General features: G+C 53.0%; 3 protein-coding genes across 3 annotated transcripts; 1 reads left to right on the top strand and 2 right to left on the bottom strand.

Annotated features, from left to right (window-relative positions):
- Window positions 1-2,381: 2,381 nt before the first annotated feature.
- LOC135577776 (olfactory receptor 14J1-like) lies at window positions 2,382-2,915 on the top strand (the record flags this gene model as incomplete). Its single annotated transcript, XM_065047897.1, has 1 exon — window positions 2,382-2,915. A coding segment is annotated over one exon (534 nt), but the record flags the coding sequence as incomplete, so codon positions are not given.
- Window positions 2,916-39,584: 36,669 nt separating this feature from the next.
- On the bottom strand, window positions 39,585-40,517 carry LOC135577775 (olfactory receptor 14J1-like). The gene has a single exon (XM_065047896.1). The coding sequence runs from the start codon at window positions 40,515-40,517 to the stop codon at window positions 39,585-39,587; it is 933 nt and encodes a 310-aa protein (XP_064903968.1).
- Window positions 40,518-59,294: 18,777 nt separating this feature from the next.
- LOC135577770 (olfactory receptor 14A16-like) lies at window positions 59,295-68,047 on the bottom strand. The gene is made up of 2 exons (XM_065047891.1): window positions 67,145-68,047; window positions 59,295-59,333 (listed from the first exon to the last, which is right to left on the bottom strand). Exons 1-2 carry the CDS (start codon window positions 68,045-68,047, stop codon window positions 59,295-59,297), a joined length of 942 nt encoding a protein of 313 aa, XP_064903963.1.
- Window positions 68,048-70,018: the final 1,971 nt, after the last annotated feature.

Here is a 70,018-nt window from a genome sequence, read left to right as displayed (position 1 = left end):
GTGCTGCAGAGCAGGGATTGCCTTCTGCACTGTCAGAGTGACAAGACGTGAATGCTGTGTTCTCCCCAGGGTGGCTGTGGGGTGTAAATGTAAATGTGCAGGCAGGGGTGCCCAGGGCTGTCCTGCAGAGCAGGGTCCCTGCACCCCAGGACTGTGCCGGGCAGGGACTCTGCCACCTGCCAGGGTCAGCGCTCAGCCTGCCCGGGAGATCCCAACAACACTGAGGGGAGAAGATGTGGGGGGATGAGCGACCCCCGGCAGGGCAGGGTCCTTCTGCTGCTGGGTTCTCTGTGGGTCGGGGCTGCTCACAGCTCCAGCTCACTCCAGAATATTGACAAGAGGAGGTTTCAAGGAGAAGAAGACAAAGAGTACTACAAAGATAAGGAACCTCCCTGAGTCTGTGTTTTCAGTCTCCTACTCTGGGGAATGGGTGGTGATTAAGGCAGTTCTTAATTTTAAACAAATACTTGAGACACATGAACTGCAGTAGATCTTCAAGAGAATCCTGGCATGCCTTGGCTCTCCTCTGCCTATGCAGAACCAGCATCACCTTTGCTGGACACCTTACACTTAATCTGACCTGTCCTGTTTTCCAGCCTGCAAACAGGAAGATGCCCCCAGGCAGTGCCCTGTGAACAGGCAGGATCTGTAGGGCCAGGGGGAGGGCACAGAGGGTGGGATGGTCTGTGAGCACTGACAGGGAAGAGACATGGACAGGGAAACACCTCCCAGGGGAGAATCTCCAGGCAGCAGGGAAATGATCAGAAAGGAGAGGAAACCAAACCCGGAATGGTTATGGGAGGGAGAACAGAGAAAAGTGCCTGTGATCCCCTGCAGTGCAGATCCCTCCTGTGAGCAGCCCCCTGGGCTCCTGTCCCACCCAGCAAAGCCTCTGCCCTCAGGGCCGGGGGCTCCAAGGCATGAAGCAGCTCCTGTGCAGCCAGAGCTCCAGTTCCTCTGCAGAGCACAGGGGCTGAGAGCAGCTGCCCGGCAGTGTTGGTGTCTGGGAGGTGCTGCACGGCTGGGGAAGGGTGACGCTGTCTGAGTGCCCGGCTGCCTCTGCCCTGGCCTCTCTCACACCCACCCTCACCGCATTCTCCTTCTTGCTCCCCTGCTCTGGGTCACTGCTGTTGGGATCTTGTTCTTGCTGTCAGGCTCTCTGGGGATGGCAGTTTCAGCTGCAGAGTCACAGCCTGAGCTTGTGGGTCCTTTCCTGCAGGTGTGTCCATGGGCACACGTGTCCCAGCTTTGCTCTGACCTGTGGGCTGTGGGCAATGCAGTCTGTGGGGCTGGGGAATGAGCCGTGTGTTTCTTGGACTAAACGTGGGGTGCTGAGACCTTAGGGAAGGGTGAGACCTGTCATGGTCTGAGGTGGATCCCTCTGCTCTCAGCAGTGCCTGGTGGCTTTTCAGGGTAACATGGGAGTGTGATCAGCCCCCATCTCAGAAAGGTGCCAGCCCAGGGCAGATGAAGCAAGACAGAGGGACAGAGCAGCTGCCCTCACTCTGCACTGACCCACAGGCATCCTCTGGTCTCACAGGACTCGCTCTGTTCTCCCTGAGTGCAGCAGAAATGCTGAGGGTTTCTGACACCCAACAACACTCTGCAGTGAATATGGGGGGAGGTGCAAAAAAATGTGGAACTCCTAAACTACCTTCACCATCTCTGTTCCTTATGAATGGGAAAGCAAGTGCTGACAGCCCTTCTGTGTTAGCAGAACCAGGACAGTCCCCACCGTTCCCAAGACCCCACTTCTGCAGAGCTGGGCTGACTTAACGTGAGCCCATGGGCAGAGGCTCTACTCTTGCTTGCACATTTTCCAGCCCCAAGCAGGGCTGCAGCCACAGTGCTGAAAAAGGTACTCCTAGAAAAACACAAGAGGGTCTGTGTGTGACAGGGGAGGGTCTATGGGAGTTGGTTTGATTTTTGTCAGAGAATTCTGCCTTGGATTCTCACTGTCTTTTTTTTTCATGACAGCGCCCCATGCTCAGGAAAAGCAAATGTCCAACAGCAGCTCCATCACCCAGTTCCTCCTCCTGCCGTTCACAGACACACGGGAGCTGCAGCTCTTGCACTTCTGGCTCTTCCTGGGCATCTACCTGGCTGCCCTGCTGGGCAACGGCCTCATCATCACCACCATAGCCTGGGACCAGCACCTCCACACCCCCATGTACTTCTTCCTGCTCAACCTCGCCCTCCTCGACCTGGGCTGCATCTCTACCATTGTCCCCAAATCCATGGCCAACTCTCTGTGGGATTCCAGGGTCATTTCCTATGCAGGATGCGCTGCCCAGGTCTTCTCTTTTTGTTTCTTGCTTGGTTCAGAGTATTTTTTTCTCACCGTCATGTCCTACGACCGCTACGTTGCCATCTGCAAACCCCTGCACTACGGGACCCTCCTGGGCAGCAGAGCTTGTGTCCACATGGCAGCAGCTGCCTGGGCCACTGGGTTTCTCAATGCTCTGCTGCACACGGCCAATACATTTTCACTGCCCCTGTGCAAGGGCAATGCCCTGGGCCAGTTCTTCTGTGAAATCCCCCACATCATCAAGCTCTCCTGCTCACACTCCTACCTCAGGGAACTTGGGCTTATTGTGTTTAGTCTCTTAGTAGTATTTGGGTGTTTTGTGTTCATTGTGCTGTCCTATGTGCAGATCTTGAGGGCCGTGCTGAGGATCCCCTCTGAGCAGGGACGGCACAAAGCCTTTTCCACCTGCCTCCCTCACCTGGCCGTGGTCTCCCTGTTCATCAGCACTATCATGTTTGCCCACCTGAAGCCCCCCTCCATATCCTCCCCATGGCTGGACCTGGTGGTGTCTGTTCTGTACTCTTTGGTGCCTCCAGCAGTGAACCCCCTCATCTACAGCATGAGAAACCAGGAGCTCAAGGATGCCCTGTGGAAACTCATATCCTAGTATTTTCTAAAGCAATAAATTTCCCATCTGGTTCTACATAGACATTTTATTGTAACTAATTACAGGTCCAGCCTGTCATCTGGATTTTTTGATTTTATTAGTTGCTTTCTTATTGTGATAATGTTGTCATCCCCTTTCTAATTCACTATTGGATTTTCTTTTATAACTGTTGGCTGTGTAAATGAGAAGCCATGCTCTCCTTGTCTCTAAACAAAATAAAAGGCTCTTTAGTGACTTGTTTATCACTATATCCTTCCTGCAAGCCCATTTTTAGAGCTCCAGGGATGGATCCTGTGTTCATGAGAGGAGGGGAAAAGAGTCCATCCTGGCAGCCCTGCCAGGGAGCAGCAGCGCTTGTTCTTCCAGAGCTGTTCTGGTTCCACTCCCACACTCTCCTTCTCATCCCTGGTGTGGGTGCAAGGCCTGAGTGCTCTGGCAGCTTGGTCACCGTCCTGCTGTGTGTCAGTGCTGTGAGCGCAGGCAGGGACAGGCAATGGGCACTGCTGTGACAGAGCTGGCCTCACAACAGCCTTTCCAGATAGAAACGTGATCTCCTATGGGCAGGGCATGATGGTTTAGATCTTCTTGCAAAGTTTCTCTCAAGCATATTCCTACAAAAGTCACCCACAGATGAAACCCCATTGTACGGGTGAACAGTGTGTGTGTGCAGGGCTGGCACACAGCAGTGTCCTCTCACAGCCAGGCTCCTGCCAGAGACCTGCAGGACCAGCAGAGCAGGGGCTGGGCTGTGCCCCTGTGCACTGGACACCCCACAGAAGGAGCCTCAGGTCAATCATCACGGACGGGCCCCTCACAACCTCCATTTGCAGCACTGGCCGCTCACCCACAGAGGTTGTTCTTCCCTCCATGGATGGACACTGAATGAGTAGTTCAGCAGTCCCTGTTTGCTTTGTACAGATGAGATGTGAGCACCCACATCATGTATGTGAGGTGACATGACCATGAGCCAGGACTGTGCCCTTGTGGCCAGGAAGGCCAATGGCATCCTGGGGTGTATTACAAGGGGGGTGGTTAGTAGATCGAGAGAGGTTCTCCTTCCCCTCTACTCCGCCCTGGTGAGACCACATCTGGAATATTGTGTCCAGTTCTGGGCCCCTCAGTTCCAGAAGGACAGGGAACTGCTGGAGAGGGTCCAGCGTAGGGCAACGAAGATGATTAAGGGAGTGGAGCACCTCCCTTATGAAGAAAGGCTGAGGGAGCTGGGGCTCTTTAGTTTGGAGAAGAGGAGACTGAGGGGTGACCTTATTGATGTTATATAAATATATAAAGGGTGAGTGCCATGAAGATGGAGCCAGGCTCTTCTCGGTGGCAAACAATGATAGGACAAGGGGTAATGGGATCAAGCTGGAACACAAGAGGTTCCACTTAAATTTGAGAAAAAACTTCTTCTCAGTAAGGGTGGCAGAGCCTGGAACAGGCTGCCCAGGGGGGTTGTGGAGTCTCCTTCTCTGCAGACATTCAAAACCCCCCTGGACATGTTCCTGTGCAACCTCACCTGGGCGTTCCTGCTCCAGCAGGGGGATTGGACTGGATGATCTTATGAGGTTCCTTCCAATCGCAAACATACTGTGATACTGTGATGCTGTGATACTGTGTGACATGAACACGAGTGAGCACCAACATCATCAACTGTTCCTTGGGGTTCCATGAAAACCTGTGGCACACACAAGGTCCTGAGGTCACTTCCTGTTGGAAGTAACACCCCACGGGAAACTGCCTGAATGCAGCACTGGCTTGTGCTTCCTTAATTGAGCTCCCCGTGTCCATTCCTCATGATGTGGGACATCTCAGATTAGTGCAGAGCAGGGTGACTCACCATAGCTGAGGTGTCTCCCACCCCTTTGGAGTGGCAACGGGAGGCCAGAGGGACAATGTGACTCCTACCTTTGTGTGTAAAAGGGACAGACTGTCTCTGAGCATCCCTGGGTGCAGAAGGGGTCCTGAGACCAACTCAGATCTGGGTGCCTGATGGAACCCTGGCATTTCTGTGTGTGACTCCAGGAACAAACCTCAATGTCCCAGTGAGATTCTTCTCAGCTGCTGGGACAGGCTCATTGCAAGTGCTCCTGTCTGCTGTCACCCTTGCCTGTGATTCGGGGTTGTGCTCTCAAAAGCAAGACAAAGTGGTAAAAGGGTTTCCGAGGTCTTTGGAAAGGCAGATATCGAACCCATCTGCATGAAAAGCATGAAGGAGAATTAACAGCTGGTCAACCTGCCGCCATACCCGGAATTTTGCAGGGTCACAGACATGGTGTTCCTTGGTGTCCTAGTAACCAGATCAGTGATCTCTGGGCTGGAGAATTGGAAGCTGGGTGGGAAGTTGGCTGGACAATCAAGCCAAATGTCATCAGCGGTACAAAGCCCTCCGTGCAGCCAGTTACTAGTAGCATCCCTCAGTGACCAGCACTTGGACCAACACTGTTAAACGTCTTTATTCTCCCTCTCTATGATGTGACGAGTGCACTTTCAGCTTCTCTGTGGTGAGGCATAGTTGTGAGGAACCCTTGAACAACCTCGCCTGGTTCACCCTGCCTGGAGCAGGACAGTGAGACAAGTGAGATAAGGGCTTTCTTCAAACCTCAAGTTATTCTGAGATTCAATGAGTCTTTCCCTTGGAGAGGATTTTGAAGGTAGAATAGGCAGAGGAAGAATAAAAAGAATAAAAGACAGAAAAGGAGTTCTAAATGTTGTCAACAAAAATACAGCAGTTCCTCTGAAGAGTGTTTTTCAACTCAAATCTCTAGTAGGGAATATACTTGATAAATTTGATAAAACAAGTATACTTTTATCTGATCGGGTCCTGGGCCATAAAAAAGGTGATGGATAGTTATGGTATTATGAGGTCAGCTGTGTCTCAGACACTCATAATCCAGTCAGAATCATGTGGCTGTGAAGGGGACAGTGAGGCCAGTTTTGTCTCTGGAGGTGACAGCCCAGCAGCAGGGACACGGCTGGGAAAGAACCTCTGCCCAAGTATGACAGATCCTACCCAGGAAGAGATCTTGGAGACAGGTTGTCACATCCATCCCACCTGAGAACATGGTGGGACAGCAGCAGGGACATGGTCGTGTGTATCAGAGAAGCTGAAAGGCCAGCAGCACTCATGGGATTTAGGAAATCATGGTGAGATTACTTCTCTCTGGTCAACTGCAAGACGACTAGAAGAATAACAGGTTGGGATCTCTGCTTGATGGGCAGTTTCTGAGGTGGTGAAGCTTTCTCAAGTAGTGGGAAAAAGCAGCAGAGAAAAAAAAACAAAGCCACTAAGTGCAGATGGGGAAGTGGAGACTGGTTATCAGGAGGAAAAAATGTCACTGTAAGAGCAGTGCTGTGGGGCAAGAGGTGACCCAGAGGGAGCTGGATCAGCCCATGGTTTGTGTTCCAAAGAGCAGCCAGTGAGGGTGCAGACACAGCAGTGAAGGTGCAGAAATGCTGGGTGAGAGCAGGTGGGGAAGCGAGATGGGTGTCTGCAGCCTGCAGGGAAAGAGGGGCAGGGGTAGCACCGTGTAGAACAGCCTGTGGTGGAGATGGCAAAGGGCGCTGTAAGGCTGGAAGGGACCCACAGAACCCAGGTCTCTGTCCCCTTGGCCAGGGCAGTTGTCTCTGCCACTGAGGCCCAGGAGAAGACATGTTGTCCTCATGGCACTGGGGCCTCGGTGCCTCCTTGCAGCCCCATGGGGAAGCTGGAAGTTGTTGTCCCAGTGTTGTCCTTCCCTGGGCCTTGCACACCCACATCCCACGGTCCCAGGAAGAGCCCTGAGCCGTGTGTTTACATCTCATCTGTACAATGAAAACATGGAGTTTTGACCTAGTGTTTCATAGAATCATTTTAATTTTTAAGTTTCATTTAATTTAATTATATACATAGTAGTAGTAGTATATTATACTATTTTTATTGTCTTATTAAAATGCTGTTTCTGAACCCACGGGTTTCTCCATTCCCTTCGGTTATCTTCCATATCGCACTTAATAGGTTGGAGGAGTACGTGAGCAGCTATTGTGGTCTTAGTTGCTGGCTGGGATAGAACATTGAGAGGGAAGGATAATAGTGGCTCAAGAACTCTTGAAAATCACTTTCCAAGGTGATGGCACTTTTTTTTTTTTTTGTAGTGGGAAACAGCATGAGAAAGGAAAACCATCAGAAACTGCAGCTCTGGAGGTCCAGAGTGGAGCTCAGGATAAAGAAATGTCATTCTGAGCACAGTGCTGTGGTCATTCAGAGGAACTCTGGATCAGCCATGGCTTTGTGTTTCCAGGAACAGCTGGTGCGGATGGAGAGACAGCAGCACAGGTGGGGACACACTGGGCTGAGAACAAGGTGGGGAAACAACGACAGGCCTGGGACAGTGTAGGATGGACTGTGGTGGACATGACCAAGGGTGAGGGTGGATGTCCCTGAAAGAGCCAAGGTCTTTGTCCCCTTGGTTATGGCTGATGCCTCTGACAATGAGGCCTAAGAAAAGACACAGTCGTCATGGCCATGGGGCTTCTTTGCCTCCTTGCACCCCCCCAGGGAGACAGGGAAGTGTGACACCATTGCCCTTCACTTGGCATCACACTCCCCACATCCCCAGGAAGAACCCGAGCCACCTGTGAGGGACAGGATCTCCCTTCCCAGGGGCAGGGGCTCAAGGCTTGGCCATTGTTCTTCATCAGACAAACCAAGGGCTTTCTCAGCATCAGAGCTGCTGCACTTTGCCTTTGCCTGATGCAATCACTGCCTCCAATTATCTGCTCTAACGAGTCCCTGGGGAGGCTTTGTCAGTAACAGCCCTCAGTGGGCCCATTAATGCTTCAAGGTACTTTGGAGTTTGTTCTGACTTGGACTTCTTGAGCAGATTCTTCAGCCTGTCCTTGGTATCTGAGGTTCATGGACTCAACACCAAATACGCCACGGGGCTCATTAAAACACAGAAAGACATAACAAGTAATGCTTCTTTCTTTAATTTCATTCAAATATTCCAGACTTGTAGAACTAACTGGAGAGGTTTCAATGGGACACTTGCTGACGAAGGTTTCAAAGAAGATTTAATGAAGGAGGTTTATTATTTCAAGCTTGTTTTCTGTCATTTTTCAGTGTATAGAAGAAGCGACAGCAGCATTCTACACTGGACATGGATCCTGAGGGTCTCCTGAAGACATCTGGACAGGCAGGAGAACAGTCCTTGAGGCTGGACACTGTATGGACAACCTGGCTCCTCACCCCCACCCCCAGTCTGCCGGTTCCCTCATTGGCCACCACAGATTGCATCACTTTTCCTACATCAGTTTAATAAACAGCAAAACACTTTCCTCAGCTGTGTGTCTAAGCTGGATCTGGTGAGGTCCAGCATCCACAAGGGACACCCACACAAGAACTGGTTTAGACAGAGAGACAGGAGAGGATAGAAATAAACACAATGAACGTGTTGACTGCCATGTTAATTAGAGCTCTGAAGAATGGGGCAAGTTTGTAACTCCCTGAAGCTCAAAGCAGAAACCAGACAGCTGAGAGGCCACTGAATGACCAAAGAGCAAGTGGAGGAGAAACCTGAGAGCACTGGGAAGGGCAAACGTCCAGACAGTGCTGGAAAGTTGTCCTTGGGCAGGGACATTTAATCAGGAGAGGTGGGAACTCCTGAATGACGAGGGAGATGAAATCATAGAGTGTTGGTAATAGAAGTACGGGGGAAGACCAATATTTCTTCTCATACCCTTAGTACATCTTTCATCAGCTGTCTCACCATAAACAGCCAGGGCCGTTTTAGGGGCCCAGTGTACCTGAGGTGCTGGCCTGGGATTGGCATCTATCACACAGGACCTGGGGAGACCAGAGCACCTTGCAGTGCAGGTGGAGCCTGGGCAGGGGTTCCCGGGGCATCTACACTGGCACCAGGTGTTTGTGTCCCTGGAGCTGAAGACATTTGTGTCCTAAACCCATGCCCAGTTCTGGAAAACTCTTTACTTTTTAAAGAAGAGACACCACACCAAAGAAACAAAAAAAAAGTATGTTGACACCTACCTCTGCTTTGGATCTTTGTCTTCAGTTCCTCTTATTTTAATATCCATTGACATCAACTGACATCTGATGGGCCTGCAGGCATGAAGCCAAGATCATGTTGTGTCTTGCACAGCGCCCCATGCCCTCTGAACCTTCCCTGCCCAGGACTCCTCACACGTTGCCCAGAGCGAGTCACACTGAGGGGTTGGCTGGTTCACGGGCTGAGATGTTGGTTTAGATGGTCACCTACAGCACAGGTGGATCCTGCCCCATCATCGCCCGCTCTGCTCCAGTCTGAAACAGAGCCCAACATCACAATGGGATCATGAGAGAACTGAGGTTGAAGGGACCTCAGGAGTCTGCAGTCCAACCTGTCACCAACTGGGTGACACCAAGGTGTTCAAGCATTGATTCAATCAGAGCTTTAGCAGGACTAGAGAAGTGATCATCCCTTTGTACTGGGCACTGGTGAGGCTGCACCTTGAATCCTGGGGGCAGTTTTAGGCTGCTCATGGCAAGGAAGACATTGAGGTGCTGGAGAGAGTTCAGAGGAGGATGACAAGGCTGGTGAAGGGTCTGGAGCACCAGTCTGACGAGGAGCGGTTGAGGGAGCTGGGGCTGTTCAGCCTTGAGAACAGCAGGCTGAGGAGAGACCTTATTACTCTCTACAGCTGCCTGAAAGGAGGTTTTATCATGGAGGGTGTTGGTCTCTTGTCCCAAGTAGCAAGTGACAGGACAAGAGGAAATGGCCTCAAGTTGCACACGGAGAGGTTTAGATTGGATATGAGGAATAAATTCTTCACGGAAACCACCAGTGATGTTCCTTAGGACTCAGTCGTAGGGCCAGGTCTGTCCAATATTTTTATCAATAATCTGGATGCAGGAATTTAATGCACCAGTAGCAAATTTTCTGATCATACCATCCTCGGAGGTGCTGATGACTATCCTGAGGGACAAGGAGCCTTGCAGAATGATCTAGATAGATTGGAGCATTAGGCAATGATCAACGGCATAAAATCTAACAAGTCCACATGCCGGATTCTGCACCTGGGATAAAGTAATGCCAAGCACAAGTCTAAATGGGGAGAGGATTGGCTGGAGAGCAGCCCTGCAGAAAGGAGCCTTGGGGCGCTGGTTGACAGGAGGCTCAACAAGAGTCAGCAGTGTGTGCCCTGGCAGCCAAGAGTGCAAATCCCATCCTGGGGTCCATCAGACAGAGCAGAACCAACCGCTCAAAGGAGGTGATTATCCTGCTGTATTCAGAGTTGCTGTGGCCTCACCTTGAGTGCTGTGTGCAGTTCTGGGCCCCACGATTTGACGAGGATGTTGAAGTATTCCAATGTGTCCAGAGAGCAACAAAGCTGGTGACCGACCGGAAGGCATGTCCTCTGAGGAGTGGCTGAGCAATCTGGATTTCTCAGGTTTGGAGAGAAGGAAGCTGATGAGCAAGCTCATTGCCCTCTAAAAGTTCCTGAGGAGGGACGTGTATAGGGAAGTGCTGGTCTCTTGTCCCTGGTATCCAGTGACAAGACATGTGTGAATGGTGCAAACCTGGGTCAGAGGAAGTTCAGACTTGACCCTCTACTGAGAGTGTGGTCAAATACTGGAACAGCCTTCTGAACGATAGGATGAGGGGCAACGGGCACAGCATAAGAGGTCCCATCTGAATATTAGGAAAAACCTCTTTACTGTGAGGGTGCCTGATCACTGGAACAGGCTGTCCAGAGAGGTTGTGGAGTGTCCTCCTCTGGAGACATTCAAAACCCGCCTGGACACCTTCCTGTGCCATCTGCTCTGGGCGAACCTGCTTTAGCAGGTGGGTTGGGCTAGATGATCTCCAGAGGTCCCTTTCAAGCCCAACCATTCTGTGATTCTGTGATAGCTGGTTGATGCCCCAAGCCTCAGCATTCAAGAGGCATTTGGACAATGCACTTACTACCCTGTTTTAACTTTAGATCAGCCTTGAATTGGTCATGCAGTGGGACTAGATGGTCATTCTAGGTCCCTTACAGCTGAACTATACCTCCCTTCCCTTCTTCCCTTTCTCCTCCTTTCCCTAGCAGGGGGAAGCTGCAAAGCCCCCCCACCACAGCCCCACCCAGCACCCTTTGCAGGAAGCCTTTGGGGTGCTGGCCCCAAGGCAGTCCCGGTGCCCAGGAGTTCCAGGGGGCTGTCCCTGCCCTTGGTGTCCACGTGCTGGGCACAGCTGCTGGCTGTCCCTGGTGCCTTCTCTGCCGTTTGGCTCTCCAGGACCAAGCTCCTGCTCTTCTCTCCAGTCATGGCAGAAACCAGCCCTGCAACCAAGAGAAGAGCCCTGGTAGCTGTCCCCTCTCTGCACCAGAGCTGATGTCCATGAGGCCCCACAGCGAGGAGGACCAGGCTCACAAAGCCTTTTCTGAGGGGATAACAGGATGGTTTCAACCACTGCAGCATGGAGAAAATCCCAAGTGTGACCAGAGCCATAGGCTGGGCTGGACAGTGCCAACAGACCGCCCTGGAAATAAGACTCGCTTTGAATCCATTCCCAAAGCACAGCCAGGCAAATGATGACTCTTCCCAAATGAGCAAAAAGAGTCCATTGCTGCTACTGCAGTCATGTTTCCTTTTCTGCCCAAACCAAGATCCACAGTTGGCCATCTGTACAGGGGATGCAAAATGCACTTCAGCCGCAGGGTAAACCTTCCACACCTCCTGTGTGACTTGCACCTTTCTCAGAGTTATTTGCCTACCTTGATTGGTGGGAAGAGGTTCAGAACTTATGGAAAGCCTTTAAGAGATACTCTTCGGAGTACTGAAAGAGTAAGGAAGCTACTGCCATTTTGGACATTTGCGTCAAAACTCATACACACATGGGATAGTGTGTGGTGTGTGACATGGATTTCTTCTTCTCCTTGTTCTCCTTTTTAGTAATGCCTGAGATCTTTGCTTTGGAAAAAACATACCTAAAGAAAAGAATCTGAGAACAAAAGTCCTGATCAGAGAGAAGGTCCATCTGGGCCAAGACTCAGTCTCCAAAGCTGCCAGCCATCCGTGTCTACAGGGTCTTGGGGTGCTCAAAGGCCTCAGTGGCTGGGACCGGCCTCCCTGGGGACCATCTCCTGCAGGGGCCCAGGGGCCGTGTCTCAGCTCAGCCTGGGACCCTCTGGTGCCTGCCTGAGCCATGTTGTAGGTGTGTGTGCCTGTCTCTGCCCCATCTCCTGGACGGGCCTGGGCCCTGCCCTGCAGAGAGCGGCTCTCCTGGATGGAGTCCTCAGGCCTGGCTCAGAGCTCATCGTGCTCCAGGCACAGCTACTGAGCACAACCATGCTGTGCTGTGCTGTGCTGTGCTGCTCTATTCTGTACGCTCACAAGGAGGTCCAATAAAGATGGGACTGTTCGACTGAAATGCCAGAGAGGTTTTAGATCCAAAAACAGTTTCAGGGACACGTACACAAAGGATACAACTGGAAACAGATTTTTAAAATTATTTTTTAATATTTATATTTATTTTATTAAAATTACAAATGTTAATAGAAGAAGGAGAAGGAGGAGAGCTGGCTCCTGCTGCAAACTTGCCCTTGGAGAAAGAACCCGAGAAAGCCAGGGCACGAGTGGTGCCTTGGAGGGCAAGAGCAGTGGGCATGAACCGAGCCAAAAGGCCCAGAGGAGCTCTGACAGGTGGTCATGCTCAATGCTGCAGAGGAAGGCAAAAAAACCCCGGGGACCAGGGCCAGTCTGCCCCGGGGGAAAATTCCTTCCTGACCCCAACACTGGCGATCGGCTGTTCCCTGAGCATTTGAGCAAGACCTGGCTCCTCGGCCCACAGGCTGGTCATGCCTCCCAGAAGACCACAGAATAACAGAAGGATAGGATGATAGGATGATGAGTCTCTCTCTCTTCTCTTCTTTCTCTCTTCTCTTCTCTTCTCTTCTCTTCTCTTCTCTTCTCTTCTCTTCTCTTTCTCTTCTCTTCTCTTCTCTTCTCTTCTCTTCTCTTCTCTTCTCTTCTCTTCTCTTCTCTTCTCTCTCTTCTCTTCTCTTCTCTTCTCTTCTCTTTCTCTTCTCTTCTCTCTTCTCTTCTCTTCTCTTCTCTTCTCTTCTCTTCTCTTTCCTCTTCTCTTCTCTTCTCTTCTCTCTCTCTCCTCTCCTCTCTCCTCCTCTCCTCTCCTCTCCTCTCCTCTCCTCTCCTCTCCTCTCCTCTCCTCTCCTCTCCTCTCCTCTCCCTCTCCTCTCCTCTCCTCTCTTCTCTTCTCTTCTCTTCTCTTCTCTTCTCTTCCTCTTCTCTCTCTTCTCTTCTCTTCTCTTCTCTTCTCTTCTCTTCTCTTTCTCTTCTCTTCTCTTTCTCTTCTCTTCTCTTCTCTTCTTTTCTCTTCTCTTCTCTTCTCTTCTCTTCTCTTCTCTTCTCTTCCTCTTCTCTTCTCTTCTCTTCTCTTCTCTTCTCTTCTCTTCTCTTCTCTTCTCTTCTCTTCTCTTCTCTTCTCTTCCCTGCCCTCCCCTCCCCTCCCCTCCCCTCCCTCCCCTCCCCTCCCCCTCCCCTGTCTCTCCCTCTCCCTCTCCCTCTCCCTCTCCCTCTCCCTCTCCTCTCCTCTTTCTTCACCTCTTCCCTCTCCCTCTTCTCTCTCCTTCTTTTCCTTCTCCCTCCTTTCACTACCAGTACATGCTGCGGAAATTGCTGACAAACACTTGTAACCTTGCCAGCTTAGCCATTCGCTCCATCACCTTATGCCAACCACACATCTACCTTCTGGTGGCCGGGAGAGCACCGGGCCCCCTTCAAACCACTCTGCATTCCACTTCCTACAGCTGCTGACCCTAGCTCCCCACTCCATCAGGACGGTGAGCTCTGCAGTGCTCCTCAAGAAGGCATTCCCTTCATTTGGCTACTGCTATCCAGCTGAAAAGGATGATCATCCATCAGATGAACCTGGAAGGTTGCCCTGCTGGGAGATGGCCTTGCAGTGGAGAAACTCCAGCTGCCTCGTCCAGCTCTTCCTCCTTCAGCCCCTGTCAAGGGATTCCACCGGCTCCTCAAGGACTTCCTCTCCGATGTCTTCAGGCTGCTCCAGGCCAGCTCTGCAGCAGACACGGGACGCTGCTCCCTTTTATACTGCCCCCAGGCATTGTGACATCAGCATTGCCCCGTGGTCGCATTGTGACATGGAGGTGACATGGGCCCCCAGTGTCCCACCCACTCACTGCCCATGCACCCAGCACTCCTTGGAGGAAGGACTTCGGGGTGCTGCTGGCCCCGAGGCTGTCCTTGTGCCCAGGAGGCCCAGGGGGCTGTCCCTGCTCTTGGTGGTCACGCACTGGGCATGGCTGAAACCACCTGGGAATGGCGGTGGCATGAAATTACTGAGGAGGTTATTCACATACAAAGGAACTTCTTCTCTTTGCCTTTAAAGTTACTAAAAGAAACTATGAAAAACAATCCTCTAGTACATGATGGTAATGAATTGCTCTGTGAAAGTGCTGCCATGGGTGCAGGAACCTGCCAGCCTACGTCTATTCCACTAAAGAATCTCAACCTTTTGGTGCCGGCTCCATGTGTTTGGCATGTGGCCTCTCTCACCTCCTAGATGTCCAGGTAGGAAAACAGGCGGGGGAGCAGGTCTCAGCTAAACCCCAGGGCACCTGCTATGGAAAGCATAGGTGTGAAAGCATAGGCATAGCCTCTGGGCTCAGGCACCAGGTTCTGCGGGCTGGCAGATGGCTGCCTGACAGCTCAGACATGGTAATTATCCCTAATTCAAGCACTCGGGGTAATGCAAGGTGGTGCCGTGTTGGAAGCGCTTCATTAACTGCAGAAGAGTAAAGACATGCCCATGGGCAGATCCTCTGCTGCAAAGGGGCATTGTTCCTGTTGTAGCAAAAACAAGCCCAGCGATAATCTTTAGCCCATATCGGCATCAGTAGATGGTTGTAAGAAGCGGCTAAGAAGACTTATCGGCTGCAGATGATAGCGAGGGGCCGCATTCATCCCCAGGGGCATCATCAGGGGAGGAAGTGACCATTACCCGGTCTTTTTGTCCAAGTGATCTGAGAGAGTTGAGAAAAGACTATACTCGTAAAGATGGTGAGAATGTGTTAACCTGGATGCTCCGATGCTGGGATAACGGGGCTGACACAAGAGAACTGGAGGGCGGAGAAGCCACGCAGTTGGGATCTCTGTCAAGGGATTCCACCCTTGATGGGGCAATTGCCAGTGAGCCCAACCCCACGGCCCTCTGGACCCGACTCTTGACAGCCATGAAAACAAGATTCCGTAACAAGGATGACTGTCAATGCACATCAAGGAAATGGAATGCTATGGAGCGAGGTATCCAGTTCCTGAGAGAGTTAGCTGTGCGAGAGATTATCTGTTTTGGGCCAGATAGCCAGGAGGGGGTGAATCCAGATAGAGTTGAGTGTACACGGTCTATGTGGCGCAGATTCTCACAGAGTGCACCAGCTCCATATGCTAAGATATTGGCAGGAACGTTCGTGTCAACTGGCGGTAGACAAAGTGTTAATGACATGACTGAGCGGCTCCGGGAATTTGAGGAAAACCTTTCTGATCCCCTAGGGGCTTATGTCTCTAGGGTGGAGAAACTGAGTGAAACGACTGTTGACTGTTTTGAAAAGCTGTTGAGAGAAATGAAAGCACTCAGGGAACACACACGTGGCTCTCGATTTGCACGAACCAATGCTTCAGCTATTAGGAGAAAGCATTTCCAATATCCAGAGAGAGAGAGAAAGCGTTTCCAGTCCCCAGAGAGAGAGAGAAGGCGTTCCCAATCTCCAGAGAGAGAACACAGGCAGGCCACCAGCAGAGGTTTGCTGTGGTCCTTCCTACGTGAGCAGGGAGAAGATATGAGTAAGTGGCACAGTAAACCTACTGGGGAACTTCAAGAACGAGTGCATGAGTTAACAGGGCAGGCTTCTAGGAAAAGGGCTGCCTGGTTTACAAAAGAGATTCTGGTGCTCGTGAAGGAACCTCTAATTCACAGCGAGTGACCGTGGAAGACCGAGATTAGAGGTGCCCTGCCTCCAGCCAGGCGGAGGAAAGGGATAACAGAGTTTACTGGACGGTACAGATAGGATGGCCTGGTACAACACACCCCCAGGAGTACAAGGCTTTGGTGGACACTGCTGCTCAGTGCACAATAATTCCTTCAGGCTGTAAGGGGACACAACTCATCAGTATTTTTGGAGTGACTTGGGGGATCCCAAGAGCTGACTGTTGTAGAGGCTGAAATGAGCCTAACTGGAAAAACCTGGCAAAAGCATCCCATTGTGACTGGCCCAGATGCTCCGTGCATCCTTGGCATAGACTACCTTAAGAGAGGGTATTTTAAGGACCCAAAAGGGTATAGGTGGGCATTTGGTACAGCATCTGTGGACACTGAGAGAATTGAACAGCTGTCTGATTTGCCTGGTCTTTCAGATGACCCTTCTGTTGTAGGACTGCTGATGGTTGATGATCAGCAGGTGCCAGTTGCTACCACAACGGTGCATCGTCAACAGTATCGCACCAATCGGGACCCTTGGATTCCTATTCAGAAATTGATTGGTCAACTGGAAAGCCGGGGTGTGATCAGGAAGACTCGCTCACCTTTCAATAGCCCGATTTGGCCAGTGCGTAAGTCTAGCGATGAGTGGAGATTAACTGTAGACTACTGTGGCCTGAAGGGGGAAGGGGGAAAAAGGGTGAAGGGAAACCTTCTCCCACAGTTTTGATTGTCTCCCCATGATCAAACCACGACAAAAACAAAGAATCAGTGTGGTGAGGCTGTCGAGTGGCCCTTGGTTTGTCCTGCAAACAACCTCTGAATGCGGATTCTTGCAGGTGCAGCGGAGCAGGCAGCAGCATCTGAGTAAAGCTCTGGGGGACGGGGTCTTGTGTGCTGGGGACAGCTTCCCTCGCCATTCTCTGCTCCCTCCTCCTCCAAGCAGGGGCTGCCCCAGGCGCGCACAGCCAGTCCCAGCCGGGCCTGGAGGTGGGTGTCTCCATGACAACCGCCCGGGCTCTGTGACGTCATAACCAGAGGCCATTGTGACACGGGGTCGACATCACCAGAGGCCATTGTGACACGGGGGTCCCCGCCCTGACCGTGGGGGTATTTAAGGAGCGAGAGCCCTGGGGTGCTCACTCCCAGGAGAGCAGCTTCTCAGGAGCAGCAGCTTCTCAGGAGCAGCAGCTTCTCAGGAGGCAGCATCTCCCCTGGGTGCCCGTTGCGGCTCTTTGATAGAGGAGACCCAAGATGCCAACTGACAAGGAGGTGTCCTGCTCCTCCTCCTGCCCGCAGATCGGCCACAGTCTGGGCCAGCACACCCTCCAGAGCACCTGGGTCACCCCCTCGGTCCAGGAGCACTTGCAGGACCACCATAAAGGTCCCCAGGAGGGGTCTGGCTGGCCTCGCAGCACCAACAGCGAGGCAGCAGCAGAGGCAGAGTGCCCGGCACCTGCCCCACAGGGCGCCACAGCCGACGACGCGGCTCTGTGGGACACAGCCCAGCGCATCGTCAGTGAGGCCGTGCGCAGGGCTGTGGCCCAGATCATGGCAGCTGGCCAGGAACCGGAGGAACAGCAGGACCTGGCCCAGCACATGGACCTGCAAGATGAGAACAGCAAAGAGGGGTGCCAGGGCGGAGACACCATCCACAGCACCTGGATCAACCCCTCGGTCCAGGAGCACCTGCAGGACGCCCCTGCAGGTCCCCAGGAGGGGTCTGGCTTGACCAGCACAGACACGGAGGCGGCAGCAGAGGCAGAGCGCCCGGCACCTGCCCAGCACAGCCCCACAGAGGACGATGTGGACCTGTCAGACATTGTGGAGTACATCGTCAGTGAGGCGGTGCGCAGGGCTGAGGCTGAGATCCAGGGACCTGGCCAGCAACCGGTAGAACAGCAGGACCTGGCCCAATGCACGGATGTTCCAGTGGCAGCACCAGCACCTGCAGGAGTTGAAGCCATTGAGGCTCATTTGGCAGGAGAGGATGAGGGACAGGTCAGCACAGCCCCTCTCGTCCCAGCTGCAAAGGAGGAAGAAGAGAACACGGTTTCTCCAATGTCTGCAGAGCATGGGGGAGAGACCAGCGCAGACATCGCCTGCCCAGCGCAGGGCCCGGCTCCACGGCGACGGCCTTCCCGGTTCAGGAGGGCGCTCCGGGCTCTGCGCAGGGCTTTCCGCTGCAGCTGCACCGCGGGACAGCAAGAGGAGTAGAGCCGCGACCGCGGCGTTCACCTGCCCTGAGGACATGGTGCTGCCAGCCTCTGCTCAGCCTTGGATTGTTTTCAAAATCAATAAAGCCAATTAAAAAAAAATGACAAGTTTCCCCCTGTGCTCCTCTGTTCCTGCTCCACCTCGGGACAAAGAAGGCTGCAGGAAATCTCTGTCCTCGGGGTGTCCCGGCCTTGGTTGCCGGAAGCCCTGGGCTGGTGCTGCCGCAAGCCGGCAGTCGGGCTGGATCCCCCTCAAGCTCCCTTCCCACCCACCTGTCTCCAGTTCCAGTCCAGGACTTGGAACATTTGAGATCTATTGCCGACTTGGCCTGGTTGACCTGCACCGTACGGCATCCCCTTCGTCTCACAAGGAACCTCCCCATTGCGGGGGTGTTTCGGAGCACCTGCATGAGCTGATACAGGCGAGACCCTCCAGACCCACATGTGGTCCCTCTCCTCCACCGAGGGTCTTCCAAGTCAGGAAGAGCCGGCTGCTCGCTCCCTTGCTGGAAATCTGAGCCATGACCCATCTCTGCACAAGGCTCTGATGCACAAGGCTGCCAGCGTCACGAGAGCACGTTCAGGCCTGAGACACCGGGGAGAAGCGCCGCAAACAGTGCTGGTCTTGACAAGAAATCCACCCGCTCAGAGCTTCGTCTCAGATGCGAGTTACTCTGCCCTGGGTTTCTGGGGCCCAGAAATGGAGGGGGGCTCAGGTATAAACCCAGTCAGCCAAGAGCCGCAGCAGCTGCTGATCCCTGTGTGGCGCATTGCAAACCAGCCATGGCTGTCTGTGGCTGCTGCATGCCCCGGGCTGCAGCCTTCGCAGCATCCTCCTCTTCCCCAGCACCCCCGTGCACTGCACAGACCCAGAGCTGATTGCAATGGCTGGGGCAGCACCGGGCAGCAGCAGCATCTCTCTCCCCAGCCTCCAGCTGCCCAGTTGCCCTGCGGGGAATTTCTGCCTGGGAAGGGCAGAGTTGTATTGCGATCGGCCGGGGGCTCAGGACAAAGCACAGCACCGCCACGTCCCCGGAGCAGAGCCCTTCTTTTCCTGGCTTGGACTGGTGTATTCCTCCTGCTCACAGCGCGGTCCTTCTCTGGGAGAAGGTGACGCCAGCACTTTCAGGGAAATTGGAACGTCATGATGGAGTGGACGTGAAACAGCCTCACTTCCCGAAAAGCCAAAGGAGTAAAACTGACATGGAACAAAGCAAGTAACTTGCCACAGCTGTCCAACCTGCGCTCCTCAGGCGGGAGGTGACCGGCGACATGTTCTGGTGCTGCGGGGCTGTGCCGCAACAAGTCAGTTGGGGCCGTGGCCAGAAAGGTAGTGATGTACATCTAGAGATACCCACATCGTTCTGTGGGAAGCATCTGTTTCCTCGGCACGATTTGGAACACTTTTGACACACGGGGCTTGCTGGGCCCTAAATCACAGCTGCGTTGGCTCCTCTAAGCCTCCCAGTTCCAATTCAGCAGGTGCCCAGTTCAAGGTGTTGACTCAGCAATGTGTACTTCACTTTAATCTGTATTATGTATTATGTATTATGTATTATGTATTATGTATTATGTATTATGTATTATGCATTATGTATTATGTATTATGTATTATGTATTATGTATTATGTATTATGTATTATGTATTATGTATTGTGTATTATGTATTATGTATGTATTATGTATTACCAACAGTAATTTGCCAACAGGAGGAGTTCTTGCTAAATTAACAGCAAAAGCCATGCTGAAAAATGCAAGGGAGCAATGAGGGAGGGCTGGAGTCGTGCTCGGGAGCTGTGTCCGTGCGGGAAGGTTCATGTGTCTCGCTGGGTAGTGCCCAGAGAGTTGGTCTGATCGCACCGCAGAGCTCCTGGAGACATCAATCTGTTTGCTTCTTTCCTACACCAAGCTTTAAAGGCTGGTTTGGATAGTCAAATGGGATTCAAACGTAACGTTCCTCCAAGAAGGCCTTGGGTAAGTCATTTCCCAAAATTCCAACTTCTTTTCCAGGGAGGCTGAATTTCCTCCATAGCAATCAAATGATCAGGTTTTGCACAGAAGAGTTGCTGTGGTTCTAGGCGTCTTTATTTTGTCTATGCTGCCTTAAAGAAGCAGCTGGTCTGCCTTTTGCTTTTGGTGATGGAAGTCGGGAATGGCCAGCGCTGTGCTTCATGTCAGGATGGTTTCATTCTCGAATTATTGAAACTGAACTTTTGCCGGATGCAACTCCAAGAAAATGCCTCAGCCTCTTTCAGGGCCTTGGAAGGAAGGAAGCTTTAAAAACTTCAACATTAATTTTAAGAATTGCAACTGGAATTTTAGAAATTTTGACGTGAAATTGTAAAAATTTTGACAAAAAATTGAAGAATTTTGACGGGGATTTTAAAAATTTTGACGGGAATTTGAAAAATTTTGTTGGGAATTGAAAAATTTTGAAGGGAATTTGAAAAATTTCAACATTAATTTTACAAATTTCAACTGGAATTTTAGAAATTTTGACGTGAAATTGTAAAAATTTTGACAAAAATTTGAAGAATTTTGACGGGGATTTTAAAAATTTTGATGGGAACTTTTAAAAATTGGAACATTAATTTTAAGAATTTCAACTGGAATTTTAGAAATTTTGACGTGAAATTGTAAAAATTTTGACGGGGATTAGGAAAATTTTAGTGAGAATTTTGAAAGTTTCAACAGGATTTTAATATTTTTGTTGAGAATTTAAAAATTTCAAAGGGAATTTGAACAATTTGGATGGGAATTGAAAAATTTTAGTGAGAATATTAAAAGTTTCAACAGGATTTTAATATTTTTGTTGACAATTTAAAAATTTCAAAGGTAATTTGAACAATTTGGATGGGAATTGAAAAATTTTAGTGAGAATTTTAAAAGTTTCAACAGGATTTGAAAAATTTTGAGAGGAATTTGAAAAACTTCAATGGGAATATGAACAATTTGGACAGGAATTGAAAAATTTTGAAGGGAATTTGAAAAATTTCAACATTAATTTTACAAATTTCAACTAGAATTTTAGAAATTTTGGCGTGAAATTGTAAAAATTTTGACGGGGATTAGGAAAATTTTAGTGAGAAGTTTCAACAGGATTTTAATATTTTTGTTGAGAATTTAAAAATTTCAAAGGGAATTTGAACAATTTGGATGGGAATTGAAAAATTTTAGTGAGAATTTTAAAACTTTCAACAGGATTTGAAAAATTTTGAGAGGAATTTGAAAAACTTCAATGGGAATATGAACAATTTGGACGGGAATTGAAAAATTTTGAAGGGAATTTGAAAAATTTCAACATTAATTTTACAAATTTCAACTGGAATTTTAGAAATTTTGGCGTGAAATTGTAAAAATTTTGACAGGGATTAGGGAAATTTTAGTGAGAATTTTAAAAGGTTGTTGGCAGAGGTTGTTCTCAGCTGCTGCTCTGTGCAGCTTGGTTCAAGAGCCAGCTGGGGGCTTCTTTGGAAGGGAGGTTTCTTGTTCTGTGCTTACTGCTCCTCGGGACCCTGCACAGGAGCGCTGTTGGGGTCTGCAGGGACGGGTGGGACCTGCTGTGACTCCTGCTGAATGTGAACTCAACTTGTCCTGATGGCCTCCAATGAAACCAGACTGACTGTAGGTGGTTTTCTTCCCAGATCCCGTTCCAACCTCCGTGCTCAGTGCGAAAGAACAAGAGACCTTGTGCTCTTTTCCAGATGTCAGTGGCTGCAAATCAGCTGAGAACATCCTGCCTTAGGTACCAGGGCAGGTGATCTGTCATCAGGGCTGTGGACTTGAATGGCTGTGCTTTCATGAACGTTTTCTGGTCTTGCCATTTCACACCCTTCCTTCTCCTGGAAATTTAATCCAGCATTTCTTATCCTGAGGTTCAGACGGGAGTTGGACTTACTGTTGAACGGCTGATACAATGTGCTCCCTGAGGAGCACATCTTGCTTTTTTGTTGTTGTTTTCCAACACCGTCTGAACTTTGGTCAGCAAGAGGAAGAGTGGTGACAGAGTCTGTTATCTGAGAGTAGCGTGTTCCTGTACCTTTCCCGTCATTCTGTGGTGAAGGATTCCTTCCCTTGCAGAGAGAACTGTAAGACCCGCTCCTGTCAGGTGGGACTTTGCCTCCAAACAAGGTGCAGCCTCGTCCATTGTGACATCAGCCACTGCCGTTGTGTCACAAAGCAGCATCAGCGCTGAGGTCAGCACAGCAGGGTATAAGACCAGGGGTCTCCCTGAGCCTCGGTCACTCTCGATCTTGAGGGAACTGAGATCGCAGAGTTTCTGGCTCATTGCTGAGCGAGTGAGATGCTTGTTACCTGCACCTCAGCAGGTACCAAGGGACAACCAGAGAAGGTTCAAGGTCTGAATGGGTATGTTTGAAAACTCCTCCTCCCCTTTCCCCAGGTGTGTTTTCCACCTCATCAGCTGGGGTGGGTGGAGGGTGGGCAGGAGAGGAACACGAGGGCAGCCTGAGAGCTGGGTCTGGAGCTGCTGGAAGGCAGCAGCCGCCTTTCAGTCTCTTCATGAACGTGAGGGCTGGGCCCAGAAGCCTTTGATCTCTGCGGAATGAGGGACAGGTCCATTTTGGATGGGACAGAGAGAGTCCCAGGGGTGGCCCAGACACAGCCTGCCGCAGTAATTGTGAGAGCTCAGCTCCGTCCTGTGTTGTGCTCTGCAGGGTGGGTTCTGTCCCTGAGCCTGCTTGGTTTTCCTCTCCACGGGGACCAGAAGGACACCAGCGTGTCCTCTGTTGGCCGTGGGTCTGACTTGTGTTCCTGACAGAGGAGGTTTCCTTGGGAAACCTGGTCAGCTCCTTACCAGGGCTCTGCCTCAGGAAAGGGGCTCGAGATCCTTTGAGGGGTGCAAGGAGTTCTCTAGGAGAACAAAAGGGATTGTTTATTCCTGATGAGTGTCGCTGTGAGCCTGTTGAGAGCCTCCTGGAACAGGCAGGAGGAATTTCCCCCTTGCAGAGCGGTGTGTGCTGTGTCTTGGCATATCAGGCTCAGGGCAGCAGGGCCCAGACACCGGAGTTTCTTTGGTGCTTCCTTGGTTGCCCGTTGCTTGCCAGCACGCATTGACATTCAGCCCTCCCTCCCTCTTTCCAGTCTGCATTTGTCTGCCGTTCTGCCAAGAGAAGGGCCGGAGATAACCCGGCTGCTAAAGAAACGCTGCGAGAGGGGAGACACACACCCCCCTGGCAGCTGTTGGACTGTAGGGGCACAGGCTGAACCTTCTCTTGAGAGGGTGGAGAACAGGAGCAGCACAAGTGTCCATTGAATGCTGGGCAGGAGAAACAGGCGTTCGTTGTGTCCTTCCATTTCCAGAGAATCCCTCTCCAGCCCCACAGACATGAAGTGTGGACACAAGTCCTGTTGCAACTCCTGCTCTTAGTCCAGAGTCAATCTTGAGCCCTTTGTCCCTAAGGAAACAATCTTTGCCGTGACAAATCCCCCACTGGTGCAGCTGGTGACACCTCCAGCAGTGACTGGAGCTGGTGCAGGACCAAGCCAATGCACACGGCAGGAACGCCAGGCTCAAGGGCTGAGTCCATGCTGCTGCTCTCCAGTCTGCTGCTGATCTGCACGGGAACCGCCAGCTTCACCAGCCTTTTCTTTATCTGCTCTGCAGGAAGATGAAGGCTCTCAAGGCAACGACCCTGGTTCTGCTTCTCGGTCTATTCTCTTTCGGTGAGTCTCTGCAGAGCTCCAGCCTGAGGATGGTGCTTTAGGAGGTACTCGGGGCTCCATCCTGCCCTGTTCCGCTTCCCCCGCTGTGAGCAGAGGAGCTCAGCCAAGAGCAGAAAGTCCCCACAGAGCTGTGCCAGTCCCTGCTCCAGCGGGACGGGTGTGGGTGAGGAAGGGCTGAGTTGCCTTCCCCAGGAGGGCTGAGCCAGTTCTCTTCAGCCCAGGGAGAGGCCGTGGCTGAGCTCTCCTGCCCCAGGGGCTGAGAATCTTCTGCAGGACAAGGAGTACAGTCCAGGGCAGGGAGCGTCCATCTATTGCGGAGCCCATACGCCATGATGGCCACTGTCAAAGACAATGAGAGACAACTATGGCACTTGGGAGAGACACAGAAATGGGAGCAGGCAGCCTGAGGCATAGCCCAGCCTTAGACCAAGTTTTAAGCTCTGGTGTGTGTCCCACAGGTATTTACCACTTGGGCCAACTTGGCAAAGAAAGCCTCTGGAGCACCGCAGCACAGTTACAAGACCTGAGCAAAACCCTGTCCCTGCCAGACCAGCTCCATAAGCTCCAGGAACGGCTTTACCATCTGCGCTGGAGCACTAAGGATGTCACTGAGCGGGCTCTGCAGGAAGGACTGAAGCAGGCAAAGCTCCCAGGCGTTACCGGACGGGTAAGGGCACAAGGCAGAAGGATCTACTCAAGGGTTTTATCCTCCATCCACACGTATCCTACTCCATTCCCTGTCACAGCCAACAGGCTGGTGCTGCTGGAACAAGTGCTGCCATGGCCACGCTTCCTTTTCCTGTTGCTCCACACTTCCTTATGGGGAAGAGAGAGCGTGACGGGAATGCCAGCTGTCTGAGTTGGACCTTCCTCTGAGCCCAGATCTCGGGTCCTCCTCAAGGGAGGACTGGAATTAAAGAATGGTCTCAGCAGTGCAGAGTTAAGCCAGGCTTATCTCATGTCCAGAAGGCTTGTCTGTCCGTGCTGCCTGGCCTGGGGCCTCTGCACAGGAACAGCCCCGTCCCACAGCTCCAGCATTCAGAGCACTGGAGTGAGCAGCCCCCCCTTTCTGATCCCGACAATCAGAGCAGAGCAAACCTGGGAGGCTTCCAGGCTATGTGGGCATTCCTTCCATCTGAGATGGGCCTTGTACCTGCTCACCTTGGCTGGCCTTGCAGGGGAGCTGCTTGCCCCGGTCCTTCTCCTTCCAACAGGCGCTCTCCTTTGTGTTCCTTCCCAGGCTGTTCAGGAGATCGTCAATGAAGCTTTGGAGAAGCTGGAGGCAATCCAGGTCCCAATGGCTGATTACGCCCTGAAATCAGCAGGTGCTGTGACATTGTACAAACAAAACAGTTCCAAGGTGCCTCCTGTCCAGATTGACAAGATGGGCATTGGAACGTGCCCAGGGGCAGGAGAGAAGGGGCGAGAAGTCAAGGGTCAATTTGTGCCCTAAAAGTGCCCCCAGTGACAGAGCCTGTAACGGGCCAGACCCCATGGGAAGCACAGAAAGGCTGGTTCACATTCTTGCCTATTTCCACGGCCAAATACGACAGTTTGATGACTCCCTGCTGTGTGTTCCAGAGGGGCTGTGCCAGCAAGACAGAGGGGAACCCACTGTAGGACATGGATGACAACTGAGAAGCCTTTTTCAAGTCAACAGTGCAATATTCCTCGTGACACTGCCTGGTGATCACGCTCATGTTTGAATTTCCAGGGGCAGCCGTCATTCAGTCCAGGACTTCTCCATCCTTCCGGACTGCCAAAGCAAAGGTGTTCTTGTACTCGCTGCCGGTGATGGATTACATGAGGTCTCCTGAGCTGATTCTGGAGGTAGGAGCACCAAGAAGCAGTAACACAAAGGCTGGGAGAATGAACCACACATGCTACTCTGAGTGTCCTTCCCACCTGTCTTCGCTCCTTCAGGCTTCTTCTCCTGCCCCCGTCCCGCATGGACCTGCTCTCCTCCTGTGTCTCCCTGCTGAGTGTTTCTTGTCCTTTCAGCCAGACAATCATCCTGGCAACTGCTGGCCATTCCCAGGGAGTCAGGGACACGTCTTCATCAAGCTGTCCATGCCAGTCGTTCCCAGAGCCGTCACCATGGCCCATGTCTCAGGGACAGCGTTCCATGGAGAAAGCATCTCCGGAGCTCCCAAGGACTTTGCTGTCTATGTAAGTGATTTCTCTAGAGTTGGGGGCTCAGGGTTCCGGAGCATTTCTGAGCAGGCAATGAAGTTGGGTCAAAGATTCTGGTGGCCTGAAGCTTCCTCCTGTCTCAGAACAAACAGGCTCCTTGGAGTTGCTTCCTTCCCATTGTATTCCTCTTTTATTCAATGTACCACTCAAAAAAAAAAATCTCCTGGGGCAAGATGCTACTCCAGGAGCCACAGGGAAAAGGAGCTGGACAGTACGTGGTCCTAAACCTTCTTGTCTTCCAGTCCCAGTGGCATTTGTGATCCTCAGGTCACCTCCCTCTCACTGGGAGCATCTGCTCCTTTTCTGACAGGCAGCCTGGACTCGCTGAGTGGGCAAGTGTGACGTGCTGCCCACCTGCAGCTTCTCGTCTTGTCCTTGTGCTCATGGTCCTTGGACTCCGTAGCTGAAATAACCCCGTACTTCACCGGCTGAACTTCAGTCTCCCATGGTGCACCAGACGCTCTTGTTTTCTCCACCCATCTTTCTGTAGGGCTTCAAGGAAGAACACGAGGAGCAGGAAACGTTCCTGGGACAGTTCACTTTCCTGGCGGCGCTGAATCCCAGTCAGACCTTCCAGCTGAAGGTATGGGGATAGAGAGGGAGGAGAGCTGTGGGAGAGGAGGAGAAATGCGGCTGGATGGGGAGAGGCTTCCCTGCCAAAGGGTACAGGCAGCCCTGTCCTTGAGCCTGTGCCACGCTGCCTTTCTTCTGCTTTAACGTCCTGGTGGTGGATGGATGGACTGCTGCTCTTCTTTCTAGAGAAGGCAGCGAGACATGTTGGGGCTGCCCATTGGGATAAAAGCCATTTTTTGGAGCTCCCCATTGGGATAAAAGGCATTTTGGGGCTCCCCATTGGGATTAAAGGCAGTTTTAAGGTTCCTCATTGATCCCCATTGAGCCCCATTGAGCCCCATTGACTCCTGTTTGTCCCCATTGGCTGCCATTGACTGCCATTGACCCCCATTGACCCCCACTGACTCCCACTGATCCCCATTGAATCGCATTGACCCCCATTGATCCTCATTGACTCCCATTGACCCCCATTGACTACCAGGGAACCCCATTGACCCCCATTGAGAAATTTGTTGGTTTTGAGTCTTCCCAGAGCAAAATCTGTCAGTTTTGAGGTGAAATTTGTTGGTTTTGAGTCTCCCCAGAGCAAAAATTGTCAAATTTAAGGTGAAATTTGTCAGTTTTGAGTCTCCCCAGAGCAAAATCTGTCAGTTTTGAGGTGAAATTGTACAGCAGCACTGGGTCTTCTGACTGTGGAAGCCTGTGCCCCAAAGCAGGCGAGAACTTTCCAGTGTATTTGCTGGGGCACCTGGTCGCTGCTTCTTCCTTTGCTGTTCTCATGGCCCAATGGGGTAGAGCAGGATAAGAACATCTGGACCACCACATGTCAAAGCCCCCGCAGGGCAGCAGGAAGGAAACTGCTGATCGAGGCCGTCGCTGCGGCTCTTCTGTCAGTGCTCACGGGCCAGAGAGGAAAAGACGACTCATTTCTTCTTGTCCTTGCAGAATGAGCTCCCTGGGGTCGTGAATTACATCAGGCTGCAAGTGCTGAGCAACTGGGGCCACCCGGACTACACCTGCCTGTATCGCTTCAGGGTGCACGGTGATCCGCCCAGAGATGGGGGAGACGTTCCTGTTTCTTCTATCAATAAATTCCATTAATGTTCACCCAGTCGAGTTCCCGTCTGCTTTGCCTGTGATGCTGCCTCGTCCTCCCTGAGCTCACTGGAGCTCCCCATCCTTCTCTCAACCACCAGCTTATGGGAGACTTCAGGAGCACACAGCAAGATTGTCCTTGTTAGGGAAAATGGAAAACTCAGCCACAAACCTGCAGAAAGCCTGACATGCACACACTTGCTGCGACACAGGAACATCAGCAAGGCCCTGCCTGGACACCAGAGATGAAATTAATGGACAGGTTTCCTGTGCAGGAAGCAACTAAGGATCCACTGAATGGAACCATCTGTTGTTACCTGTTTTCACAAGAGGCACATGCTGCTTCAGCTTCCATCTTTCAGTCTTTTGCCTATGAGAAAATGGAAGTGTGTGTTTTTGTAAGAAGGGAACCTTAATTGGAAAGTTAGTTCATGAACTTTTTTGCCTCTCTGGGCACCTATGGACTGAATAGCCCAGGAACTGTTACAGAGTGATGAGCAAAGCAGTCCCAGGACACTTAAGAGATCCTATACCCACACCAGTCTGTCTTTCCTTTTGAGCCGAGCTCCCCAAGCCCCAAGGCAGGAGCAGGCAGGGCAGTCGTGCGCTTGGGCCGCACCAGAGAGGAGAGAGCAGGAGCAGCGCTTGGCAGCCGGGGCTGGGAACAGCAATTTGTGCTCTGAGCTGGGGCTTAGTCCATGTGCAAGCCCAGCACGGGTCCAGATACCAAACTGAGGGTGTCGGTTCACCCCTGATGCCACACACACGGCACCTTCTTCCATCGCCTCCTCCGATGAGCTGTTTTGCAGCCCCTTCCAGCTCAGCCCAGCTCAGACACCTGCACTCTGGCTCAGGGCTGCCTGGGGCTGGTGACCCTCGGGGCAGCAGCAGGAACCGCTCTGACCCTGGTTGTGGGGCTGTCCCTGGGCTGAGCCCTCGGGCCCAGGGCTGCTGAACTGGGCCATGCTGGGGCCCAGGGGTGCTGGGGTCGACAGGTCCCCATGGCCTGTCTGTGCTGGGAGACACCTGCTCCTGCAGCACCCCTGGTCCTGATCCCGAACCTGGTCCATCCTCACCCAGAAGTACACTTTAGTTTGGGGTTTTTTTTTGTTAAAACTGAAGATAATTCAGGTAGAGGCAGAGCCTATTTAGAAGATTTGGTAGTTTGGGGACAGAGGCCAATGTGGGGCTGGGACCCTTGGGGGTGAGGGCTCTTTCTGCCCCGTGCCCTTGGCCTGGCGCTCACAGCTGGGAAGGGACTGTCCAAACTCCTGCCGGGAGGAGCCAGATGTGGCCACCCCCGGCACAGCCTCAGGGTCTGCTGCCAACCTGCCCTCAGATCATCTCTGCCCAGCCGGACATGGCCCAGGAGTCACTGCCAGTGCTGCTGTTCTCCTTGGTGCAGCGTGGTGCTCATCAGGCACAGCCAGAGCTGCTCCTGTGCCAGGAGAAGACTTCCCACAGAGCCTTGGCTGATGGTGACAGTTCCCACCAGCCGTCCTGCTCTGGAAGGTCCAGGTGCCACAGAGGGGACACTGACTGGTTGTCACTTGTCTTGCAGGAACAGGAAGCAAACTGTCGGGATTCTTGCCTCCCTGATAACCGTTCACGCTGGACTCTGTGTCCTGGAGCTCCGAGGACAAACTCTCAGGTGAGGCCGTACCCGTCACGGTGCACACGGTCAGGATTCTTCTCTCCCTGATAACCGTTGGCTCTGGAGTCCTTGTTTAAAGCTCCAGTGGCAAACTTCTCTGATTCCACGTGGGCTTTGTTGTGTTCAGCTGTAGACATTGGTTATTGTCCATAACCTTGCAGGTACTGTTTTGCCTGGACGCAAATTTCTTTCTTCTCAGCGAAGTGCAATATCGGCCTTATCTTGTGAGTGATCAGTGTAGTTTGTAGTTGCTTTTTGTAGATATGAGCAGAACTTCACAGCTTAAAATTGTAGCAAATCCAGCTTACAAGTAACACGAAGCAAAGAGTATATTAAAAATCATACCACCTTAAGTCCCTAAAGAATTGATTATATTTAGTGTGCCTCTACTTAAGGTAAATGATTAATATGAAACTTAAATTGGTCTCATCCACAGACCTGTGAGTAGTAAAACCATTGCCATACAGCTCACTTATTTAGCAAGGAGAGCTCACAGTGGCTCATCCACGCTGTCGTATTTATGGAATGAAGTGATAGACTCGTAGTCACATTGCACACGGTAAGAAAAGTGTCTGAGACTTGTGTGCCCACAAGTTCCCGGCGTTCATCTGCTCTTCTGCTTCCCTGTGGGTCTGCTGGCAGGAGTTCTTGGCCTGGGTACGGCTCAGGCCCTTCCCTCCTCTGGAGCCTGGACCAAACTGCTGTGGGTTTGGCCGGGGGTGATTGGGGGATCGAGTGCATCTGCCACCCCTGGCAGCCCAGAGAGAACTGAGCCAGACAACGGGACTCCTTTCCGCAACATCCCCATAGATGGATGCTCCTGGAGCAAGGAGATGGCACTGAGTGTGTCTGTGACATCCCCACCACGCACCAGCCGCTGGGGAAATGGAGCGGTGCAGCAGACTGTTCAAGACTGTGCTCAGAGCAATGGGTGGTGAACTTCTAGAAACTGGGATGGAAATTTAGCAGCCATGTGCCCAGGGCTGAGCTGGCCTGAGCCTCCCAAGGGGACCTCCTGACCCTCCCCACCCAGGCACAGGGTCACAGTGGGGCCCTTTGTGACCTCACTTGGTGACACCCACTGCCCCGCATGTGATCGGTGCAGCTGCAGCCCCAGCCCACACTGTCCGACAGGACGGTGACGGGACAGGGTGCGAGCACGGAGCTGGCGAGAGCCCCGCGCGTAGCCCACGTCTGTCAGAGAACCAGAGAATCTTCTTGGTTGGAAGCGACCCTTAAGATCATCGAGTCCAACCACAGACCAGCTCTAGCTGCCCCCGGCAGACTTGGAGCAAGAGGCTCCTGAGCTCACGTCTTTCCCCGACGAGGAGCACACGGGCGCATCCCACACCCTTCACCGCTGCCTCTGGCAGAGCTGCAATACCGAGGCATTTTGACAAAGCGTCCGCCTTCCCCATTTTTCGTCCTTCCCTTTGTCTGAAAAATGGCAGGAAGACCCCCCCATCCGCCCTAGGCTGGCTTGGCAGGAGAGACCCCCCAGCCGCCCCCGGGTGGCCTGGCAGGAGGAGGCTGGGGCTCCCCAGGAGGTCACATCTCCACCGCAGCCCAACCAGGTGGATGTGGCCCAGCCACCGCAGATCGGTGAGTGAGGGGCCCTGGTTGTTGGGCAGGGTGGGGCCCAGCGATCGCTTCCCGCTCCACACCGGGATCACGGTTCCCCACACGCTGGCAGGGGGTTCCATGGGTGGTGACTATGCTGCCTGAAGCCCAGGGCTGCTCGGAGCTGGGAGCCGGCCCCAGCACAGCCTCTGCGGGCAGAGGGGACCCAGCTCCTGCTGCAGGGCACGGGCAGCGAGAGGCAGCTGGGCGGGCAGGAGGCAGCCGTGCTGCGGGACGGGGACCTTTCCTGCCCGTCTGAAGCGAGTTCCTCACCCGCTGCACTGGGCGCTTTCCCCGTCCTGCCTGGCTCCAGCATCGCAGCCCGTCTGCCGGGCACCCTGCAGCCCTGACACGCACGGGAAGACTGTGCCGGGGCAGCGGGCACTGGGATGGACATGGGGCAGAGCTCCTTCTGCTCTGTCCTGCCTGCAAACCCTCTCTGCAGCCCTCCCTGCTCTCCTCCTTTATTAGATGCCGATGCGTTACCTGTGAACGCATTTCTAAGCGGATACATGGACTCCATCGTGTCCTTTCTCGGCAGCCCAGAAAAGGTAACCGCAGCCGCTTTAAAGGCGGCTGTGCCGGCGTCTGCTGACAGGGGCTCTGCTGCGGGTGCTGGAGGGTGCTGGCTGGGCAGAGTAGCTGCTCCCAGGTCTCTAATGGGCACTGCACCCCCATGCTGCGGTGCCGCTGGCCGCGTGTCCCCATCTCATGCTCCCTGTTTGCCTCTCTGCTCCCTGGCTGCCAGGAGGAGAGCCACAAGATCGGGTTTCTCATGGACATCCGTGACCTGTGCGACACCAGCAGGCGCCAGCGCTCCCCAATGGGCCTAGATGTCTTCTGCCAGAGATACGAGCTGGCAGAGAATATCAAGGTGAGGGGATACCCGGCGGCTCTGGGGAAGGGGTCGAGGACTCCGGCACCGGAGTGAGGACTCCGGCACCCTGTGAGGACAGCGCTGGGCAGGGCCAGGGGCTGGTGGCGCTGGGCGCTGGCAGCTGCAGGTCCCATCCTGGCTGTGCTGTGCAGGTGCTGCTGGAAGAGGAGCCCAGGGACCAACTGCGCACGGCGCTGAGGCAGATCGCTATGCGTGCCATTGCCAAACTGAGGTACCTGCCCATCCCTCCCGGGGACGCCTGCACGAGGCCTCGAGGCGCTGCTCCAGGTACCAGCGTGCGGCTGGCTGCTCTCTCTCTTTGCAGCGCAGTGGAGAGGGTGCTGGAGGGCAAGGAGACAAGGCTGCTCCAAGCCTGCTTCTCCAGTGTCTTCTCGCTTCCACCAGAAGTGGAGGACATGGACCGTTACCTCTACTTAGAAGTAAGTGCTGCGTGAGCTACAGGAGCCCCCGGTCCCTCTGTCTGCTCCCCAACCACCCCGTGCCGCGATATGACCAGAGACCCAAGGCAGGCAGGGTCTCAGCTCTGCTGTCCCACCCTCATCCCTTCGTCCCCTGCCTGTGGGCCCGGCCACGTCCAGTTTCGCAGGCTGCTCTGCCCAGAGCAGGTTATTTGCCCCTGGGTCTCTCCCAGGCACAGCGCAGCAGCGCGGGAGTCGTCCCTCGGTGCTGGGAGTTCACATCAGTCCCCTGGGAGTGAGAGGGGTGGCAGAAAACACGACCACAACCCGTTGTGTTCTTGCAGACCATGCGGTCCATGGACAACATGCTGCAGGCGTTGCTCCTCAACTCTCGTGCCTCCAGAGTCAGCGAGCTGCTGCAGAATATCTTCCAGGTCTGGGTGTGTGAAGTTTGGGCTTCGCAAGGGCTGTTCCTCACCCTGGGGATGGGGTGTCCACTCTGGAGGTGACAGTCCCACCCCGTGCCGTGCAGAGAGCGCTGCTGGGAGGGTGCCCACCTCCCCGGGGAGCCAGGGGCTGCCCTCCAGGCTCTTCCGCAGCACAGTGGCCGCAGAGGGTGACATCTGCCTCCCTGCCTGGCCACAGGGCTGGCCTGGGGCATGTGCCCCAAGCCTGCCAGGGACCCCAGGGCAAGGGCCTCGCTACAGGCTTTGGTCGAGTCCTGGGGAACCCTTAATGGAGCGGGCCAGTCCAGCACAGGCGTTGAGCGGTGCTGCTTCTGCTGGAGCGGTGGCTGCTCCCAGGGCTCACCAGCAGCTTCTCTCTCCCCAGATGCTCTTGACTCTGAGCAGCTCCGAGAGAGAACATGTGCGGCAGAGGGCCATGGGGAGGATTGAGGGGCTGAGCTTCGTGTTGGCTGAGAATCCCACACTGGGGGTAAGGAGCCAGGCACCCTCTGGCCAGAGCGTCTGCCCATCCCTGCACCCCAGAGCAGCCTGCAGCTCTCCCCACGCGGGGCTGTTGCCCACCCAGCTGCTTTGGGAGCTGTGACCGGCACGGCCCTGGACAGTCCTGCCTGCCCACCGAGCCCTGGACACGCACTTGGCTTCAGGGCTCTGGCACAGCCACCTGTCCTCAACCCTCCTGCTGTTCTGTCTCCCTCGCCCAGGCCTGGTGCCGCTCTAGGACAGACATACACGGCCCTGTCAGCTATAGAGACATCCAGATCCCAGAGCTGGGACAGCTGCTGGGGCATCTCCTCCTTTTCCAACATTCCTGGGGAGAGGAAAGAACTCTGGCTCGAGATGCAGTGCAGCACCTCGCTGTCTTCTTGGCTGGACAAAACAGTAAGAGAAGTTGTGCTGGGCTCGATCCCTCTACACACAGACATCTCCCGATGGGTCTGCTCCTGTTCCTCACCTCCTTTGTCCTTCCCAGCTGCTTCCCGTAGCATCCCAGCTGCCATTTTGCTGCAGCAGCTGAGCGCTCTCCCAAAGTCTGGGATCTGTTCTCTGCTGCTCTCCTTCCTCCCTCCTTTCAGGATCCTGAAGCCCGCTGTTCTGTGGTTCCCAGACCCAAACATACGGCTGATTGCCATGACCCAAAGCCATGGTTTTCCTGCCAGTGAAGAGCAGGTCTATCTCTGAGTCCTCCTGGCTAGAGCTTCCAGTGCTTGGAGCAAGAAGCTGTTCCTGATGCCCTCCAGAATTCTCCTTGACCACTTATGCCCTGCCATTGTGAGGGCAGATCTCGGGGTGCTTTGGGAAGCTTGCTGACAAAGCTGCTGTGCTTTGCTGAGTTCTCTCTGTTTCCCCGCTGTTTAGACAGGAGGAATGAAGCACGACAGCCCCACTTGGAAGATCCCGACAGCTCCTCTGAGGACTGGCTAAAACCCGACATCATGGTAAAGAGCTCTTGCTGGCACTCTTGTTGGTGGCACCAGCAGGGGACTCGTGTGAGCAAAGGCCTCCACAACCAGGGGGCTGGCATGGCCTCTCTGTCCCTGCTGAGAGGGTTCCTGCTGTCCCCGAGCAGGGACGATGCGAGGGCTGCTCTCCAGTGTCCCAGCAGCAGCCCCAGTCCTGCTGGCCACCAGCAAGCCCTGGCTGGCGGCAGGACCAGCAGCCTGTGCCCAGGACCCCAACCCTCCCCCCTCTCCCCGGGCCTCTCTTCTCATCTTCCCATGCAGTCACTGCCGCCCCTGCTGCCAGCTTTGCTGCGGGCACTGCCACAGCACCGCCGGGCGTCTCTGCAGGGCTGCTGGCACTGCCCGCCTACGCAGCAGCACCGGGGCACTCGGTGTGACTTGGCTTCGCTGCCTCCCTTCCTCCCTTAGCTCTTTGAAGAATACCTCCAGCCTTCCGAGAGGACAGACATGGTCCTGGTGTTCATCGAGGCGATGAGCGACTCCAGAACATTTGGCAAGGAGGCGGCCAGAAACATGCTGAACATGGTCAAAGGAAACTGCGATTTCTGGCTGGTGGATGTAAGTGGCCTTTGGCTGGATTGCCCTTTGGCCCTGTCAGGCCTTGTTCCTCCCTCCAACAATCTCTTCCTCTCAAATCCTGGTAAAGTGAAGCCACATGAAGACGGCAGAGAGGGATGGGAAGGACAGCTGAGGAAATGGCTGCACTCCAGTGGCAGCACCATCCTCACCTGTGTCTCCTCCAGGTGCCAAAGATCACAAGCTGCATCTATAAAACCCTGGAGTGCATCAACACGGCACCAGCCCGGCGGAGTGTGATGTCCCTAATTGTCCCCATGGCTGACAAGTGCCCTGGGGAGGTGGTGTCGACGCTGCTGACAATCGCACCACCAGGAGACAGGTACCGGCCCCAAAAGCCATGAGGGCATGTTCCCTGTGGGGAGAGGGGCCCAGAGACGCTCTGGCTGCCAGCGCCAAGGAATCCTGCAGGACACCCCCGAGGAGCAGGACCCTCCATCCCACCACATTTTCCAGCGCTGGGGGTCAGCCAGGCCCGCAGCAGCCACAGCTGAGCAAGCCAGCCCAGAGCCCCCCACTGCGCTCCTGCCAGCCCCACGGGAGCAGCAGCTCAGCCTCTGCTGCTGCCCAGGGCATCCCAAGCGTCCTGCAGCGCGGAGCCGGACACGCTGCTGTGGGCCAGGCTGCCCTGCTGACAGAGCGCTCTCTTGCAGGACTGCCCTGGCACTGTGGGAGGTGATGTTCTCCGTGCCCCAGACCCTGCAGAACGTGTTGAAGGAGCTGCTCATCCAACTGCAGGACCGGCACTATAGGGTCTTTCATACACACCGGGTGGACACCGCCATCCTTCGCTTGGCTGTGAGTTACTGGAAGAAGCTCCTGGTGCCCCAGGAGCTGCACAGTGCCAGGAGCCCCAGCAGCTCTGCCGGTCGCTCACTGCTGGCTTGCTTTCAGATACTGGCCAGCAGTGACCTGCAAGATGAGGAGTTTGCTCCAATGTACCTAGTCATGAGGTTTCTGAGGCAACGAAGACCAGCGGTGCTCTCCCTGTTGCTCAGGGCCATGATGACGCTGTCACAGAGAGGAGAGATGGTGAGTGGGGTGTCGCCAAGGGCAGCCATCTTGGCAGCCAAGGGCCGGGGCAGTGGGTTCGGGCTTGGCCTTGGCTGGCAGTCAGGCGCTGGGGTGCCTGATCCAAAGGCCCTTCCTGCCATGGTGGGGCCTGGGGGCTGCCTGGGGAGCTCTCCAGGCACCGACCTGGTCCCAAGACGGAAACTCTCTTCTTCATACAGGCCAGAAAAATGGAGGTCATGCTGCCAGACCTGATGTGGGTCCTGCAGTACGGCAAAAAGGCCATCAAGATGAAGGCTCTGGTCATCTTCAGAAACGTGATGGCTCAGCTGGAGAGGGAGGAGGCCAGTCCCATCGCTGTGTGGCTGGCAGAATTTCTCCTGCCCTTCTTTGATGACGTAAGGCTGATGTATAAGGCTGATGTATAAGGCTGATGTATAAGCCTGAACCCCGTGGGTGGGCACTGGACAATGACAGCTGCCCTTCAGCCCAGCCATCGGAGCAAGGGCTTCTCCTCTGCTTTCTCCCCGGGGCTCTTGCGGGATGGTTTCTGTGTTCTGCAGCCCAGCCCAGCTTCTCCCTGCCTGCTGCTCCCACAGCTCCTCCCCACCATGGCTGCTGAGGCTGCTGGGGTTGCTGGCTGGCTGGGAGAGCACTTTGAGGCACAGGCACTGCCTGAGCAAGTCTCACAAGTGGCCTTTCATGGACCCAGGGCCGCAGATCTGGCCACAACTGCAGTGTGCAGAATGCCGCCCTGGAGCATCTCCCCTCACATCAGCCATGCAGGAGCTTCTGCTCCCCGTGGGCAGAGAGCTGCTGGTGCTCAGGTCCTACTGTGCTGCTCCCTCCCAGGAGCTGAGTCAGCTGAGAGAGAGCTCCATCAGCCTCTTCAGAGACCTGATGAAGATGGTGGTGCGGAACGACAAGAGGGAGATGAAGAACACGGTGCAACGTGGCCTGCTCCCTCTCTTCTTCCGCATGAGTGACCAAGTGCAGAGCGTGGCCAAGGTACAGATTTCAAAGCCGAGCAGTGATGCAGGGAAGAGACCCCTGGGCTTTTGGGCCAGGGCATGTCCCCGCTCCCTGAGGGCAGAATCGCCCCAGGAACAATGCCCAGAGGAGGGGAACACCAGGTCTCCTGCCCCAACCATGGTGCCATCTCCCAGCTTCTGCTGTTCCGTAGGTTGCCAGGGAAGCCCTCCTCGGTGCAGCAGAGCTCCTCAAGTGGAAACAGCTCCAACACCTGGTGCAGACACAGCAGACATGGAGGATTGGAGAGTGCTTGGTGAGGACAACCCCCAAGGCCCAGGGCCCAGGCTGGACGGGGCTGCCCCACATGTCTGTGCTGTGGGCTCTGCAGATGTGCCTCCCCTGCTCTGCTGCAGCCCCGAGCTGCATCCTTGTTCCCTGTCCTCAAGAACAGAGTCCCCAGGTGCTCTCCCCTCTGCCCCGCACCCTGCAGAAGGGAGGGCTCTCAGCACCCCTGGGACCCCTCGGCCTGTGTCTGTCTCTCAGCCCCACAGGGCTCCTGGCTGGAACACGGGAATGGCCGTAGGGGAAGGGGAACATGGGTTGCTGGGAGGAGAGACTGATCCAGCCAAGTGGGGAGGGACAGTGACGTGCTCACACCCTTGTGCTCTCTCCAGCTGGAGCGGGACAGGAGCGTAGTTCAAGAGCTCTTGAGTCAGAGCCTGCTGTACCTGGGGGATGCTCAGGCCAGCTTGCGAGAGGTGGCCGTGAGGTTCATCGGTGAGTCACAGCCCCCGGGTCCCTCTTTCGGCAGCCTGGCCCCAGTCCCCGCCCTGCCCTGGGACAAGGAGCAGCCCTGTGCCTGCCAGAGCCCTGGCTGCCCCGTGCAGGGCCTTGGCCTCCCCTCCCAGCCCTGCCCACGCAGGTGGCCTTGGTGGCCGCCTTGCCCGGTCCCACCATCTCGGCTCCTGCTCCCCCCTGGGCTCAGCCCTGGTGAGGGGAGGGAGCAGGGGCTGATGGAGCTCTGTGCCCAGGGCTGGCTGTGCGGCACCTGAGGGACCCAGGCAAGAAGAGTCTGTCTGAGATCTGCAGAGGTGAGTAGGGAGCGTGGTCGGGAGGGGATGCCTGAGGGTCTCTGCAGACATGGGAGCTCATCTGGGTTCTGCTTCTTTCTGTTGCAGCCATTCAGCCCTTGGAGGAGGACAGCGAACCCTCCATCTGCTCCCTGGCATCTCAGACCATTGTCATCGTGTGCTCTTCATGGAAGCGGCCAAGATCACGATGGACCCTGCGAGCCCTGTGCTGCTGGCGCTAAACCAGGTGGAGGAGCAGCTCTTCTTGAGGAAAACAGCTGGATTTTAATAAAGAGCCCTTCTTGAAGTTGGGTTGTATGTCTGCCTTTTCCAAGGATCCCAGAACCAATCTGAGTGCTCTGGTACTTTTGAGAGCACAGCCCAGGATCATGGGCAAGGATGACGGAGCAGACAGGAGCACTCGCAATGAGCCATTCCAGCAGCTGAGATGAATCTCACTGAGCCACTGAGGTTTGTTCCTGGAGTCACACACAGAAATGTCAAGTTCTGTCTGCCATCCAAGTCTGAGCTGGCTTCGTGAACTCCTTCTGCACCCAGGGGTGTTCAGAGACAGAATCTTTCCCTGTTGCACATAGCGGCTGTAGCCTTCGTTTCCCTCTGGCCTCCTGTTGCCACTCTCAAAGGACAGGAGGCACCTCAGCCCTGTGGTGTGTCACCCTGCTCTGCACTCATCTGAGATCTCAGGAGGAATGGACATGGGGATCTGAGTTCAAGGAAGCACAACCCAGTGCTGCATTCAGGTGGTTTCCCACAGGATGTTTCTGCCAACATGAAGTGACCTCAAAACACTGTCTGTCCCACAGGCCCTCATGGAGCTCCCAGGAAGAGCTGATGTTGTTTGTGCTCTCTTGGATACATCCCACCTCACATCCATGATGTGCGTGCTCACGTCTCACCTGTACAATGCAGACATGGACTGCTGACATAGTCATTCAGTGTCATTCCATGGAGGCAAGAACAACCTCGGTGAGCTGGGGAGAGAAGTCAGGGCTGGAAATGGTGGCTGTGAGGGGCCCATCCATGACAATGCCCTGGGGCAGCTTCTGTGGGGTGTCCAGTGCACATGGGCACAGCCCAGCCCCTGCTCTGCTGGTCCTGCAGGTCTCTGGCAGGAGCCTGGCTGTGAGAGGACACTGCTGTGTGCCAGCCCTGCACACACGCACTGTTCAGCTGTACGCTGGGGTTTCATCTGTGGGTCACTTTTGTAGGAATATGCTTGAGAGAAACTTTGCAAGAAGATATAAACCATCATGCCCTGCCCATAGGAGATCACCTTTCTTTACGGAAAGGTTGTTGTGAGGCCAGCTCTGTCACAGCAGTGCCCATTGCCTGTCCCTGCCTGCGCTCACAGCACTGACACACAACAGGACGGTGACCAAGCTGCCAGAGCACTCAGGCCTTGCACCAACACCAGGGATGAGAAGGAGAGTGTGGGAGTGGAACCAGAACAGCTCTGGAAGAACAAGCGCTGCTGCTCCCTGGCAGGGCTGCCACGCTGGACTCTTTTCCCCTCCTCTCATGAACACAGGATCCATCCCTGGAGCTCTAAAAATGGGCTTGCAGGAAGGATATAGTGAAAAACAAGTCACCAAAGAGACTTTTATTTTGTTTAGAGATAAGGAGAGCACAGCTTCTCGTTTACACAGCCAATAGCTATAAAAAAAAAGCCAACAGTGAATTAGAAAGGGCATGACAACATAAGAAAACAACTAATAACAACAAAAAATACAGATGACAGGCTGGACCTGTAATTAGCTACATTAAAACGCCTATGTAGAACCAGATGGGCAATTTATTGCTTTACAAAACAATAAGATATGAGTTTCCAGAGGGCATCCTTGAGCTCCTGGTTCCTCATGCTGTAGATGAGGGGGTTCACTGCTGGAGGCACCACCGAGTACAGAACAGACACCACCAGGTCCAGGGATGGGGAAGAGATGGAGGGGGGCTTCAGGTAGACAAACATGGCAGTGCTGATGAACAGAGAGACCACGGCCAGGTGAGGGAGGCAGGTGGAAAAGGCTTTGTGCCGTCCCTGCTCAGAGGGGATCCTCAGCACGGCCCTCAAGATCTGCACATAGGACACCACAATGAATACAAAACAGCCAAAACTGATTAACAGACTAAACACGATAAGCCCAAGTTCCCTGAGGTAGGAGTGTGAGCAGGAGAGCTTGAGGATGCGGGGGATTTCACAGAAGAACTGGCCCAGGGCATTGCCCTTGCACAGGGGCAGTGAAAATGTATTGGCCGTGTGCAGCAGAGCATTGAGAAACCCAGTGGCCCAGGCAGCTGCTGCCATGTGGACACAAGCTCTGCTGCCCAGGAGGGTCCCGTAGTGCAGGGGTTTGCAGATGGCAACGTAGTGGTCATAGGACATGACGGTGAGAAGGGAACACTCTGCACCAAGCAAGAAAAATACAAAGAAGACCTGGGCAGCACATCCTGCATAGGAAATGACCCTGGAATCCCACAGAGAGTTGGCCATGGACTTGGGGACAATGGTGGAGATGGAGCCCAGGTCGAGGAGGGCGAGGTTGAGCAGGAAGAAGTACATGGGGGTGTGGAGGTGCTGGTCCCAGGCTATGGTGGTGATGATGAGGCCATTGCCCAGGAGGGCAGCCAGGTAGATGCCCAGGAAGAGCCAGAAGTGCAAGAGCTGCAGCTCCCGTGTGTCTGTGAATGGCAGGAGGAGGAACTGGGTGATGGCGCTGCTGTTGGACATTTGCTGACTGTGGGCGTGAGGACCTGTCATAGGAGGAAAAGATAGTGAAGGTTTAGATGAGACTTCTCTGGGAATAATCAAACCCATTTCCCACAGACCCTCCCACAAAGAGACACTTTTCTTTTTCCAGGAGAACGTCCTGGCTGGAGCCCTCGTCGGTGCTTGATGAGTGTGCAATGAAGAGCAGGGTCTCTGCCCAGGGGCTCCTGAGGACTCAGCCTGACCCTGTGTGATCGGGTGGGCAGGGGCCAGTCCTGGGGTTCAGCTTTGTCAGCTGGAACCGCTCCTGGTGCAGAAGGGACTGTCAGCATCTGTACCCCCAGGCCTGAGAAACTGAGTTTGAGAGGTTTGGTGTTTCTACAGCTCCTTCTGCCCTCCCACCCTGAGGAGTGTTCTTCGGTGTCAGAAACCCTCAGCATTTCTGCTGCACTCAGGGAGAACAGAGCGAGTCCTGCGAGACCAGAGGGTGCCTGTGGGTCAGTGCAGAGTGAGGGCAGCTGCTCTGTCCCTCTGTCTTGCTCCAGCTGCCCTGGGCTGGCACCTTTCTGAGATGGGGGCTGATCGCACTCCCATGTTACCCTGAAAAGCCACCAGGCACTGCTGAGAGCAGAGGGATCCACCTCAGACCATGACAGGTCTCACCCTTTCCTAAGGTCTCAACGTTTAGCCCAGGACACACACGGCTCATTCCCCAGCCCCACAGACTGCACTGCCCACAGCCCACAGGTCAGAGCAAAGCTGGGACACGTGTGCCCATGGACACACCTGCAGGAAAGGACCCACAAGATCAGGCTGTGACTCTGCAGCTGAAACTGCCATCCCCAGAGAGCCTGACAGCAAGAACAAGATCCCAACAGCAGTGACCCAGAGCAGGGGAGCAAGAAGGAAAATGCGGTGAGGGTGGGTGTGAGAGAGGCCAGGGCAGAGGCAGCCGGGCACTCAGACAGCGTCACCCTTCCCCAGCTGTGCAGCCACCTCCCAGACACCAACACTGCCGGGCAGCTGCTCTCAGCCCCTGTGCTCTGCAGAGGAACTGGAGCTCTGGCTGCACAGGAGCTGCTTCATGCCTTGGAGCCCCCGGCCCTGAGGGCAGAGGCTTTGCTGGGTGGGACAGGAGCCCAGGGGGCTGCTCACAGGAGGGATCTGCACTGCAGGGGGTCACAGGGACTTTTCTCTGTTCTCCCTCCCATAACCATTCCGGGTTTGGTTTCCTCTCATTTCTGATCATTTCCCTGCTGCCTGGAGATTCTCCCCTGGGAGGTGTTTCCCTGTCCATGTCTCTTCCCTGTCAGTGCTCACAGACCATCCCACCCCCTGTGTCCTCCCCCTGGCCCTACAGATCCTGCCTGTTCACAGGGCACTGCCTGGGGGCATCTTCCTGTTTGCAGGCTGGAAAACAGATTACAGATTAAGTGTAAGGTGTCCAGCAAAGGTGATGCTGGTTCTGCATAGGCAGAGGAGAGGCAAGGCATGTCAGGATTCTCTTGAAGACCTACTGCAGTTCATGTGTCTCAAGTATTTGTTTAAAATTAAGAACTGCCTTAATCACCACCCATTCCCCAGAGTAGGAGACTGAAAACACAGACTCAGGGAGGTTCCTTATCTTTGTAGTACTTTTTGTCTTCTCCTTGAAACCTCCTCTTGTCAATATTCTGGAATGAGCTGGAGCTGTGAGCAGCCCCGACCCACGGAGAACCCAGCAGCAGAAGGACCCTGCCCTGCCGGGGGTCGCTCATCCCCCCACAGCTTCTCCCCTCAGTGTTGTTGGGATCTCCCGGGCAGGCTGAGCGCTGACCCTGGCAGGCGGCAGAGTCCCTGCCCGGCACAGCCCTGGGGTGCAGGGACCCTGCTCTGCAGGACAGCCCTGGGCACCCCTGCCTGCACATTTACATTTACACCCCACAGCCACCCTGGGGAGAACGCAGCATTCACGTCTTGTCACTCTGACAGTGCAGAAGGCAATCCCTGCTCTGCAGCACATCCTCTCCTCTGCATCAGGGAATCTCTAAGAGTTGTACTTACATCTCTTGTAGGCTCTGCAATGTGACAGCTTTCTGAGATCCTACCAAGATTCGCAGACGCAGTGCCCTGCAGCCACAGGCTTCATATCTGAGAGGATTTCATTTCCAGTGAACTCTCAGCATCCTCCCAGCCCAGACTGCGTTTCCCTCTCTGTGCCTGGCTCCTGTGCCCTCGGTGCTGCAGGCAGAGCCCTCAGCCCTGCTGCGTGTGCAGAGGAGCTGCTCCTGGGCAGAGCTGTCTCTCTGCAGCGCTGCCGCTGCCATGAGCTCCCTGTGTCCCAGGAGCCCAGCCCAGCTCAGCAGCACAGGAGCAGCCCAGGATTTCCCTTTCTCTGTCCCCTCTGGGCTCCTTCCAGGTGTCCCTGGGGCTCCAATGGCACAGCTTCGAAGTTGAAGTAATCAGTGATGCTGGTTCTCTCTCCTCTTCAGAGACACTTCTTTCCAGCATTGTACTTTTCATTTTAAAAAATAAATCCGTTTGAGAATCGTATTTTCTTCTCCCATCATTAGACAGGACACCAGGAATGTTACAGCAAAGGATCTAATTTCTCCAGGCTAGGGGAGGAATATCTTCAGTTGAATGAAGGCATTTTGTTATGGCTTTACACTCCTAGGTCTAGAGAGACGTTCATCAGTCTTTGGCCATGTCATGTCCGTGCTCTGATTCAAAGCCTTTGCACACATGGGCTCTTGGACACTTGGTACCAGGTTTCTTGTGGAAGGTCAGAGCTGGGCTGGTTCCACAGCTGGGGTGGCTCAGCCCAGATGTGAGGCAATGTCCTCAGCCAGGGACCTGACTGGGGAGCTGGAGCTGTCAGTGCTGCAGACAGAGCTGTGACACGGATGGAATGAACTGCCAGGCAGGGTGGCAGGAGTGAGTTCATCTGCTCTCAAGGACAGCAGCCTCCAAGCACAGCAACAGCCCAGATCAAAGCTCAGTCCAGACCTGTAAGGCAATTCAGGGGCCCCATAATGAGCTGTTACTACTGCAGGAACAGTTAAAGGAGAAACAAAGACACTGTGTGGACACTAGTGAATATAATAAGAGGTGAGAATCCCTATGTCCTCTTGTTCTCCCTCTTCACCAGCAAGGTCTCTGAAATCTCTGTGGCTGGAGTCAGAACAACCAGCAGTGCATGGGGATCAAGTCAGGGGTCACTGGAACTAACACAATCCTTTCCAGTCTATGGGACAGCAGGGGCAGCATCCCAGGAGCTGGGACAGCAGGACGATGTCACAGTGAGGCCACTCTCCCCCATCTTGGAAAGCTCATGGAGACTGGGGGGACTCCCTGACCACTGGCAGCTCTCACACAGTGTGTGCACTTTTCAAAATGGCCAGTGGGTGAGCAGGGGAACTAAGGGCTGTGCCCCAGAGCATGTCCACTGGGACCCCATTTCTGGGTGTCTGGAAGAGAAGGTGATGGGGTTTACCCAGGGCAGGTTGTGCCTGTCCATCCTCTTTGCTTTCTCTGAGGAAAGGACAGGGTTGTGGATGTGGAGAGAACATTGGTGGTCTGTTACCTGGAAGTCAGCAAGACATTCAGTGTCATCCCCTGCAATATTCTTGTGTCCAAGGTAGGATATTATGGTCTGTGTCAGTGTGTGAGTAGATGTGTAAAACCAATCTGGATGTTTGGGCTTGGAAAGGTGCTGTAGAAAGGGAGAAACGTTCCAGTCCTGAGGACAGTCCAGCACTGGAAGCTGTTTCCCAGGAGTGCGCACCCACTCTGTCCCAGAAAGTGACCAAGATGTGTTTGGATAAAGCCCTGAGCAATCTGGTGTGATCCTGCTGTGAGCAGGAGGTTGGTCAAGACACCTCCTGAGGTCCCACCCAGCCTGAATTACGCTGTCCTTCCTTCTCCTTCATGTTTTCAGTTTAGACAAAGCTCTCAGGTTCTCCCTGAGCACAGGAATAATTCACGAGGTGCAGGGCTGCTTTGCAAGTGCCCCCAAACAGTCCTGACCACAACTTTTGCATCTCTTTTCATTTGCCCCAACCCAGGGTCTTTTTTGCTGTTCTAATACCCTTCCAGAAAGAACGGCCCTTGTTAACCCTTTCAGAGCAGGTTGTTCAAGAGGTGTCAACATCCATGTACAGAGTCTGCACAGCAGCCAGGCAGCAAAGCCACCGTTACAGAAATGGAGATGAGACACTTGAGCAGCTCCTTGCACCCAGATATCAGCGTGACATGTCTGCTGAGATTCCCGGGAACACCTGAACTGTAAGGGCAGAGCATGTGAGTCCTGGTTGGGTATCCTGGCTTGTCTCCTGACCCATGTGGTGCTTCAGGCTGTGAAGAGAATCAAAACCAGCCATTGGACTGGGGTGGTTCCATTTGACACGTGTCACACGGGGCAGATGAAGGGACCTCAGAACTCCAGACTCTGCTGCACGGTTGGGACTGCAGAGACTGGAAATGCAGGTGACAGTGTGTGTCAGTGCACACACATAAAGATTCTGGCTTCCTTTGTGCCTTTGCACTGACCTGGGATCTGTTCCTTGGCCTTCTTTGTCTCAAAAAGAAACTATTCCCCTACACCACCTCCACTGCACACCAGGATAAAAAAAGGAGAAAAGTTATGAAAGAAGGTTGATTTTGGGGTAATTCTGTCCAAGAGTTGTAGTCTTTAAATGATTTAAAAAAAAAAAAAAGTGGGAGAAAAATCATTGTTCTAAGAGCTTCTTTGAAGACACAACTACTGAGGTGTAGTAGATGTTTTGAAAAGCAAGAATGACTGTTAGGAATTAAATTAAAGAGCTTTAGTTCATCATGATCATCAGTGAGAATGAGGAGTTCCCTGTTACTGTTATCAGTGACAGCACCACTGTTCACAAACATCCTTCAGAGCATCTCCACTTTTCCTGGGCTCCAAAGCTCATCCTGCTCAGAGTTTGACAGGATTGCTGCAAACCCCTGTGACCCAAATCTCTACAACTGTCTCTGCTCAACAGCCTTTTACCCCAGAAGGGGAAAACTGCCAATGCAGACACCAACCCAGTGCCCAACCTGCCTGGAGAGCCAGGACAGTTGTGCCACACAACAGCCGCCTCTGAGGGAACCTGGAGGTGATGGAACTGAAATGGTTTCAACCAAAAACAGAGAATCAGAGAATCATTTATGCTGGAAAAGACCCTTACGAACATGGAGTCCAATCATAAATAAAACACTGTCAAGATCACCACTAAACCATGTCCCAAAGCGCCACATCTCCACATCTTTTAAACACCTCTCGCAATGGAAGCTCCAATCCTGAGCTGGCAGGACACCACTGGCTGCAGTTGGACATAAGATACTGGTCATGGCTGTGAGTTCAGCCCTCGCTGGCAGAATGTCTCACACCCTCACTGAGGAGGGCAGGGGGCTGGGAGATGGGAGCACGTTTCAGTTTCCAGATCCCAGCACAGAGCCCAAACCATCCTGCCCTTGGACTCTGGATCCCATTTCCTGAGGTGAAAGCTGGTGGGGCTTCTGTGGATAATCATGTTAAAAGGCAAGAATAATCCTTCAGGTGTTTGTGTAACATGTCTAGGAATGTCAGTTTTATATGCTTATATTTACATATCTGTAAAATAGTACTCTGCATCTGTGGTCGCCCCTCTGGCAACGACAATTAAATAGGTATTTGCACTATAAGGCTCCATACCCCATCCACAAGCACACATCTAAGTGGTTCAGATGACGGGTGGTCTGGCAAACGTCACCCTTTGTGTCCCCAGGTGATGGACACTGCTCATGTGCCTCTGCAGAGAGTGGCAGGAGCTGGATCCCCTTCTCGGGACAGACTCCTTCCAGGAGAGACACAGACACAGGGGGAACTCATCAGGGCTTTATGGCATTTCACTGGGCATCAGTTTTGACATATTGGGTGCTGTCCTGTGACTGCCCTTTCTGCACAAATGATCATACAAACACAATGATCTACTGAGACGTGGTCATAAAGGGCTGTTACGGACAAGAAAGCTCACCATGAACTCTGGAGAAAGTGAGGAAGTTCATAATAAGCAGTTAATAAGTTTATAATAAGAAGAACAACCAAGAAGCTCAAGGCCTCTTCTGAAGAGCGGGAGGCCTGAGCAGCCGTGATTGGCCATTGTAGGTGTGGGAGAGGGTCAGGGCATGTCAGGGAGAAGCAATGAGATGGCTGATGGCTTCAGTGAACCCTTCCAGCCATGTCTGAGCCCAGAAATGGAAAGCAGTTGATGTCTGCAGGTGGAGGAGGAACAGGAGGAAGATTTTACTGGGAATACGGAAGGAAGAAAGGCCTCTCTTGGGCTAATCATGTATGGCAGTGCCATTTGCATGCTGTGGGCATGGCTGTGCCTGGGAGATGGGGAACGGCTGCTGCTGGGGTGGCTGTGCTCAGTCATGGCCCATGAGCTGACCCTGCTCTGCTCCTCTCTTACACTGCCCACACTTGGATGGTCCTCAGGAGTCATCCATGACCCTGGTGGATCCATGAACCTCCTGGAGTGATGGGTATGGATCCAAATAGAGGATTCAAGCAATTTTTGGGACTGGGACATTGAGGTGACTGGTGACCATTGCCAGGTGTATGAAAGAAGCTGGATGAGTTGTGAGGAAGTCACGGGCATTTCCAACTCCACAGAAAACCAGAGCCTTGCAGTTAAAGCAACAGCACTTGACATAAAACCCACCCCCAACACACAAAACACTCACACTGACCACAGGAAAAGCCTTGAAAAACATTGGAGAAAGATCTGCCAGGTCCCAAGGGTCAGGGCTCAGCCATTCTGGTGATGAACAAGCATCAAGGGCTGACATGGCATCAGAGCCACCTCCACATGGCCCTCACCACCTGGAACCAGTGTCTCCAAGTCTTTCCTTCACCAGCCTCCAGGGACAGGGACCTGCACTGGTTGTTTCCTTCACAGCTGTGTCAGTGATGGCCCTTCGTGGGGTCTCAAACACCCTCAGAAACTTGGTATTGCTTCTGGCTTTCACTCCATTAGACGTTTGTTCATTCTCTCAGTAGCTGCAGTTCAGGATCATGGCACCAGAGGGCTCACTAACATTTAAAATGCTCTTACAAGCCAAGGCTCTGTACATCATTTTCCTAAAGGCTTCGAGTCTGGTGTGGATGATTAGAGAGATTTCAGGAATAGCCAAACAGAGAGCATTTGCATAATAAATAGCAATAAAGCCAAATTTATTCTATTCCCATCCCTGCTCGCCCTTCCCTCCCTTTCCAGAACAGGTGGTATCAGCAGACTCCAGTTCATATCGATATGGAGCGTCTCCTGATAAAGACTGAATACGTCAGAAAAGTGGGTGCCTAAATCACCACTTTAATGAGGAGATAGTCCAGAACACCTCAAGAGGAGCCACACTCCTCTGGATCAAAGGTGGGTGTCCCTGGCAGTCTCAGGTGCCACAGCACAGCGATACTTGTGTTAAGGGAGCTGGTCAAGTGACCCATCTCCTGTTCTGTAACAGTGTCTGAGTTTGCTCAGGTCACCCCTGACTTGAGCCCCATCCACTGCTGGGTGTTCTCCAGACTCCTGCCTTCAGGAACAAAGTCCCCGGAGACCTTGCTAGTGAAGATGGAGGCAAAGAAGCCATGAAGAACCTCAGTCCTGTCTGATTCTACTCTTATGAATTTCAGCAGCAGGCCCACATTCTCCCTGTCTCTTCTTCTACTGCAAGAGAAGCTCTGTCAGCTCATCTTGCTGCCCTTCAGGTACAGGTATCAAATCCAGGGCAGCTTTGTCACCATCCCCACATCCATGGACAAGGTTTCTAAATTCCTCCTTTGCAGCTTCCCCTGCTCCCACCTCCTGTTTGCTGCCTTTGTGCCCTGCAGCTCCACCAGTTCAGGCAAATAGTCTCATGAGATGAATGGTTCTTTTCACGAGTATTTGAAGAGATCATTCTTGTGCTTGGAGCAGGCTGTTCTGTAAGGATTATCAGATTTCCTGAGCTCCTTCACACTTCTGATCTGCTTCCCATGGCACTACTTGAATCAGCACCCCCAGTACGTCCAAGTCTTCTCCTCTGGAGCCCACCAGCCTGTGCTCTGCTGCTGGCCTTCCTCCCTCCCCTCTGGTGCCTGGGACCCCTCTGTGTCCTGGTCATGACAGCCAAGGTGGACACTGATGTTCACATCCCTCACCAGCCCTTCCTTATTTCCCAGTTCCAGATCCTGGTGAGAGAAAAGCACTGCAGACACCAAGGTCATATCTCATAGGACCCATGTAGATCCCTCAGCAGGCCAAATCCTGCTCTCCTGAAATCCTGCTCTTGGCCTTGTTCTCATCTCCCAGGAGCCTCAGCTCCACTTTCCATCCCTGACTGTTCCATCCTGACCAACTCTTTCTGGTTTGTAAGTGTGAAGTCCCACAGGGCACCTCACCCCACTGACTCCTCAGTCACCCGTGTCAGGAAATGTTGTCAATGAGCTCCAAACCCTCCTGGATGGCTGGTACCTTGCAGATATTGGGATATCTCAGATCTGCCATGAGGACACGGCCCTGGAAACATGAGGCTTCTTTCATTTGTCTGAAGGAGGCCTCATCTCATTCCTCTTCCTCATCAGTGAGTCCTGATGTCCAGTCACCACAACATTGCCCATGTTGTTCTGCCCTCTCATGCTGACTCCTCAACCTTCAGCTGACATTGTCTGTCCCCAGGCAGAGCTCCACACATTCCTGCTGCTCTACCATATGAAGGGAAACTTCCCCTCAAAGTCCAGACCTCTGACATTATGAGTATCAGACGCCCAAGGCCCCACAGTTTCTGCAGGAGATGGTATTTGTAGTGCCCTTCAACTCCTCATCCTGTTATCTTGGGAGAGACACCCTTATCAGGATAAGCCGTCTGCATGCAAACATTAAGAGCTGAACAAATGGAGCTTCAGTCAAGGGAGAGTGCAGACCTTGAGAAAATCTGATGTTCACCTATCAGAAAGCTCTAAAGATTTAAAAAGGGAAGTGACCAGTTCTGTATCGGGGCAGGAGAACAACCCCATCCATCAGGACAGAGCAGGACCTGACACGCTGAGCAGTGACCCTGAGGAGAAGGGCCTGGGCACTACAAGGTCCCCACACCAGCCCGTGGTGCACGCTCACCATGAACAAGGCAGCTGCACACGGGGCTGCATGAGGAGGAGCGTGGGGACCCAGACACCTGCAGTTCTCATCCCATTCGGTTCAGCACTGGTGTGACCCACACACACGCGTGTGTGCCAGTGCACGGCTTCCCAGTTTGGAGCAGCAGGGAGGAACTGCAGAGTGCAGGGCTGTGCCAAGGCAGGTTCAGCACCTTGTGCACATGGTGTGGGGTGCTGAGGGACCTGGGCTGCTTTGGCCCAGCAGCGCTGGGGAGGCTGCAGCAGTGCAGGAGTAGCCTGAGAGTGCTTGAAGGGTGGTTTCAGAGGTGGTGGAGGTTTTCTGCATAGTGGGAAAGAGCTTGAGAAAGAAATAATGGCCCAAAGTGCAGCTGGGGAGGTCCAGGCTGGACATGAGCAGAAAGGAATGTGAGTGGAAGGGCAGTGCTGTGGGGGAGCAGGTCAGCAGAGGGAGTCTGCATCAGCCCAAGGCTTTGTGCTTCAAGGACCAGCTGGGGAGGATGGAGAGATCTCAGCAAAGGAAGGAAGATGCTCAGACAAGAGCAAGGTGGGGCAGCAGGGGGGATGTCTCCAGCCTGCAGGGACAGAGGTGCAGGGGATGCCACAGCACAGGACAGGCTGTCGTGGAGATGATCACGGGATGGAAAGAGGCTGAAAGCCCCACCAGACATGAGCTCCTTCTCCCCTTGGCTGTGGCTGTTGTCTGCACCTCTGATGCCTGTGAGGAGACACCTTGTCCTTGCAGCACAGGGGCCTCATGGCCTCCTTGTCCCCAGCCAGGAACCTGGGAGGTGTGGGACCACAGTCCTGCCCTTGGCCTTGCACAGCCCCACATCACACTGTCCCAGGAAGGGCCCTGGGCAACGTGGGAGGGACAGGATCTGACTCCCCAGGGTTGGGGGTCAGGGCTTAGTTCTTTGGTTAATGAAACACATCCAGGTTTACGCAGCATCAGAGAGACCTTTACTTTGCTTTTCCTGACCTGTCATAATTGCCTCCAGTTACTTCTCTAACCAGATCCTGGGAACAGTTTCTCAGTTGTGTCCCTCAGTGTGACCAATTAACATTACAAGAAACTTTGGAGTTTACATCTGACTTTGACTTCTTGAGAAGTTTCTTCAGCTTCCCCTCAGGGTCTGAGGTTCATGGACTCAGCACCAAAGCCACCAGAGGGGTCATTAAAGTGCCTGGGGCTGCTCCTGAGCTGCTGAGCTGGGCTGTTCTCCTGGGAAAGGCAATGTAGGTGGTTGGTTGCTATGGACTCAATGAGACACAAATCTTCAGAATCCTGACACAGTAAGACTTTCGCTGTAGGACAAGGCAGCTGCATTTCCTGGAGGGATCTCCTAAAGCCGCCACAAGACACAGTTTGCAGGATCTCTAAGGTCTTTCTCACAGTATCTCTGTTGTAGAGAAGAACACACTCCAGACCAGCACATCCCTGCTGCACTGTCAGAGGGACAGGGCATGATGGCAGCTTCTGCTGAGGGTGACTGCAGGGGGAGCACCCAGGGGTGCCCAGGGCTGTCCTGCAGAGCAGGGTCCCTGCACCCCAGGGCTGTGCCGGGCAGGGACTCTGCCGCCTGCCAGGGTCAGCGCTCAGCCTGCCCGGGAGAGCCCATGGCAGCAGCTGTGGGTGGAAGGAGCGACCCCCGGCAGGGCAGGCAGGGAGCTTGTGGGGTTGAAGGGGGCTGTGTGGGTCAGGGCTGCTCAGAGCTCCAGATCCCCCCACAGACATGGCAGAGGATCCTTCTGAAAAACAACTTCAACACATGAACAGCTGCAAGGGAAAGAGTCTGTGCTTTCTGTTTTCCACTCTTGCTCGTCTGGGTGTGCAGTGGGAGATGGACATTTATTTCTCTCTTTGGAGAAGACACTGAGACCCCAGTTCTCAATAGGACTTGTCTGAGCTGCTCCAGAGCCCCTGCACACACAGAGCTGCCCCTGGGCAGTGCCAGGAGGTGTGAGCAGGACAGAGCTGAGCACACAGTGGGTGGGACGGGGTCTGTGACACTGACAGGGAGCAGACCAGGGACAGAGACACAGCTGCAGGCAGCACAGACATGGGCAGGGAGAGTTAACTGCTACCAGAAATGCTGGGGATGGGATTTAGGAACCTCTCTCATATGCTCTCGGTTGCAGACACATTTCCCAGTGCAACCCCTGGTCTCCTCTCCTCCCCAGCAGACCCTCTGCCCCAAAGCCATGGGGTCCAGGTCACGAGTCTCCACCTCAGCAGCTGGACCTCCAGGTGAAGGGTTCCTGGAACGTGGTACTCAAAAACGGTGCTAAAAGTACTTGCTCTCCAGTGTCACTATGTGAGTGGCAGCAGCACAGCCGGGTCAGGAGAAGGTTCTACAGCATGCCCGTCTGCCTTTCTGTCCTTGCTTTATTTTCTGGTAGCACTGCAGTGTTCTTCCCTGTTTCTCCACCTGTCCCTGGTGCTCTTGCTCTCTGGGGCTGGGGTGGGAGTTTGGGTCACTTCTTTTTCTGATACCAACTCAGGGGCTCTTGCCCCAGACGTGCGTCCATGGAAACCAGATGCCCAAGCTGCATTTTAAAATGTGATGATCACCCAGTTCCTCCTCCTGCCGTTCACAGACACACGGGAGCTGCAGCTCTTGCACTTCTGGCTCTTCCTGGGCATCTACCTGGCTGCCCTCCTGGGCAACGGCCTCATCATCACCACCATAGCCTGGGACCAGCACCTCCACACCCCCATGTACTTCTTCCTGCTCAACCTCACCCTCCTCGACCTGGGCTCCATCTCCACCATTGTCCCCAAGTCCATGGCCAACTCTCTGTGGGACACCAAGGTCATTTCCTATGGAGGGTGTGCTACACAACTCTTTCTGTTTGTCTTTTTAGCTTCAGCAGAGTTTTACCTTCTCACCATCATGTCCTATGACCGCTACGTTGCCATCTGCAAACCCCTGCACTACGGGACCCTCCCGGGCAGCAGAGCTTGTGTCCACATGGCAGCAGCTGCCTGGGCCACTGGGTTTCTCAATGCTCTGCTGCAAACAGCCAATACATTTTCACTGCCCCTGTGCAAGGGCAATGCCCTGGGCCAGTTCTTCTGTGAAATCCCCCAGATCCTCAAGCTCTCCTGCTCACACTCCTACCTCAGGGAACTTGGGCTTCTCATGTTTAGTGCTTTTTTTTTTGAGGGATGTTTTGTGTTCATTGTGGTGTCCTATGTGCAGATCTTGAGGGCCGTGCTGAGGATCCCCTCTGAGCAGGGACGGCACAAAGCCTTTTCCACCTGCCTCCCTCACCTGGCCGTGGTCTCTCTGTTCATCAGCACTGGCTTGTTTGCCCACCTGAAACCCTCATCCATTTCCTCCCCATCCCTGGACCTGGTGGTGTCTGTTCTGTACTCGGTGATGCCTCCAGCAGTGAACCCCCTCATCTACAGCATGAGGAACAGGGAACTCAAGGAGTCTATAAGGAAAGTGATGAGTGTTCGATTTTCAAAAGCTGTAATGAAGTGACGTCCTGCTTCTGCATGTCAGTTGTAATATAACGCATTGCTACATTGCTAGTTCAACCTGAGTTCTATAGCTTTTGTGTTTTGGTTTGTTTTTTCTTTTTTTTTCTTTTTTTTTTTTTTTTTCTCTTTGGTGTTTGTTTTTCTTGGTTGTATTAATGCTATCCATACGCAAAATTATTTGTCTTCTTATGGCTGTGTCCATATTTACCTGTCTGGCGTGTCCCATAGTCTTTGTGTAAATAAGGACCCATACTCTCCGTGTGTATAAAGTGAAATAAAGGACCCTGCACTGACTTGTTTGCCCAGAATCCTCTCTCTGGGATCTCTGGGGCTGCAGGAGCCATGTCTGTGTGCTGAGGGGGAGTGAGCAGGAGCCACCCTGAGCTGGGTCTTCCTCCCACCCTGACCAACGTGAATCTGCGGACTCACCCCATGGCCCTGGGCAGCACAGCCCACTTGCTCTGCAGAACAGCACCGCCAGGTCGGAGCTGTATGGAGCGTGGGAAGGGGGGCAGGAACAGCTGGCCAGGTCAGCATAGCTCAGCTCTCTTGGGAAAGGGCTCTGTGGGGAGACGGGATGTTCCAGGAGAAGAGTGGGGCACTGTATGTGTGCAGGAAAGACATGGAAAGAGAAACCCTTTGCTGCAGGTGGCAGCTTGGGGCAGGTGGCCCTGGCACTGTGGCAGCAGGACATTCCTGAGGATCTCCGAGGCCAAATGTCTCATGCTGTCCTGGGGAGCCAGTCTGGACCTGGGTCTGCAAGCTGCCTGTGCTGGAGAGTCACTCAGCTTGCTGGCTTGATGAACATTCTCACTGTCCTTCATTCCCACTGGTCCCCACTGCCGTGGGACCAGTTCCAGTTCCAGTGTGGCTGCTCTGTGGGCTCGGCTGGGGAGAGGGCAGGGGGGTGGCACAATTCAGGAGGGGGTGGGAGGGCTGAACTGGCAAATGCCCCAGAGAAGAAAATACCAGTGAACGGCTGAAGTGTGTGAGTGTGCAGGGCTGGCACACAGCAGTGTCCTCTCCCAGCCAGGCCTCCTGGGAGAGCCCTGAAGCACCAGCAGAGCAGGGGCTGGTGTGTGCCCATGTTCATGGGACAACCTGGGGAAACTGGCCCAGGACAGTCACCACAGACCAGCCCCTCATAACCACCTTTTCCTGCACTGGCCCTTCACCCCAGCTGAGAGAGGTTGTTCATCCCTCAACACAAGGACACTGAATGAGTAAGTCAGAAGCCAAGGTTTCCACTGTATGGATGAGATATGAGCATGCATATCATGTACATAAGATGAACCTGACTCAGTACAGACACCATCAGCTATTCTTGCATGTTCCATGAAGGCCTGAATACAGCACTAGAATGTGCTGGCTTGAACTGAGGTCCCCATGTCCATTCCTCATGACGTGGGACATGAGGATGGCCATGCCTAAGGATCTGGACATGCTGGATCATGGGGCTGAGGCCTATTGGCTGAGGCTTAACAAGGCCAAGTGCTGGGTCCGGCACTTGGGTCACAACAACCCCAGGCAGGGCTAGAGGCTCAGGGAGGAGTGGCTGTAAAGCTGCCTGGTGGAACGGGATGTGCGGGTGTTGAGCGACAGATGGCTGAACATGAGCCAGAATGTTTCCAGGTGGCCAAAAAGGCCACCAGCATCCTGGCTTGTATCAGGAATAGTGTGGCCAACAGGACTAGAGAAGTGATTGTGCCACTGCTCTTGGCACTGGTGAGGCCGCACCTTGAATCCTGTGTTGAGTTTGGGGCCCCTCATATCAAGAAGGACATTGAGGCACTAGAGAGAGTGCAGAGGAGGCGACAAAGCTGCTGAGGGTCTGGAGCACAAGTGTGACGAGGAGCGGTTGAGGGAGCTGGTGCTGTTCAGCCTGGAGAACAGGAGATTGAGGGGAGACCTTCTCACTGTCCACAACTGCCTGATAGGAGGTTGGAATATGGCGGGTCTTGGTCTCTTCTCCCAAGCAGCAAGTGATAGGACAAGAGGAAATGGCCACAATTTCCACCAGGGGAGGTTTACATCGGATATTAGGAAAAAATATTTCCTCGAAAGGGTTGTCAGGCATTGGAACAGGCTGCCCAGGGCAGTGGGGGAGTCACCACCCCTGGAGAGGTTTAAAGGTATTTAGACAAGGTTCTCAAGGACGTGGTTTAGTGCGTGAGCTGGGCTGTGGTTGGACTCAATGATCCCAAGGCTCTCTTCCTATGAGAGTATTCTATGATTCTATGATTCTGCCTCAGATGAGGGTCCACAAAGCCAACTCAGTTATGGACACCTGGCACAACCCTGACATTTGTGTGTGTGACTCTGGGAACAAACCCCACTGACCCAGTGAGATTCACCTCAGTTGCCCTGTGATTCTGGATTGTGTTTTCAAAATGACAGTGCAATCGAGGAGGTCCTGGCATCCGTCAAACCCATCTTCAAGAAAGGCAGGAAGGAGAATGGGGAGAATCCCAGGCTGGTCAGCTTGTCTCTGTCCCTGGGAAGGTGACGGGACAAGTCCTCCCGCAGCCATCTGCAGGCACTTGAAGGACAAGAAAGAAACTTGTGAACCAAACTGGGCAGGGGAAAGACAGGCACGTTGTGTGTATGAAATTGTGCCAGGCCTTGGACATGGTCTCCAGTGGTGTCCTTATAGCCTGATTGATGCTGTTTGTGCTGAGGAAGTCGATGCTTGGTGGGAAGTTCACTGAAACATCAAGCCCAAATATCATCTGTGATGCAGTGTCCTCTGTGCAGTTAGTGTGTCATCCCCCAGTCACCAGCGTTTGGGCCAAAACTGCTGAAGGTCTTTATTCTCCCTTCTGTGCTGTGATGGAGATGATGCAAAGCTGAGTGAAGACCTTGAACAACCTCACCTGGTCAACCTGCTTTGGGAAGGAGAGTGAAGCAAAAAGATGTTCAGGTTCACGAATATCTGCAGAGAAGAAAAAAAAAAAAAAAGAGGCAGAAGAGGAGATAGAAATGATGTCAACATAAAAATACAGTTACTGCAAAGAAACTTTCTCCACTCAAACATTTAGAGGAAAATACATTTGTTTAATTTGATACAACAAGCATACTGTTATCTGGTCAGGCACTGGGCTATGGGGAGGGGGATGGATGGATTCGGTATTATGAGGACAGCTGAGTCTCAGACACTCATAATCCAGGCGGAATCATGTGGCTGTGAAGGGGACAGTGGGGTCAGTTCTGTGTCTGGAGGTGACAGCCCAGCAGCAGGGACACGGCTGGGAAAGGGAAAGAACCTCTGCCTAAGTGCCCACAGGTCTTACCCAGGAAGAGAGACGGGTTATCATGTCCATTCCACCAGAGAACATGACGGGACAGCAGCAGGGACATGGTCGTGTGTGTCAGAGATGCTGAAAGGCCAGCAGCACTCATGGGATTTAGAAGATCATGGCGAGGTGACTTCTCTCTGGTCAGGTAAAAGACCACAAGAAGCCTAACAGGTTGGGTTCCCTGCATGAAGGGCAGTTTATGAGATGGTCGAGCTTGTCTGGATAGTGGGAAGGAGCAGGAAAGAGAAAAAAGAAGTCTACTTGGAAGGTGAGGAATGGATATGAGGAGGAAGAAATGTCACTGTAAGAGCAGTGCTGCAGTGCAAGAGGTGACCCAGAGGGAGCTGGATCAGCCCATGGTTTGTGTTCCAAAGAGCAGCCAGTGAGGGTGCAGACACAGCAGTGAAGGTGCAGAAATGCTGGGTGAGAGCAGGTGGGGAAGCGAGATGGGTGTCTGCAGCCTGCAGGGAAAGAGGGGCAGGGGTAGCACCGTGTAGAACAGCCTGTGCTGGAGATGGCAAAGGGCGCTGTAAGGCTGGAAGGGACCCACAGAACCCAGGTCTGTGTCCCCTTGGCCAGGGCAGTTGTCTCTGCCACTGAGGCCCAGGAGAAGACATGTTGTCCTCATGGCACTGGGGCCTCGGTGCCTCCTTGCAGCCCCATGGGGAAGCTGGAAGTTGCTGTCCCAGTGTTGTCCTTCCCTGGGCCTTGCACACCCACATCCCACGGTCCCAGGAAGAGCCCTGAGCCGTGTGTGAGGAACAGGATCCCCCTTCCCATTGCCTGGAGCTCATGGCTCCTCCTTTCTGCTTCAGAAAGCAAACCAAGGGGTTTCTGAGCATCAGAGCTGAAGAAAAGACTCAAAGGAGACCTCATGGTGGCTGCAGCTTCCTCACAAGGGGAGAAGGAGGGGAAGGTACTGATCTCTTCTCTCTGGTGACCAATGGTAGAAACCAAGGAAATGGAAGAAGCATGTGCCAGGGGAGGGTCAGGTTGGACATGAGGGAGAGGTTCTTCACCCAGAGGTGCTGGACACTGAACAGGCTCCCCAGGGAGGTGTCACGGCCCCAACATGACAGTGTTCAAGAAGAGACTGGACAACGTCCGCAGACACACGGGGTGACCTGTGGGGTGTCCTGTGCAGGGACAGGAGTTGGACTCCATGATCCTTGTGGGTCCTTCCAACTCAGGACATTCATTGATTCTATGAAATACTAGGTGAAACATCCATGTTTTCGTTGTGCAGATGAGTTGTAAACACACACATCATGTGCATGTCCACTGTGTGCATGTGGTAAGATGAACCCAAGGGAGCACAAATGCCATCAGCTATTCCTTGGGGTGCCATAAAGTTCAGTGGGACAGAGATGGTGTTCAGGGGTCTCTTCCAACTTGTGTTATTGCAGGATTCCATGAATCTTTTCCTTGGAGAGCTCTTTCACGTCATAATAGACAGAGGAAGAAGAAAAAAGGCAGAAGCAGAGATGTAAATGCCCCAGAGTAAATACAGCAGCTCCTCTGAGGAACGTTTCTCCACTCAAACCCTTGATAGGAAATCTATTGGATACATTTGATGAAAGCAGCTTAGTTTGATCTGCTCACACACTGGACCACAAGGAGGGTGATGGTGGGTACGATGTCATGTGGTCACTTGTGTCTCAGGAACTCATAGTCCAGTAGGAACCAATGGCTGTGAAGGGGACTGTGAGGTCACTTCTGCCTCTGCAGGGGATTGGCCAACAGCAGGAACAGGGCTGGGAAAGGACTGTGAGGTCACACACACGAGACGAGCACTCGGGCCCAATCAGCATGGCTGGATGAAAGGCAGGTCCTGCTTGACCACCCTGATCTCTTCTGTGACAAGGTGACCGGCTGAGCAGATGAGGGAAAGTCTGTCGTGGGGAGTGAATCCGCCACACGGGCTGTGGGTGTTGTGTCCTTAGACTGCAGTAAAGCCTTTGACACCGTGTCCCACAGCATCTCCTGGAGAAGCTGCAGCTCATGGCCTGGATGGTGTATCTGCGATGGGTAAAGAACTGGCTGGGAGGCATTTTAGAGCCATTTGTCCCCTTCCTGTTCACATGGGTATCCCATGAATGCATCACTGCTCTCTGTCCCAGTGTAGACAGGCACAAGGCCTTCTCCACGTGGGCCTCTCACCACTGCCACTGTTTTCTCTAGCACCCACATCTTTGACTGTGGGATGCCAAGAACAGTCCTCCCGAGACAGTTTGCCAAAGTCTTTTTTCTACTCCTTCCCCACATCCCTGCTCAATCCCCTCATGTACAGCTCAAGGATCAGAAAGTTTGGGTGCAAGTGGGGCATTGAGAAAAATGGTCAGGAAGGCTTTGAGGTGCACAGAGAGCCCATCAACATGTTGGCCTGCTGTTCTCTTCTGAACAGGCTCAGAGGACCAGCACAGCATTTGCTGTGTCCCAGAAACTCGCCTGGAAGGTTGGGATATGGAGAAAAGATTTGGTGTGGGAAGGGACAGACAGGGGCTGGTGGAACTGGCTGGTGTGACCATGAGACATCTCTCCAACACCTCAGAAAAGTCCTGGCTCTCAGGGAGGCTGCATGGTCCTCTGAGAAAGAAAATAGCAAAAACAACTTATCATGGAATGATAGAATAATTGCGGCTGGAAGAGACCCTTAGGATCATCGAGTCTAACCGTAACCCAAATATGGCACTAAACCATGTCCCTAAGAGCCTCATCTATCTGTGTTTTAAACACCTTCAGTGATGGGGACTCCACAACCTCACTGGGCAGTCTGCTCCATTGCTTCAAAACCCTTTCCCCGAAGAATTTCTTCCTAATATCCAATCTAAACCTTCTCGTGTGCAATCTGAGGCCATTTCCTCTTGTCCTATCACTTGCTACTTGGGACAAGAGACCAACACCCTCCATGATAAAACCTCCTTTCAGGCAGCTGTAGAGTGTAATAAGGTCTCTCCTCAGCCTCCTGTTCTCAAGGCTGAACAGCCCCAGCTCCCTCAACCGCTCCTCGTCAGACTGGTGCTCCAGACCCTTCACCAGCCTTGTCACCCTCCTCTGAACTCTCTCCAGCACCTCAATGTCTTCCTTGCCATGAGGGTCCTAAAACTGACCCCAGGATTCAAGGTGCAGCCTCACCAGTGCCCAGTACAAAGGGATGATCACTTCTCTAGTCCTGCTAAAGCTCTGATTGAATCAAGGCTTGAACACCTCGGTGTGACCCAGTTGGTGACAGGTTGGACTGCAGACTCCTGAGGTCCCCTCAACCTCAGTTCTCTCATGATCCCATTGTGATGTTGGGCTCTGTTTCAGACTGGAGCAGAGCAGGCGATGATGGGGCAGGATCCACCTGTGCTGTAGGTGACCATCTAAACCAACATCTCAGCCTGTGAACCAGCCAACCCCTCAGTGTGACTCGCTCTGGGCAACGTGTGAGGAGTCCTGGGCAGGGAAGGTTCAGAGGGCATGGGGCGCTGTGCAAGACACAACATGATCTTGGCTTCATGCCTGCAGGCCCATCAGATGTCAGTTGATGGCAATGGATATTAAAATAAGAAGAACTGAAGACAAAGATCCAAAGCAAAGGAATGTGTCAACCTTCTTTTTCTTTCTTTGTTTCTTTGTTTCTTTGTTTCATTCTTTGTTTCTTTGTCTGTTTGTTTGTTTGTTTCTTTCTTTCTTTCTTTTTCTTTCTTTATTTATTTCTATTTATTCATCTATGTATTTATGTATTTATTTATGTATTTAAGTATTTATTTACTTATTTACTTACTTATTTATTTACCTATTTAGTTAGTTAGTTACTTACTGATTTATTTATTTATTTATTTACTGATTTACTGATTTACTTATTTATTTACTTACATATTTATTTATTTGCTTATTTATCTATCTATCTATCTATTTATTTATTTATTTTAAAGTCTTTGTAGGGGAGTCTCTTTTCTTTGGAAAGGAAAGAGTTCTCCAGAACTGGGCATGGGTTTAAGACACAAATGTCTTCAGCTCCAGGGACACAAACACCTGGTGCCAGTGTAGATGCCCCGGGAACCCCTGCCCAGGCTCCACCTGCACTGCAAGGTGCTCTGGTCTCCCCAGGTCCTGTGTGATAGATGCCAATCCCAGGCCAGCACCTCAGGTACACTGGGCCCCTAAAACGGCCCTGGCTGTTTATGGTGAGACAGCTGATGACTGATGTCTGTCTGGAAACGTCAACTTTTTTGCTGTTGCTTTTTTGTTTTGGGATTTTTGTTTGTTTGGTTCGTTGGTTGGTTTGGGGTTTGGGTTTTATTTTTGGTTGTTGTTCTTGGTTGGTTGGTTTGGTTTTTGATTTGCTTTGGTTTTGTGGTTGGTTTTGTTTAATTTGTTTGGTTTGTTATTTTCTTTGATTGAGGATTTTTGTTTAGTTGTTTTTTTAACATATTAAAATTTAAAAGAAAAAAGCCAAATAGTGATTTATGTGGAAATGCATTAAGGGTATGAGAAGAAATATTGGTCTTCCCCTGTACTTCTATTACCAACATTCTATTATTTCATCTCCCTCGTCATTCAGGAGTTCCCACCTCTCCTGATTAAATGTCCCTGTCCAAGGATAACTTTCCAGCACTGTCTGGACGTTTGCCCTTCCCAGTGCTCTCAGGTTTCTCCTCCACTTGCTCTTTGGTCATTCAGTGGCCTCTCAACTGTCTGGTTTCTGCTTTGAGCTTCAGGGAGTTACAAACTTGCCCCATTCTTCAGAGCTCTAATTAACATGGCAGTCAACACGTTCATTGTGTTTATTTTGATCCTCTCCTACCTCTCTGTCTAAACCACTTCTTGTGTGGGTGTCCCTTGTGGATGCTGGACCTCACCAGATCCAGCTTACACACACAGCTGAGGAAAGTGTTTTGCTGTTTATTGAACTGTGCAGTGTTCGCACAGGAGAGCAGGTGGAGCTGGTGCACAGGAGCTGCAGCATCTCCTGCAGAGCTCAGTGGAGAAGTCTGATGTAGGAAAAGTGATGCAATCTGTGGTGGCCAATGAGGGAACCGGCAGACTGGGGGTGGGGGTGAGAAGCCAGGTTGTCCATACAGTGTCCAGCCTCAAGGACTGTTCTCCTGCCTGTCCAGATGTCTTCAGGAGACCCTCGGGATCAATGTCCAGTGTAGAATGCTGCTGTCGCTTCTTCTATACACTGAAAAATGACAGAAAACACCCTGGAAAGAAAAAACCCTCCCTTATGAAATCTTCTTTGAAGTCTTCATCAGCAAGTGTCCCATTGAAACCTCTCCAGTTAGTTCTACAAGTCTGGAAGATTTGAATGAAATTAAAGAAAGAAGCATTGCTCGTTAGGTCTTTCTGTGTTTTAATGAGCCCCGTGGCGTATTTGGTGCTGAGTCCATGAACCTCAGATACCAAGGACAGAATGAAGAATCTGCTCAAGAAGTCCAAGTCAGAACAAACTCCAAAGTACCTTGAAGCATTAATGGCCCCACTGAGGGCTGTTACTGACAAAGCCTCCCCAGGGACTCGTTAGAGCAGATAATTGGAGGCAGTGATTGCATCAGGCAAAGGCAAAGTGCAGCAGCTCTGATGCTGAGAAAGCCCTTGGTTTGTCTGATGAAGGACAATGGCCAAGCCTTGAGCCCTGGGAAGGGAGATCCTGTCCCTCACGTGTGGGTCAGGTTCTTCCTGGGGCTGTGGGGAGCGTGATGCCCAGTGCAGGACAATGGTGTGACACTCCCTGGAGATGCAAGGAGGCAATGGGGTGCCATGGCCATGTAAAATAAAATAAAATAAAAGGCGTAATCTTGGAAAGTGATTTTCAGGATTTCTGAAGCTACTGCTGCCCTTTCTTGTCATGGTCACCATTTTGTCACCTTTCTTGTCACAGCCACCAACCAAGACCATGAGAGCTGCTCACATCCTGTTCCCAGTCCCCAAGTGGGATAAGGGAGAGAAGTGAATGGGAAGGGAGAAACATGTGGATTTAGAAAAAAAAAAAAAAAAAAAAAGACAATAAAAATAATAAAAGTAACACACTACTTATAATAATATACTTATATTATTTCTATTTACATAAAGTAAAATATATGATACTCAGTGTAATCCCCCACATAACTCCAGTTGTGCTGAAGAGGCAGCCCAAAAGAAGAGAGCACCCTGGTCCTGAACAGCTGATCCCAGCAAGGGAAAGTACAAGTGCAAAAGGCAGAGAGGCCCAAGGGCCAACTGAAAAACAGCAAAACATCATAAAACTGAACTAACACTGAACTCCCAATAGAATGGAACTTCCGAACAGAGCTAAGCAATGTAGCCAGAAAACCAAAAGTAACGGGCTGGAAAAGGCATCTCCAGCTTTATACCGAGCATGACGCTAATGGTAGAGAATAGCTCTTTGATTGACCTGCATTTCAATCAAGGTGCTGTCCTGTCTGTGCCCTCTCCTGCCAATTTGCACCTGCAGCTGGACTCCAGAGAAGTCGTTGGTTTCATTGACAATAGTCAAGATAAGTTAAATAGAAATAGATAAATTAAATTAAGAAAATATACTCAGTGCTATCCCCCGTGTAACTCCAGTCACACGGAGCAGTCAGTCCTGCAGAAGGGAGCACCTTGGTCCTGAACAGCCCATCCCAGCAAGAGAGAGCAAAAGGGCAACAGGCAGAAAGGCCCAAAGGCCAACGGCAAAATGGCAGAATGGCAAAAGGCCGAACAGACATCGAACTCCTGGCAGAATGAAACTTCTGAATGGAACTGACCAAACCAGCTGGAAAACCCAAAGTAACGGATGTAACAAGCCCTAAAAGCTGGCTCCAGCTTTAGACTGAGCATGGCGCTAATCATAGGGAATGTTTCATTGATAAGCCTGCATGTCAATCCAGGTGCTGTCCTGTCTGTGTCTCCTCCTCCTCCTGCCAATCTGCATCCACAGCTGGATGGCCAAAGAAGTCCTTAGTTTCCCTGACAACAGCCAAGATATCAGTGAGTTCTGACATTCCTCTCATAGCAAATGGCAAACACTGTAAAGCTGCTAAAAGACAAAACGAACTCTATCCCAGAGAAGGAACAGCGTTATCTCATTATTCTCATAGTAAATCTAAACAAAAGACTGTACTAGTTGTGAAGGAGAGAGGTTCAAAATGCATGAAGAAAATTAACTCAATTTCAGTAAAAACAGCACGTTTCCCCAGGCTCCGCTTCACCAGGCTGCACACTGGGTGTAGTACACCAGTAGTACACAGTACTACTGCTACTCCACACATGACCCAGACTTTCTCTGGCCATACGACAGCTCCTCCCGTTCCTCCAGAATGGGGAACCTCACACTGGGCCACACGGCTCCAGATGTGACCACACCAGTGCTGAGTCACGATGGGCAACAACTGCCCTTGTCTGGGTGGCCACGCTCCTCCCAGTGCAGCCCAATGTGCTCATGGGCATGTTCCTGTTTAGCACCACTGAGAACTGGCTGAACATCCAGGCTCAGAGGGTTGTGACCAGTGGCACAAAGCCCAGCAGGAGGTACCATGAGGAGCACTGAAGGACACCATATCCCTACCCAACATCTCCTCCTACAGGCGTCTCTTGGGTCCCTGGAACCACCTCAGTGACAAGGGGGAGAGCACTGCCTTTGTGGGGTGGAGGAGATGGGGTCTGGAATGAGGGTCCTGTGGCAGTTTCTCCTCGTTGTTCATGCAGCAACAAGCTGGGTTGGATATTTGGAGAGAGGAACTCTTCCTATGGGCCTCCAATGGGCATGGTGACTGTCTCCAGTCTCCTGCACGCTGCCTTTTCTGGTGGAGATCACAGAGGCTGCCACCCCTTTAGAGGACACAGGACAGGCCTTGTCCTTCCTCTGGTCGCAGCTGTACCCCAGTTCTCCAGCTCAGCTGCAGCTCAGGAGCCTTGTCTAGGGGTCACTTTTGGGGTAAGGTTGACAAGAGAGGTGCATAAGTTTGTCTTAAGGACATGTGATGAGCACCAGGACTGAAGTAGCAGAGCAAAAGGATATGGCTTCTGGGTGAATACTTTCTGCAGTGCAAGTCCGGACACAGGGTCCCAGACTTGCTTTCCATGCCACCCTTCATGAGGGATGATGCACTAAGAGATGGCAAGTGGGGGACACCAATCCTTCTCCAGCTACTTCCCAGGCCTGGTGAAGCACCAGGACAGCAAGGACTTCTGGCCCTGCACCCTTAACTCTGGGTGTTATCTTGGGGCAGCTGAACAACAGCATTTTTCTCTCCAAGGCAATTTCCAGCCCAGGTCAGCTCCTGTCTCATCTCCCCCATCCCTCCTCTGATCTGCTTTGGTGCTCCTGGCCCCATCCTGTGCTCCCCACAGGGCCCCAACCTGGCACTGATGCTCTGCAGAGCAGGTTGGCTGCAGGACCATGGGGTGACTGCACACTGGTTGTGCTGCTCAGTGAGGGACACAGATGCAACTGGCTGGGCTGCACTGTCACTGAGCTCTTTCCTAGGGGTCTAAAGCTCTGGAATGGGTCCAGAGCATTTCTTGTGACTCACTGGGTTTTCCACTCATTTGGGTTCAGCAATCCCTTCCTTGTCCTTCAGGTTCCTGGAAACTGGTGCAGGAAGATGCCGCCTATCCCGTTCCCAGGGGTAGAGGTAGGCTGACCAGCCCTTAATTCTTCAAATCCTCTTTCAGGCCCTTCTTGAAGATGGGCTTGACATCTTCCTTTCCCAAGGACCTCAGAACTTCTCTGATTCTGCTGTCACTTTTGAAAGCACAATCCAGAATCATGGGCAAGGGAGACATGTAGCAGACAGGAGCACTTGCAATGAGCCATCCCAGCAGCTGAGATGAATCTCACTGGGCCACTGGAGTTGTTCCTGGAGTCACACACAGAAATGCCAGAAGTCCATCAGAGCCAGTCTCAGGAATCCTTATGCACCCAGGGATGCTCAGAGACAGAGTCTTTCCCTTTTACACAGAAGCAGGAGTCACAGTGTCTGTCTGGCCTCCTGTTGCCACTCCCAAACGATGGGAGACACCTCAGCCCTGTGGTGGGTCACCCTGCTCTGCACCCATCTGAGATGTCCCACATCATGAGGAATGGACACGGGGACCTCGGTTCAAGGAAGAAGATCCCAGTGGGTGGTTTCCCATGGGCTGTTACTCCCATCGTGAAGTGACCTTGAGACACTGTCTGTCCCACAGACCTTCATGGAACCCCCAGGAACAGCTGATGTTGTTAGTGTTCACCTGGATTCATCTCATCTCACATCCATGATGTGCATGCTCACATCTCATCAGAACAATGCAGACATGGACTTCTGAGCTACTCATTCTGTGTCCCTCCGTGGAGGGAAGAGCAGCCTATGTGAGTGGGGGAGAGAGGCCAGAGCTAGAAATGGTGGTTGTGAGGGGCCAGTCCATGACGATGCCCTGGGGCAGCTTCCCTGGGGTGTCCAGTGCACAGGCGCACAGCCCAGCCCCTGCTCTGCTGGTCCTGCAGGTCTCTGGCAGGAGCCTGGCTGTGAGAGGACACTGCTGTGTGCCAGCCCTGCACACACACACTGCTCAGCTGTACTCTGGTGGTTTCATCTGTAACCATTTTCTTGCTCATATGTTTGAGAGAAGGTTAGGAAGAAGAGCCAAACCATCATGCACTGCCCTGAGGAGATCACCTTTCTATCTGGAAAGGCTGTTTTGAGGCCAGCTCTGTCACAGCAGTGCCCATTGCCTGTCCCTGCCTGCGCTCAGAGGACTGACACACAGCAGGACTGTTCACTGGTATTTTCTTCTCTGGGGCATTTGCCAGTTCAGCCCTCCCACCCCCTCCTGAATTGTACCACCCCCCTGCCCTCTCCCCAGCTGAGCCCGCAGAGCAGCCACACTGGAACTGGAACTGGTCCCACAGCAGTGGGGACCAGTGGGAATGAAGGACAGTGAGAATGTTCATCCAGCCAGCAAGCTGAGTGGGTCTCCAGCACAGGCAGCTTGCAGACCCAGGTCCAGACTGGCTCCCCAGGACAGCATGAGGCATTTGGCCTAGGGGATCCTCAGGAAGGTCCTGCGGCCACAGTGCCAGGGCCACCTGCCCCAAGCTGCCACCTGCAGCAAAGGGTTTCTCTTTCCATGTCTTTCCTGCACACATACAGTGCTCCACTCTTCTCCTGGAACATCCCGTCTCCCCACAGAGCCCTTTCCCAAGAGACCTGAGCTATGCTGACCTGGCCAGCTGTTCCTGCCCCCCCTCCCATGCTCCATACAGCTCCGACCTGGCGGTGCTGCTCTGCAGAGCAAGTGGACTGTGGTGCCCAGGGCCATGGGGTGAGTCCGCAGATTCACGTTGGTCAGGGTGGGAGGAAGACCCAGCTCAGGGTGGGTCCTGCTCACTCCCCCTCAGCACACAGACATGGCTCCTGCAGCCCCAGAGATCCCAGAGAGAGGATTCTGGGCAAACAAGACAGTGCAGGGTCCTTTATTTCACTTTATACACATGGAGAGTATGGGTTCTTATTTACACAAAGACTATGGGACACAAAAGACAGGTAAATATGGACACAGCCATAAGAAGACAAATAATTTTGCTTATGGATAGCATTAATACAACCAAGAAAAACAAACACCAAAGAGAAAAAACAAAACAAAACAAAACAAAACAAAAACCCAAAACACAAAAGCTACAGAACTCAGGTTGAACTAGTAATGCGTTATATTACAACTGACATGCAGAAGCAGGACGTCACTTCATTACAGCTTTTGAAAATCGAACAGTCATCACTTTCCTTATTGACTCCTTGAGTTCCCTGTTCCTCATGCTGTAGATGAGGGGGTTCACTGCTGGAGGCATCACCGAGTACAGAACAGACACCACCAGGTCCAGGGATGGGGAGGAAATGGATGAGGGTTTCACGTAGGCAAACAAGCCAGTGCTGATGAACAGAGAGACCACGGCCAGGTGAGGGAGGCAGGTGGAAAAGGCTTTGTGCCGTCCCTGCTCAGAGGGGATCCTTAACACGGCCCTAAAGATCTGCACATAGGACACCACAATGAACACAAAACATCCCTCAAAAAAAAAAGCACTAAACATGAGAAGCCCAAGTTCCCTGAGATAGGAGTGTGAGCAGGAGAGCTTGAGGATGTGGGGGATTTCACAGAAGAACTGGCCCAGGGCATTGCCCTTGCACAGGGGCAGTGAAAATGTATTGGCTGTTTGCAGCAGAGCATTGAGAAACCCAGTGGCCCAGGCAGCTGCTGCCATGTGGACACAAGCTCTGCTGCCCAGGAGGGTCCCGTAGTGCAGGGGTTTGCAGATGGCAACGTAGCGGTCATAGGACATGATGGTGAGAAGGTAAAACTCTGCTGAAGCTAAAAAGACAAACAGAAAGAGTTGTGTAGCACACCCTCCATAGGAAATGACCTTGGTGTCCCACAGAGAGTTGGCCATGGACTTGGGGACAATGGTGGAGATGGAGCCCAGGTCGAGGAGGGCGAGGTTGAGCAGGAAGAAGTACATGGGGGTGTGGAGGTGCTGGTCCCAGGCTATGGTGGTGATGATGAGGCCGTTGCCCAGGAGGGCAGCCAGGTAGATGCCCAGGAAGAGCCAGAAGTGCAAGAGCTGCAGCTCCCGTGTGTCTGTGAACGGCAGGAGGAGGAACTGGGTGATGGAGCTGCTGTTGGACATTGGCTGCCTGTGGGCATGAGGACCTGTGCAAGGAGGAAAAGGCAGCGACAAGTTAGAGGGACTTCTCTGAGGAAAGTAAACATGCTGTTTCTCAGTGAAAACCTTTTCCCTGAAAGAAGGATGTTTCAGCTCATTCTCTCTTTCTACCAGCTGAGAAAAACAGCTCATCACATTTTAAAATGCAGCTTGGGCATCTGGTTTCCATGGACGCAAGTCTGGGGCAAGAGCCCCTGAGTTGGTATCAGAAAAAGAAGTGACCCAAACTCCCACCCCAGCCCCAGAGAGCAAGAGCACCAGGGACAGGTGGAGAAACAGGGAAGGACACTGCAGTGCTACCAGAAAATAAAGCAAGGACAGAAAGGCAGACGGGCATGCTGTAGAACCTTCTCCTGACCCGGCTGTGCTGAGGCCACTCACATAGTGACACTGGAGAGCAAGTACTTTTAGCACCGTTTTTGAGTACCACGTTCCAGGAACCCTTCACCTGGAGGTCCAGCTGCTGAGGTGGAGACTCGTGACCTGGACCCCATGGCTTTGGGGCAGAGGGTCTGCTGGGGAGGAGAGGAGACCAGGGGTTGCACTGGGAAATGTGTCTGCAACCGAGAGCATATGAGAGAGGTTCCTAAATCCCATCCCCAGCATTTCTGGTAGCAGTTAACTCTCCCTGCCCATGTCTGTGCTGCCTGCAGCTGTGTCTCTGTCCCTGGTCTGCTCCCTGTCAGTGTCACAGACCCCGTCCCACCCACTGTGTGCTCAGCTCTGTCCTGCTCACACCTCCTGGCACTGCCCAGGGGCAGCTCTGTGTGTGCAGGGGCTCAGGAGCAGCTCAGACAAGTCCTATTGAGAACTGGGGTTTCAGTGTCTTCTCCAAAGAGAGAAATAAATCTCCATCTCCCACTGCACACCCAGACGAGCAAGAGTGGAAAACTGAAAGCACAGACTCTTTCCCTTGCAGCTGTTCATGTGTTGAAGTTGTTTTTCAGAAGGATCCTCTGCCATGTCTGTGGGGGGATCTGGAGCTCTGAGCAGCCCTGACCCACACAGCCCCCTTCAACCCCACAAGCTCCCTGCCTGCCCTGCCGGGGGTCGCTCCTTCCACCCACAGCTGCTGCCATGGGATCTCCCGGGCAGGCTGAGCGCTGACCCTGGCAGGCGGCAGAGTCCCTGCCCGGCACAGCCCTGGGGTGCAGGGACCCTGCTCTGCAGGACAGCCCTGGGCACCCCTGGGTGCTCCCCCTGCAATCACCCTCAGCAGAAGCTGCCATCATGCCCTGTCCCTCTGACAGTGCAGCAGGGATGTGCTGGTCTGGAGTGTGTTCTTCTCTACAACAGAGATACTGTGAGAAAGACCTTAGAGATCCTGCAAACTGTGTCTTGTGGCGGCTTTAGGAGATCCCTCCAGGAAATGCAGCTGCCTTGTCCTACAGCGAAAGTCTTACTGTGTCAGGATTCTGAAGATTTGTGTCTCATTGAGTCCATAGCAACCAACCACCTACATTGCCTTTCCCAGGAGAACAGCCCAGCTCAGCAGCTCAGGAGCAGCCCCAGGCACTTTAATGACCCCTCTGGTGGGTTTGGTGCTGAGTCCATGGGCCTCAGACCCTGAGGGGAAGCTGAAGAAACTTCTCAAGAAGTCAAAGTCAGATGTAAACTCCAAAGTTTCTTGTAATGTTAATTGGTCACACTGAGGGACACAACTGAGAAACTGTTCCCAGGATCTGGTTAGAGAAGTAACTGGAGGCAATTATGAAAGGTCAGGAAAAGCAAAGTAAAGGTCTCTCTGATGCTGCGTAAACCTGGATGTGTTTCATTAACCAAAGAACTAAGCCCTGACCCCCAACCCTGGGGAGTCAGATCCTGTCCCTCCCACGTTGCCCAGGGCCCTTCCTGGGACAGTGTGATGTGGGGCTGTGCAAGGCCAAGGGCAGGACTATGGTCCCACACCTCCCAGGTTCCTGGCTGGGGACAAGG

Source organism: Columba livia, unplaced genomic scaffold, assembly GCF_036013475.1.
Source record: "Columba livia isolate bColLiv1 breed racing homer unplaced genomic scaffold, bColLiv1.pat.W.v2 Scaffold_140, whole genome shotgun sequence".
In the NCBI taxonomy this organism is placed as follows: domain Eukaryota; kingdom Metazoa; phylum Chordata; class Aves; order Columbiformes; family Columbidae; genus Columba; species Columba livia.
Note: the sequence above shows the minus strand (reverse complement) of the source record. Positions and strands in the feature narration are given on the sequence as shown.

What these genes read in the sequence shown, in the direction of transcription:
- LOC135577775 (XM_065047896.1), bottom strand. Translation starts at nt 40,517, where the DNA reads ATGTCCAACAGCAGCGCCATCACCCAGTTCCTCCTCCTGCCATTCACA.
- LOC135577770 (XM_065047891.1), bottom strand. Translation starts at nt 68,047, where the DNA reads ATGTCCAACAGCAGCTCCATCACCCAGTTCCTCCTCCTGCCGTTCACA. An exon ending in TCAAGGAGTCAATAAGGAAA is followed by an intron (nt 59,334 to 67,144) that starts GTGATGACTGTT and finishes GCCTGAAAGGAG; the next exon opens with GTTTTATCATGGAGGGTGTT.